Source organism: Diabrotica virgifera, chromosome 5 (genome assembly GCF_917563875.1).
Source record: "Diabrotica virgifera virgifera chromosome 5, PGI_DIABVI_V3a".
Classification (NCBI taxonomy): Eukaryota; Metazoa; Arthropoda; class Insecta; order Coleoptera; family Chrysomelidae; genus Diabrotica; species Diabrotica virgifera.
Genome location: NC_065447.1, coordinates 83557129 through 83629217, shown reverse-complemented (window position 1 = coordinate 83629217; position 72089 = coordinate 83557129). Strand labels below are relative to the sequence as shown.

The 72089-nt window shown below is 34.0% G+C and overlaps 1 protein-coding gene across 1 annotated transcript; it reads right to left on the bottom strand.

Moving 5' to 3' along the window:
* Positions 1–35512: 35512 nt before the first annotated feature.
* LOC126885392 (zinc finger protein 177-like) lies at positions 35513–67907 on the bottom strand (the record flags this gene model as incomplete). Its single annotated transcript, XM_050651956.1, has 2 exons — positions 67746–67907; positions 35513–36079 (listed from the first exon to the last, which is right to left on the bottom strand). Coding segments are annotated over exons 1-2 (729 nt in total), but the record flags the coding sequence as incomplete, so codon positions are not given.
* Positions 67908–72089: the final 4182 nt, after the last annotated feature.

Genomic DNA, 72089 nt, shown 5'->3' with positions numbered 1-72089 from the left:
ACAGGAGAACAGTGAATACACCAAATCAATAGCGTTGAGTTAGGCTTTCAAATGGTGTCTAAGCTGTCAGGATCAAACATATACACGGCTCAGTATATCCGAAAAACTAAAAAACTAAACTTTGAAAATTTTGGTTTTTCGACAATTACTCAAAATTTCAAACTACTAATTACGCCAATAACTGAGCGTTTGTATAATAGAAGGACTCTAGACGAATCTAACGGTAATACCTTATATCCGGGAAAATTCGAATTTTTAAGTTATAAGCTTCATAAGTATGATCAAATCTATTTCCTATGGGAAAAACTGTTTTCAAGCTCAATAATTCCTGTAATAGCTTTAGTTATCATACTTGACCTTAGATGCATAAGATACTACTTGTCAATAAGTTTCAAACTCATGTTTAATGAACAAAATCGGTTAAGCCGTTTAGAAGATATTAAGCTACTAAAGTATAATCCAATTAACGATTATTCCCTAAATGGTTTATGTAGTTGTAGTGGTTACTACGCTAATTTGATCTGGCAGCGGACAATCCGAGTTCATTTACCGGCCATCCCAATATATTTTTATTCTATTTCGAATAGAAAAAAAATCTAGTGTACATTCGATGGACACTAGATCATTTTGAAGGTAATGCGAAAAAGGCAACCATTTATAAAGCTTAACGTGTAATCGAGAAACATTGCATTCAACTTCATACATTTAATTTATAAATAACTTTGAAAAACTCCTGATACAAGAATAAAAAACCGCTAAACGCCGTAAAAATGAGTGGCGCATACAATATTTCAGCTACAAATGATCTGATATGAATATTACGTGACGCGAAAATGTATTTTCATTTTGATTCAAAACAAAATTCTAGTTTTATTTTAAAATATGTTTTCATAATATTTGCTAAATTTGAAGTAAACGCGCCACAAAAGAGTTTCAAAATTCAAACTGTATCAAAGTTACTCTTTTGTGGCGCGTTTTACTTCAAATTGGGCAAATATTATGAAAAAATCTTTTAAAATAAAACTAGAATTTTTTTTGCATCAAAATGAAAATACATTTTCGCGCCACGTAATATTCATATCAGATCTTTTGGAGCTGAAATATTGTATGCGCCACTCATTTTTACGGCGTTTAGCGGTTTTTTATTCTTGTTTTTATTTATACAGGCAGTTGAACTTGTTACGATTTTCATATAAAATTGGTTATAACTTTGTAAATACCCTGTATAACATAACAAACCTTTATATTTTTGTGACGGAGAAGTTAAGAGGAGTTCGAATTTAAAATAAAATATAGGGTGTTCCATTTAAAAAAACATAAGTTTGGTCTGCCACTGTGTTATCGAACACCCTGTAACATTCTAACTAATTTTGTAATGTCAAGCTCAAAGGTGGCTTAAATTTTTGTTATTAACTTTTATTGCTATCTATTACTATAGCGGAGCTATTGAGCTTTACCCTACTAATCAATCACCCTGTAGATACATCAATATAAATTGATAATTTTAGAAATATAATTTTACATATAGTATACAGTGCTAGTCAAAAGTCCGTACCCCCCCTCTTATCTTTTGAACGGTTATACCTATAATAGTGAAATTTGGAGGGAGGAAATAAACGGACATAAGCTTCTTAACTAATTATGACAGGTGACGCAATAGTGACAGATGACGTTACAGAGCCACTGACCGATAATTTTAAATGGGACCTTATGGCAAGTGATACCTCGTTTGAAAGGTATTCAAAATACCTATTCAGTCATATTAATTTTTTTGAGTTTCAGTTGATTTTAATTTTGGTGAATAAATTAAATAAATATAATATTGTAGTTTTGCATTTAATTGATAAAAATTCAAATGTCCGCCTATGGTTTTTTTGTCAAAAAAGTTGACGTCTTTCAATTCTCTAATAGTTTTTACGTCAACGTCAAACTTTTTGACAAGTAATCATACGCGGAATTTTGAATTTTTATTAATTAAATGCGAAACTACAATTTTATATTTATTTCATTTATTCGTCAAAATTAGCTTAAACCCAAACAAAATTAGTATGACTGAATAGGTATTTTCAATACCTTTCAAACGAGGTATCACTTGCCATAAGGTCCCATTTAAAATTATCGGTCACAGTGGCTCTGTAACGTCATCTGTCACTATTACGTCACCTGTCATGACTAGTTAAGAAGCTTACATCCGTTTATTTCCTCCCTCCAAATTTCACTATCATTGTTATAACCGTTCAAAAGATAAAAGGGGGGGTACAGACTTTTGACTAGCACTGTAGAAATTACATCGACAAAAATATGAAAAAAGTTTTCAATATTCATTAAATTAAAATATACAGGGTGTTAGTAAATAAGTATGACAAACTTTAAGGAGTAATTCTACATGAAAAAATAATGACAGTTTGCTCTATAAATGTATGTCCGCCAATGCTTCATTTCCGAGATACGGGGTGTTGAAATTTTTATTTCAAACTGCCATTTTTTTATTGCTCTACGACCGTTTGAGCTATAGAAATTAAATTTGGTGGGTTTTAAGTGGTAGTTATTGCGCATTTTTTTGACATACAAATAACAATTTTGTATTCATCATTGGCGCACTTACGGGTAATGGACTGAATTTTTTTAAAGAAAAAAATTGTATGCCACTGGGATATTTCAAATTAAAAATTATTTTTTATTCCACGTTTAATTTTCGATAAAGAACCTTTCTTGTGTTTTTTTCATATGGTGCATCGTTTTTATGCAAAAAATAAAACGTCTTGTCGCGTATTTTTCATTTATTAATACATTATGAAGAACTCTCTAATATAATAATACCAAACTAGAACAATAACAGAAAATATTACTAAAAAAATTTTAACTAGGTGCAAGGCTACCACAAATGTTCAAAATTACTTCCTTTAAAAGTGACAGAGAAATTTTATATTCTCCATAGGCGCGCGTACGGGTAATGGTCTTAATTTTTTTAAAGAAGAAAATAGTACGCCACTGAGATATGTCAAATCATAAATCAAAATGTTCAAAACGCAATCATCAAAATCAAATGTTCAAAATTACTTCCTTTAAAAGTGACAGAGAAATTTTATATTCTCCATAGGCGCGCGTACGGGTAATGGTCTTAATTTTTTTTAAGAAGAAAATAGTACGCCACTGAGATATGTCAAATCATAAATCATTTTTGAATTCCTCGTTCAATTTAGGACAAAAAATCTTTCTTGCCATTTTTTCATATGAGGCGCCGTTTTTATACAACAAAAAGAATGTGTGTGTGTACTTTGTACGCACGTAAGAAGTTATACTTGTCTTATATGATTTCAACGAAATAAATATATTTTAAACGGTTTATTTTTATTTTATTTATATATTAAACTAAGTTTAATGCTTACCGCTTTCCAAAAATAAAAAAAAAAAGAATAGAAATGGTCCGGATTTGAACCCAAGACCATTCGATCTGTAGCCGAATGCTATTTGGACCGTGCAAGTTCTGAAGAGCGACACCTAGTTTCATAGCTGAGCAACATTTTTAGCACTTTTAATTATATTGGCCAATTATATTGGTCCTGGTTACTGGATAATTGTCAAGGCCATAGCCCAAACACAGAATAAGCAGAAAAGGTAAGATTGTGGTTGTATTATTAAAAGGTAAACATTGCAGGTATGTAGTAAATAAAATTAATTATTAAAATGCAATACTACAAGCAAAATACAATTAATTAAATTCACTTTAATAATTATTGCATATCACATCAATATTGTGGAGCAACATATAATTTTTACAATTTATAACACGGCATTTGCGAAATCCCATTTTCTTCAATGACAGAAATATACGTCAATTTGACAATATAAATTATTCAAGAAATAATTAAAAAAATTGCAAGTTATCTCCTAAACTCGCACACTATCGTTTCTCGTATCCCCTCCAAGTACTTGCACACAGCGAATACCAAAATAACGCTACGAACCTCTGTTTATATTACAGTCTCGGACATAATAACAATTCACGGTGACAAACAGACGAAGTGAAATATAATAAATTATAAATGTTTTAATATAACTTATCTTACACCCGAGGAAGACAAATCCAAAGACACAAAAATTATAATAAATATATTTACTAAAAACACTAATATATTCTTTTCACACATTTTTTTGCACTGATATATTTATACATAACTTGAAAGATTTAACAACTAACGCCATACTGTCTGTGTGTGCATGCGCGCAGAATAATAAAAGTTCACTCTAAATCGCGACTAAAGAAGTATAACTTCAAAATTAAAACATCTTAACGCTTACAAAGTATTTGAAATACGTTCCTATGCATATGGAATCTACCTCGAATAATTTGTAAGCGTTAAGATGTTTTATTTTTTTTTTTTGTACAAATGCGCGTCAGAGAAAACTCCAAAAAATAGGTAATTTTTGATGTCTCGTATCTCCTAAACCTGTTGATCGATTTAAAAGTTTTTAATAAACATTAAATAATAAAAAATCGTCATACAGTAAGTAGCAAACATCTTAAAAATGGGACTTTTGGATGTCTCGTATTTCCTAAACTTGTTGTCCGATTTAAGTGTTTTTTTTATATGTTATAGCGTTATTCTTTAATAATATCGCTGTAATAATATTGTTGCTAGATAGGTGAATCCTCATTATATACCGAGTGTACAAATCAAAATGGTATTTTTTTCTCAAAGTTCGTAACACCCTGTGGAGAATTCTAACATTTATAAAATACTAGAATTAAAACCCAACTATAGCATCACGTTTTCTTAATATTTTGTTTTTAATTCATTCGCTTTTATTGAAAAATAAAAAAGTTAGGTATTTTAACAACTAGCCACCCTAATAGCACACGACGTCCTATGGATGTCCAAAATAGGTCCATTTTTGGTCCTAACGTCCATGGACTAAAAACGGACGTCCTTCGGACGTCCGACGTTGGACGTCCTTCGGTGGACTAAATATGGACGTCCGTACTGGACGAAATACGGAAGTTTTCTGATCGTCCATATTGGACATAATATATGAATTACGGGATCAAATAGCAAAATAATTCAATAAAATATTAACTTAATTATGTTAATAAAATGGTTTAAATCAAAACGATAATCATATTTAATTCAAAATTGTATATACAGTTTAATATCCAAAACATGTTTTTGTTTTTTTGTAAAGTGTGAAAATCTTATTTGTAAATTATTTGTTACAATGTTTTATTATTCTAGTTACCAAGATGACATAAGTTTGCTAATTATGTAATTCTAATAAGCAAAAATATAATTTTTATCAATGTATCCGTACTACAGATGAATCTTGAGAGCATATTTTTGAAGTTGAAGATACGTGCCCAAAATAGGTCCAGTTTTAGTCCTAATGTCTATGGACTATAAATGGATGTCCTTCGGACGTCCGACGTTGGACGTCCTTCGGTGGACTAAATATGTACGTCCTTCGGACGTCCGATGTTGGACGTCCTTCGGGTGGAATAAATATGAACGTCCTTTGGACGTCCGTACTGGACGAAATACGGACGTTTTCTGGACGTCTGAAAATCGCCCCCACTAACTGGTTTCTTTGTTGTTCACAAAACTAAAACGATAGGCGATAGATTTTCGATTCACCGATATCAGTTCGAAGTTCGAGAGCTGATCTCTCAGTCGTTGTCGTCGTTAGGGCTCCCGCCTAGTGTTTTCTTCATCAACCACTTATTTTCATAATTTAAGAAATTATATTATATTTATACGAATTGTATAATATTATAAATATACTACATATTATTATGTAAAGAAATGAAGACGCTGTTTCACAGCATAACACAGCGTCCGGCCGCCTCATCGGGCCAATTAGAGCATCAATGCATAGGTCCATCCAATGGATTATAATGTGCCCCGTACCCCTATGACATAGGCGCATAACATTCTAATCAACTACGCTGAGGATTCCTGTTCCTGGAGTTTTTCTGAAGTGCCGAAGCAGTCCATGTTCCTGATTCCTCGACCGGATGAGGAGTTTTGGAAGTAATCAACCCCATACACCTCATGGAGTTTCCCGGGGTAGCCAGTCACTTTCTGGTAACTGAACGCCGAAGAAGAAGCATTCAGACTCTGCTACCACCGTCTGGACATAGCCTATGGTAAACATTTTAAACAGTGAGATTTTTAATTTTTGTGTTGTGTTGTCGAAACCTTATTTCAATAAACAAAAAATTTCTTTACAATTTTATCATATAGGTAAATATTTGCATTTTAGCACATTTTTTGATTATTGGATACTTTTTTATACCTCATGTATATCTTTTATCCAATTTTATATTTTTTTATAATTTACGATCTTCTACGCAGTTTCGTTGAATTTTTAATGTACATAGTTCGATATTTACATCTCACAATGTCACAATATTTATGTTTTTCCTATTTTCTGACTAAAATCTTTTTACCTGAAAGCGATATTATTGTCTTCAAGTGCAAACATTTCTACGTATTTCTGATGGAACGACCTATCGTTCATACAATACAATACCCATCGGTATTAACTGTTATTTATGTAGGTAGGTATAGAAATTTGCGAGAGGGTCGTCTTATTTCTGTACTTAACTCGGAGGTATAATAAATTAGGTACCATTGTTTAAACAATACAATTTTAAACAATGTAGGTACTTTATGTCGACATGGTGTTGTTTTGAATACGTTTAATCCAATTATTTTCTTAGTTGGATTATTCAAATTTTTTATATATTTATTATCATTGAAATATGGATACATTGTCTTTCAAACAATTGAAATATATCAGATTTTTATAGCATTCAAACTACTCTATTGCACAGTTACTCGAAATATTCGAATTTTTACATAGTGTTCAGTAAATCACTGTTTATTTGGTCATTAGATACAAATACAGGGCGGTTACTTCAGATTATTTATTACAGTAGCAATATCAATAGCTTTAGGTACTATTTGAAGCATTAAATGCAAAACGTTACATTTTTTAAATAAATGTGTACTTTATTGCATCATTTTATTTTTATTTATAATTTTATATAGATAGTAATAGGTAATAATTGTATATTATGTATTTCTTTAATGCTGCATTCATGTATAATTTTGAAAGTTTGTTTGTCCCGTTTGTTATTAATAAATAAATATCAATAAATGAATATATTATAATGTATTTTAATGTAATTTGTAATAAAATCTCCTTTAACATTTTTATTTTTTATTTCCCAAAATTAAAAATACATTCTTCATTGAAGTCCACCGAAAGTATTTTTTGGATGTCCAATGAACGTCCAAATAACGTCCTCTCAGGACGTTAGATGGACGTTCGGCAGCTCGACATTGGACCAAACTGGGACGTCCTATGAAGGTCCAATTGACGTCCACCGAACGTCCCCTCGGACGTTAGATGGACCTCCATTGGACGTTAGGTGGACGTCCATTGGACGTAAGGTGGACGTCCATTGGACGTTTGGCAACGTGGCATTTGGACTAAACTAGGACGTCCTATTAAGGTCCAATTTACGTCCGATTAAGGTCCAATTTACGTCCCCTCGGACCTTAGATGGACGTCCAACGGACGTTCGGTAGCGCGACATTTGGACCAAAATAGGACGTATAAAGGACGTTCCTCGGACGAAAACGGACGTCCTTAAAGTCCGTGAAGGACGTCCTATGGACGTCCATTGGACGTCTTGTGCTATTAGGGCATGTTTTTCGTCAATAAATTCTTATTTTTTGCTTAATTTAATGAACAAGCCTAAAGTAGACTATGATAAATTAACAATTTAATAAATGTCAAATTGTTAACAGTCAAAAAGTGCCTGGTTTGTTGTAAAAATTAGTAGATGTAGGTATGTCCGTAATTTTTTTTGTTGTTTGGTGGAAATGGAACGCGCTACAAGTAATTTGACCCGCAATGAGTGCGTTCAAGCAGTCACCTTACATAGCGAAGAACTTAGCTACCATGCTATCGGCCCCTTTATTAGTAACAATTTTTTGCTAATGCACGATACTGCAAGACCTGACTTTACACGAACAGTAAGCGAAAATTTACAACAGGTAAATCTTCGGATTTTCGTTCGAACATTTGAGGGACATAAATGACAGAAGACTATCACACCGTTTGCCACCTCCTAGAACCTTACAAGAGGTAGAAACAGTAGCTCTCGAGATTTGGAATGATATTGTTATTAAAGACCAAGTAGCAAACCTCATTTGTAATATAAAAGGACATATCTCTTTTATTATAGAACATAAGCGAATGAATCAAAAAACAAAAATAACAAAAACGAGAAACTGGAACAGAACATAATGACAGAGGAAAAGTAGTCCCTGCTATTCTCATAATCCAAGGAAAACTCTCGGGGAAAAAGAAATGTGAGACGTAGGAGGATTTCCTGGTTACGAAATGTAAGGGAGTGGTAAGTACGGGTGCAGTTCAATAGAATTGTTCAGAACTGCAGCCAACAAAGTTAAGATTGCTGTGATGGTAGCCAACCTCGATAGGAGACGGTACTGCAAGAAGAAGAAGAAGAAGTATATTCCGCAGGGTGTTCCGAACTTTTAGAAAACAATCACAGTATGATTGGTACACCCGGTATACAATGACAACTTACCTGTCTAGCAACAATAGGTATTATTACAAGGATATTGTTAAATAATAAAGCTATAACATATTTATGACAGCCTTAATTTCTGTTTAAAACATCACTAAATTTATCTTTAATTTTTTTTTCAATTGTCCCTACAAGATTTATTATTCTTTCTTTGATATTATCATTTGCAAATGCTATCTTGAGGTTCTCCTTCTATCTTTGTATCTTTGACTCTCTAGTTTCGTAATAGAATTTACAATTATGTCAAAATTCGATTTTGTATAGGACAGTTCATTCTGAACGGAATTCTCACTAAAATTTGTTGACATTTTGCCGTAAAAGAGGATTTAAAAACGAATTTACTATACCTAGCTGTTTACCTGTTGGCCCTATTCTACTGATAAACAGTTCCAGATGGGTTTTCTCAAACAATAAAACTTGTAATAAAGCCATTTAGTAGATACATTTGAAATAAAGTTATTTATAGTAGATACCCGAAGAATATACCTGCTATGAATATTTTCAAGAAAGTAGGTATTATCTAACTATTATATTATAGGAAACTATTTTATTTATGCAATATTTTCTAATACATACATCAAAACATGCCGCAATATTCCCTTTATCAAGTAAATATGAATATGCATTTATAAAGAAACCCACAAATATGCTGCATGTTTAAGCACATGCATTTTGCATATAATCCAGGCTCTATTTATAAGTAACTACACAAAAATAAAAATTTATTAGGCAGTTATCTTTCCTAGTTTTTACTTGGGTAGTTCAAATTGTCCCCATCAAATTAGAAAACAAAAAAAAGCGTGTTTGAGCGGGCCCCGGTCCAGGTTCCGCGGAACCATGCTCAGTACGCCACTGATACCGGGTGTACGAATCAAACTGTGTTTTTTCTCAAAGTTGGCAACACCCTGTGGAATATTCTAGCATTTATAAAATACTGAAATTAAGACGCAACTATAGCCTTAGGTTTTCTTAACATTCTGTTTTTTGATTCATTCGCTCATGTTGGATAATACAACAGTTAGGTATACTTTAACAACTAGCCATGTTCTTAATCAGTACAGGTGTTTCTAAATAAGTACGACAAACTTTAAGGGGTAATTCTGCATGGAAAAATAATGACCGTTTGCTTTATAAACATTTGTCCGCAAATGCTTCGTTTCCGAGATACGGGATGTTGAATTTTGTCTTACAAACTGGCGATTTATTTATTTCTCTAAAACCGGTTGAGATATGCAAATGAAATTATTTGCACCCTGTATGTACCGTTTTTATTGTTACAAAATATTTTATTACATTTGTAATTTATGTTCTATTCTAAGTTAAAAGTAGCAATAAAAATGTTATTCCAAGTAGTGATACATTAAAAAAATACAATTAAAAATGTTGCGTTTACGCAAGTTGGGAACTAATGGGTTCAAACAAATCTCTGACTTGCAAGGTTTTCCCCAGTGTGCACTCTCAGATGGATTTTCAATTTACCTGCTTCACTAAACTGCTTAAAACAAATTTCACACTTGTAAACTTCTTGTGTGAACATTCATGTGATCCTTTAAATAATATTTTCGAGCTAACTGCTAAAAACAAATCTCACACTTATACATACAATTTTTCTCCAGTGTGAATTTGTGTATGCGTATTTAAAGAAATTTTATGACTAAATTGCTTAAAACAAATTTCACACTTGTAAGATTTTTCTCCAGTGTGTTCTTAAGTGTACTTTCAAATTTCCTGCGTTAAAACTACTGGTTAAAACAAATTTCACACTTGTAAGGTTTTTCCCCAGTGTGCACTTTTAAATGACTTTTCAGTTGACCTGCTTCACTAAACGGCTTAAAACAAATTTCACACTTATACAGTTCTTCTCCAGTGTGAATTTGTGTATGCGTATGTTTTTTTTTTATTATTATCTCCCTTTATTGACAATCAGATATAAAACAAACATCTATAAGTCAATTTGTTGGTCTTACATTAAATTAAATTATTGTAAATGTGGTGACGTGGAGAGGTAAACATCCAGCGATGTTTCCTCAGTTACCTCTTAGGTCGGAGGGCCAGCTTCTTCTGAGTCTTCTATTGTGGACAGGTTGCAGTAGTGGATTAGGCCGATGCCACATTATGCGCTTTGACCGGATGCGGTGAAAACGCATCCGTTTCCAACGCAAGCGGACCGACCTGTCACATGCGTTTAGTCTGGTGCAGTTTGTAAGCGCGTACCGATGACTCAAAACGCATCCGTTTCAACGCAACCGGACCGATCTGTCACACTATGCGTTTCCACCGGATGCGGCGGAAACGCATCCGGTCAAAACGCATAATATGGCATCGGCCTTATGCGTTTTCACCGGATGCGTTTCCGCCGCATCCGGCCAAAACGCATAGTGTGACAGATCGGTCCGATTGCGTTGGAAACGGATGCGTTTTAAGTCATCGGTACGCTCTTACAAACAGCACCAGACTAAACGCATAGTGTGACAGGTCAGTCCGATTGCGTTGGAAAGGGATGCGTTCTCACCGCATCCGGTCAAAACGCATAATGTGGCATCGGCCTTAGGATGGTCTTCTAGTTTGTTGTGGTGTTTTCTGTTGTTTTCTCGGATGACTTCGGTTACATATGGAATTTTTAGATCTGTGTGTAGAGTTTGGTTTGATACATACCATGGTGCATTAACTATTGCTCGAAGTATCTTGGATTGCGCTCTCTGGATTTGTATTGGATTTGCTAGCACAGCCCCACAGTTCAATGCCATAAGTCCAGATTGGCTTTATCACTGCTTTATATATTAGCAATTTGTTTTCTATTGAAAGGTGGGATTTTCTTCCAATGAGCCAGTAAAGTTCTTTGGTTTTTAGGTCTAGTTGCATTCTTTTCTTTGTTATATGGTGTTTCCAGTTGAGTTTATTGTCAAAGTGTAGCCCTAGATATTTGACTTGATTACTTTGTGGTATTTTTATTTGATTGATGGTTACTGGTGGGCATCAGGTTCCAGCTCGGAGAGTGAATGTTATATGGGATGATTTTGTTTCGTTTACCTTAAACTTCCACTTCTTCAGCCATATTTCAAGTGAGTTTAGATGCTCTTGGAGATTTTGTGTTGCTGCAATAGGATCGTCATGCTTGGCAAAAATAGCAGTGTCGTCTGCAAATGTCCCGATGGTTGTTTTATCATTTGTAGGCAAGTCATATGTATATAGTATGTACAATAATGGCCCTAGTATGCTCCCTTGTGGTACGCCAGAGTGAATAGGCTTGTATTCCGAGACTTCTTCATTAACTTTTACTTTAAACTGCCGTTCGTGTAGGTAGGCTTTCAGTAGGTTGTAGTAACTTGCTGGGAGAATTCTTTTTATTTTGCATAACAAGCCTGGATGCCAGACTTTGTCGCCTGACTGATGTCTATAAAGGCTGCTGTGCAGTACTGCTGATTTTCAAGTGACTGGTTGATGGCGTTGACTATGCGATGGCATTGTTGTATCGTTGAATGGCTTTGTCGAAATCCGAACTGATGATCTGGGATCCAATTTTGTGGATTTATTTCTGCATTTATTCTGTTTAGGATAAGTCTTTCAAGCAACTTGGAGATTGTTGGTAATAAGCTGATAGGCTTAGATAACTATCTATATTTTTATGATGAGACATCTAGAGGGTTTTTGCCAGGCTTTGGTATCATAATTATTTGTCCAATTTTGAGTGCTTTGGGCCAGTAGTCACATCTAAGTATTGCATTGAATATGTGCAGTAGTTTAACTATGCCCTTTTTGGGTATTTCTTTTAACATTTTTGTGGTTATCAGATCTTAGCCTGGTGCCTTCTTTGGGTTTAGGGTGGCAATTACGTCTCTAATTTCTTTTGGAGTAAATAGTTTTATTCGGTCCGGTATCTGTAGTGGTTCTTCTAATATTTGGTTCGCTTCTGGTACTTGGTCGTCATTTAGTGGAGTAAAAACTTCTGCTAAATACTCGGCAAATAGGTCAGCCTTTTCTTTATCACCTTTTGCCCATGGTCCTGGTGGTGTTGAATTTTTACGTATTGGAGGTAATGCTGTTATTGGCTTTCTCTTACTTTTTATGGGCTTCCATATAGAGTTGTCTTGTCTTGATAGATTGGTGATGTAATTCGTAAATGACTCATTTTAGACTTCTTGCAGCTTTGATTTTAATTTGTTGCTGATGCGATTGTATCTTGTTCTGCTGTCTGGAGTGTGTATTCGTTGCCATGCAGATCTGGCCTTTCTTTTTTCAGCTACCAGTTTTTTTATTTCTAAAGGTACCTATACAACAACGGTACTGACACTAAAAATAGTTTGGAACAGAAACAGAACAGAGATTAAACCTCTTTTAATGTGCATGCTTCCTAGGGCGTCATTATCTGAATCTCGTCTTTATGAAAATACATCCTGTGATATATTTGTGTTTTCTGTTTATCGTGCAAGTGCAATCGTGCATTAATGAAGTTCCTAGTTCCTATAATAAAGTATATATTATAATGAAGTTATATAGTAAAGAGAAATAAAAAAGGTCTTTTGTGTAATATTTTTAAGTATAAGTTTAGTATTATAAGGAACTATTTCCTATAAAGGCTTTTTGCTATGTATTCACAAAATTATGGATACTAGATTGCTTTCTGAAAAGTGCCCTACAAATGTCCATAAGACGTACATTGAATGTACATAAGGTGTACACTGAAAGCTCCAATACAACGTACAATGTACGTTTGTAGCGGAGGTTCTATGGACGTCCAATTTTGTGAACTCTGGACATTCGTTGGACGTCCATTGTACCTTAGTGGGACGTCCATTGGACGTTCCAATGTACACAGATGTACGTCCATTGGATGTCCATAAAACGTACTTGTGCTATCTGGGTATATTACTTATGTTTCTGTTGGGACTACTTTGTGGGGTAGCTGATTTAGCTGCATACTGTAGTATGTTCATAAATTTGTTATAGTCCTCTTCTATTTCTTCCGGTTTTTTCAGCCTCGTTGTTATTTCGATAGTATCGTGAATTATTTGTCGGTAAGTGTCCCAGTTTGTTTTATTGTTGTGCAGGTGGAGTTTTGATTTTTTTAGTGATAACTGTTGTACTTACCGTTGCTATTATTGGGCTATGGTCAGTAGTTAGGTCATAGCTTGGTGTTAAATCTGTATAAGTTATACCAATACCGTTTGTTATGAAAAAGTCCAATAAATCTGGTTTTTGTTGGGATCGGTCGGCCAGTATGTTGGTGTTCCCGTTGAGATAAATGAGTAATTCTTATTTTGTATAACATGTGCCAGTTCTCTGCCTTTTGTTGTTATAAGTCGTGACCCCCACAAGGTATGCTTGCTGTTGTAATCTCCCCCAGCAATGAATTTTGGTCCTAAAGTTTGGAAAAATTCTTCATAGTGTTCTCGTTTCAGATTATGGCGAGGAGGGCAGTACACAGCTGTTACGTTGACATTATATGGAAGTGCTTCAACGCTTACTTGTTGTTGCTTGGATGTGTTCTTCTTTGTACTTCAGTAGTTCATGATGTTTAATATTTTCTTTGATGAGTATTGCTGTACCTCCGTGGGCTGTGCCGTCAGGATGCTCAGTATGATATAGTTTATATTTAGGTATGGTAAAATAAGTTCTGTTCGTAAAGTGCGTTTCACTAATTAAAAATATGTCAATTTTATTTATGTCTAGAAATATTTTCACTTCTTCTGTATGGCTTGGAAGGCCGTTGGCATTCCATTGGGCTATTCGAAGAAACTTAGCCATTTATTTCATTTTGTTCATAAGCATGGTAAGCATGTTGAGGACCATGCTATTTTGTTGGATTAGTTGGTTGAATAGATTCTTGAATTCTTCCAAAAACTTGTTTAACACAGTGGTTGTATCTTCTGTTTGGTTGTGTTTAGTTACTTCAGCGTAGCTCAAGCCCTGGGGCAGTGGATTGGATAGTTGTGTGTTTCTTGTGTATATATCATTTGTGTAGATTGCTGATGGGTTTTGATGCTCTCCGTTGTTTTTGTTGCTTCCTTTGTTAAGTTTCTTATAGTGATCACATCCCTTATAATTGGCTGGGTGGCCTCCATTGCATAACGCACATATGGCTGGCGTCTCCTTTGACTTTTTGCACGTGGTGGTATTGTGTGAGCCTCCGCATTTTACACAGACGAATGGTTTATTACAATATGATTTGGAATGTCCATATTGTTGGCATCTCATGCACTGTATTATACTGTTTTTTTGAGTTCGTGGAGGTTCTATGAGTACTACTCTGTTCTGTAGGCCTGTTATATTATAGACATCTTTATTGTTTTGCGCGGGTTCTAAATCTACAAAGAAGAGATTAAGTGGTTCTTTGGTTTTTTGTTGTTTTACATTAACTATGTTTCTCACTTTGTGCCCTAACTGAGATAGCTCACTTTTTATGTCATCAGTATTGGTTGAGTGATGTAAGTATCTGATCACGATTCTGTAGGCTCGTTCTTCTTTTAGTTGGTACGTGTGATGCTATATATTTTTTTCCTTGAACTCCTTAACCAATTTTCGGTATATTTCTGGTGTTTCACAATTTATTTTGACAACGTTGTTTATTAAACTTTTTGTCTGGTATTCTTCTTTTTTCGCTATTTCCTCTAATTGCTTTGTCATCTCGTTGAAATCCTGTACCTCGTGTACAAATATTGGTGGAGGTTTTGGTATTTTGTTGGTTTCTGCGTTTCCAGTATTTTCTTCTGTTTATTTCGACAGCGGTTGGAATCGGTTACCTGTTTCAATTTCGCCTTGGATTTGGTTTGTTGTTATGTATTTTCTTCCTTTTATTGCTTCCCATGACTTGCCAAGCGTTTTTACTGTTTGTCTGATTTTCTTCTTCATCTTCGCTGGTTGATGTCATATAGTGAGTTTCTCTGTCTTCGATATTTGCACTATTTTTACTTGATGTCGGCATTTGCTGCTGAACTGGTTGAGAGTAATAGTTTGTATTTGCTGTCTGTATAGGAGTTGTATGATACTGTTGTTGCATAGTTGTCATATTCATGTTCATTGCATTTTCTGGTTGGTTCATCATTGTTGGCTGCCACTGTAGTTGGTTATTGGTTGCTTGTGTTATTTTTAGATTTATTGGATCACTCTGTATGTTTTGTTGTTGATAAACTGGTTGTCCATTTCTGAACCCAATAAGATTCCCCGAAGGGAACATATTGTTTTGTTTTTCTCACTTATTGCTAATGGGTTTTTTTATTGTTGTTGATAAGATAATTAGAATTCTTAATCACCGGTTTTTCGGAGCGCTTTAACGATGTTTACACCTAGATGGGCCAGCGACGACTGTATGCGTATGTAAAGAAATTTTATGAATAAATTGCTTAAAACAAATTTCACACTCGTAAGGCTTTTCTCCAGTGTGTGTTCTTAAGTATACTTTCAAATTTCCTGCAGCACTAAACTGCTTAAAACAAATTTCACACCTGTAAGGCTTCTCTCCAGTGTGTACCCTTAACTGCTTTTTCAAACTTCCCTCTTCACTAAACTGCTTAGAACAAATTTCACACTTGTAAGGCTTTTCTCCAGTGTGCACTCTCAAATGTCTTTTCAAATCACTAGACTTAGGAAATTGCTTAAAACAAATTTCACACTTGTAAGGTTTTACACCAGTGTGTACTCCCAAATGAGTTTTCAAATTACTTGTACTGTAACGTGCCCCAAAAAGAGTGTATTATTTGCATAACATGAAAAGGGAATTGAAATTTGACAAGATGTTGATATGTCACATAAGGGGATGTTACACAACAAAATCCAAGGCCACGGTCGCTTCAGTCTCAGAGATTTAAGGGATCGGTTCTTAAGGGATGGTAATAATGTACTCTTATTAGCTTAGAAAAATTAAAAAGATAGAAAAATCGAAATAAGGATGTAAAATAAAAAATAAAAAAAATACAAAAATAAAATATTGGGCGCCACTGGTTACCTTTTAAGAGAACCAAAGTTTCACAAAATAGAAATATAAAAAGAAAAATAGATAGTTCGCTAAATCAAAAAAAAATAAAATAAATAGTCACTCAGCAAATATACGTAAAATACAAAATACTATAACGTAACTTACCTTATTTACTCTATACTCAATATTCTATACTCAGACAATTCTTTATTGTTCTTACGATGTAAGAGAAACGGAAAGGAAATGATAAGATTTGTATTTTGCAAATCAAACATTATTTATTAAAAAATAGCAAAGAAAATGAATTTCTGATCTCTCGGTGTTACAGATTGAGATCCAGATTACCAAATCAAAAAAAAATGAAACAAAAAGTTCTACAAACATAAAAATGATACCTTTACAATCATTGTCCTGGTTTCTTTTGGTTATTGGTTGGTTTGTAAGTCCCAGACGCTATTTCACTACGCGAAAGTCACTTCACAATATTTGCAGGTACATAAGGGTATCCATAGTTTATAAAAAAAAGTTATCATAGAAAAATTCAGCTTTCTACTCGAACAAAAATATTTTAAAGTTCATTAAACGGGATCAAAATGAAATATATAAGCATACTTCATGATTTAACTGTAATGTTAAACTTAGTAATGCAAAATGAAACTTCTAACTCCTACTTCCGGATCTGAGTGCATAAAAAAATTATTTAATACCAAAAGTGGTATGAAATCATATCGGCGATTCGCTTGAAAACAGCGAGAAAATTGCAGGAGTTCAAGCTACACACCATCATATACACCGGGCTGGGTCAACTTAGCCGGCCGGGAAACTGGTAACTACATTTTTAAACACTGACTGGAACTCAAAACTAAACTTCCTTGATGACAGAACTGAACTGCTTGATGGCCTCCACGGAACTTCCACCTTTCAGGTGCCGCTGCAAGCAATGGACCCAACAAAACTTCACTAGGTGCTAACTATTTGCCGGTAACCACATCTCGCGGTCCGAGGCAACCGCTCGACAACTTCTACCACTGCACTCTGCACTCTCAGATGGAACTGCCTCTAGCACTGCTTCTATGGAACTGCTTACTCAATCTCCCCAAACTAACATCTCTCAAAATCATCACAGGATCTATCCCATAAACAATTAATCAAATCTTAGCCAATAGAAAACTAAAATCATACTAGGTCAGGCCTCTAATTTGACGCCATGCAAATTTGTCCACCAATAAGGGATACACACGGAAAGTGCCAACTTAACCATATTCCTAACTCAGGACTGTTCCCATGATAATCCCAAGGTTCTGACAAGTCAGGACCACTCAGAACACTTGTGAGCTAATATAAACAAAATCCAGTCTCAAAGTCGGCAGAACTACGCTAGATTTCAGAGAATCGGCCAGATAAATAAAACACGCGATTTTTAACATTGTGGGAACGTGGAATCGACAAAAACACACATCAGAGAGATGTGTTAGGAACTTACGATTCTTCGATACAATATACAGGGCGTAACGAAAGTGTTACAAATATAAACTAGATCTGAATTTCAAATAACTTTGGTATACAAGGTGAGCAAAAATACAACGAATTTCGGACCGTTATAGTACTAGAAAACTGCTTAAAACAAATTTGACATTTTAATGTTTTTTCTTCAACAGGTAGACTCAAAAGGTTGCTCTTCATTATTTGAATGTAGGTCCATGGATTTCATAATTTCCAAAGTGTCACTGTCTTTGGGAAAGCCTAAAACAAAAACCACACTATATAAAAAGGTTTAAGTAATGCATAAATTACTGAATTTTCAAAACTGTGTAAATAGGAGATTTAAATAGGAGAAAAATATAAAAAAATCCTACTTGGTTTGCTTCTTATATTTTTTTGTGTGTCATATATGTCACTATGCATTAATAAAATAAGGTAAAATTAATGAAAAATGACACTTTTACTTTTTATACAGTGCGGTGGAATAAGTGTTGCCCCCCCTGTTAACTTGTTTATTTTAAGAATATAAGCAAAGCGCTCGGACAGGTCGATTTTTAAACTAACCATAGTATATTACAGCATCAACGTTTCGAACTTTACGCGATCCCTCTTCAGGTGACAGCCATAACTTTGATTTTTTTTAAATGGGAAAGTACATCATGTGACATCTCATTTAAAAGCTCTTAAAATACTGAGTTCAAAAATGTATAATACTTTAATCTTGTTTGAGAGCGTAGGCGCAAAATTTCGGTCGAATTATTTCATTTTTTTCGAATCCTGAAAAAACTAATAAATATTTTTGAAAATTTTAAACGCAGGATGAAATATTACAGTATTCTCGATGGGCCAAAGTCCCTGAGAACTCCTATAATGTTTATTTTAATAAGTCACAGTGGTGGAAAAAGAGAAAATTTAGTGTGATTTTTAATTTCAAATATATCATTCAAAAGAAACTTTTTGTTTATTCTAAGGGACTGTCAGCCCTCGGTAATAATCTAATCTTTCATTCTCCGTTTAAATTTTTCAAAAATACTTATTAGTTTTCTCAGAATTCGAAAAAAATAAATGCGTTTAAAAAGAGTTCGACCGAAATTTTGGGCCTGCGATCTCAAAAAGGATTAAAGTATTATACATTTTTGAAATCAGTATTTTAAAAGCTGTTAAATGAGGTGTCACATGATGTACTTTACTATTTAAAAAAATCAAAGTTATGCCTGTCACCTGAAGAGGGATCGCGTAAAGTTCGAAACGTTGATGCTATGATATACTATGATTAGTTTAAAAATCGACCTGTCCGAGCGTTTTGCTTATATTCTTAAAATAAACAAGTTAACAGGGGGGGCAACACTTATTCCACCGCACTGTATATAATAATTAATCAGTGTGATTGATTTGGGGTCAAATGTTGGTAAGGGGTCTCGAAGACGCTGAAGGTTGCCATAGCCCTCAGTGTAACAAAACTCTGAGAAAGGTCCACTGATTACTGACATGAGTCGGTATATGGGAAAACGGAGCAGCTCTGCCAACGAGTCCTACTCCTACGTCCACGAAGACATTTATGTCGCGTGATCCTGGTAATACTTGACGTACAATGGATGTGCGATGTGCGTTAAGTAGTTGACAGGAGAGGGCAAAAGGCGGGTCTCCGGCGTCTCAAAACTGGAGCAACATGGCTAAGGGAGTCAACCCTAAAAGAAAACATGGGGAAGGCAAAGGGAAAACTACCCTATTATTTTTCCCAGGATAACTACATGGCAGATAACTCAAACATAATGGCCCCCAGTCCCCGGCAGGTTTTAAATAACCAGAGGGTGCTAAGAATCCCCGGGAGGAATCATTACCTTAAAAACCTCAAGATTGCGATCTGGAATGTACGAACTCTTTTTGAAGCAGGAAAATTGGATAACCCGACTCTAGAAATGTAACGCCTAGAGATACAGATCCTTGGCATCAGTGAAAATAGATGGCCACACTCGGGAAAATGTGCAACCGCGAATGGAACCTTATTCTACTCCGGAAACAATGACAAAGACCACAGAAACGGAGTAGGAATAGTATTGACTAAGAAACTCGCTGTAAAAGTAATAAATTTTGTACCCCATTCTGACCGCATAATACTGATACAACTACAGGGAAAACACATGAATATAAAAACATAATCCAGACTTACGCACCAACTAACTGCTGATAAATCAGATTCTGAAATCGAGCGCTGGTACACAGAATTGGAAACCATCATGAAACTAGTTCGAAAAACTGAAATAACCATTATAATGGGAGACTTTAAGGCTAAAGTTGGGGATGAACCAGTGCCATAAGTGGCCGGCAAATGGGGACTAGGTAAGAGAAATTACAGAGGCGACAGATTGATAGAATTCTGTCAGCAACATGAATATGTAATTACTAACACCTGGTTTAAACTAAAATCAAGAAGGTTATATAAGTACCTGGAAGTCCCCAAAGGATAGTGAACATAACACTGTCCGCAACCAAATTGACTTTATTCTTGTCATTAAAAGGTACCGAAACTCTTTTAAAAGCGTAAAAAAACTTTCCCTGGTGCTGACATTGGTTCCGATCACAATCCAGTGGTGGCGCAGATAGAAGTGAGATTAAAAATGTGTAAACAACCACAAAAGGAAACTATTAGATGCATATCCGAACAACTCAAAGATAACAAAACCAAAAAGAAAACAGAAGAGCAGCTGAACAAGAAATTACCAACAAAGAAGACAGAGCAAAAGATAGAACAGAACTGGGAGGAAATCAGAACCGCTCTGGCAACGGAAACTGAAATGATCACAGAACAACGACCACGGAAGCAAAGATGGATAACAGAGGAAATATTGGATTTAAGGGATGAAAGAAGAAAATGCAAACAGCACAGAGCAATGTATAAAGCAATAAATAGAACCATTAAACAAAAAATAAAAATTTCAAAAGAAAAATGGATAACAGAACAATGTGAAGAGATCGAAAGCTTATATAAAAAACATGATGACTTCCATCTTCATAAGAAACTCAATGAATTCACAGGCACGACATACTCACAAAGACCAAATAATCTAATCAACGCAGAAGGCAAACTGATTTCAAGCCCTGAAGAACAAATAAGCATCTGGGAAGACTATATAATGGAACTTTTCTATGACATCAGAGAACCTCCTACATTAAATAAAGAAAACGACGAAGGTCCTCCAATACTTAAGTCCGAACTGGAATATGCTCTACGTCAACTAAAAAAAGAATGTGTGTGTGTACTATGTACGCACGTAAGAAGATATTCTTCTATTATATAATAGGTAATTTAAACGAAGTAAATATACTTAAAAGGTTATTTGTATTTTATTTAAAAATCAAACTAACCTTCTTATCTACCACTTTCAAAAAATTTTTATTAAAACAACCAAAAATAAAAAAAAATATGAATCGCGCGGGAATTGAACCCGCAACCTTCCAATCTCAGTGCTAACGCATTTCTAACTACTCCATCGAGACACTAGAAATATAAATGTAAGTTTTGGATATAATTACACAACACGGCAACATATAGTGTAAAAATGTTATGCTTACATAATAGTCCTGTCGCCAGGGGGGGTACAACGGCCTCGTTAATTCAGATGGACTTACCCAAGTTTTTTTTATGTATTTTGACCCGTAGAAAACGAATTTTTTGGGTAACAGTTGATCCGGATGTCGATAAGATTGTTATAGACCAAGAACTTGAGGAATCAAATAACAGCGATTTTTGGCAAAACAAAACAATATTTTGTATTTTTTGGGTCATTTTAAGCAAAAAATATTTCTACAAGTTTTTTAGTAGGATGCAGAGTTTTCGAGATAAACGCGGTTGAACTTTCAAAAAATCGAAAAACTGCAATTTTTAAACCCGAATAACTTTTGATTAAAAAATAAAATAGCAATTCTGCTAAGCGCCTTTGAAAGTTCAAGTCAAATTATGTCGGTTTTGATTATTTGCATTGCTAAAAATTTATTGTGTTATTGTTAAACAAAGCTACAAACAACTAGTGCGTGAGTGATGTTTCTATGATTTCTCATTTAAAATCGAACGAGTAGGTAGAATAGGTACTAGTGCAATCAAGACTATTTCTACGTTACATGCGTTAAAACGCATGTAAAAGCACGGGAAACCCTACGTGTTTATAGCTTTGTTAAACAATAAAAAAATAAATTTTTACCAATGCAAATAATCAAAACCGATATAATTTGACTTAAACTTTCAAATGCGGTAAGCAGACTTGCTATTTTATTTTTTAATCAAAAGTTATTCGGGTTCAAAAATTGCAGTTTTTCGATTTTTTTAAAGTTCAACCGCGTTTATCTCGAAAACTGTGCATCCTACGAAAAAACTTGTAGAAATATTTTTTACTTAAAATGGCCCAAAAAATACAAAATATTGTTTTGTTTTGCCAAAAATCGCTGTTATTAGATTCCTCAAGTTCTTGGTCTATAACAATCTTATCGACATCCGGATCAACTGTTACCCAAAAAATTCGTGTTCTACGGGTCAAAATACATAAGAAAACCTTGAGTAAGTCCATCTGAATTAACGAGGCCGTTGTACCCCCCCTGGCGACAGGACTAATAATATTTTATTAATCCAAAAACACAAGAATTATAATAAATACAGTCGAACCCGCTTATTAGAGTACCGGTTATAAGAATATCCCGGTTTATGGAATATAAATTCGAGGTCCCGAAACGTTTCCATTTACTCCTTAAGAAATTTATCCGTTTATTGGAATACGTATTAATAAGGGAATACCGCTTATAAGAATATTATTTTTCAGGTCAACGAATAAATTTTTACCTACAATTTCGAATTTCCTAAAAATTTAAATTATGTCTTGTACTATGGTTTCTAGCCAAGGACTTCTTCGAAGGCCTGTAAGTAGTGCTGTTTTATTTATATTATTTGGGTTTGTCAGATAGGTAATAAATATTTTATTGCGTTATTATGAGTACCAATTCAATCGTTTTCGACAAAATCAGTCGTAAAATAATTTCCTTTGTCTACACACTATACATATTTGCCATCCAGCTGCCTGTTAAAAATTCTTAAGAAACAGTTCGCCCATCCTAATCGCTTGTAAAGTTATAAAACGTTTCCGGGATGGCCAAACCATTGTAAATTTTTCTAATTTTTATAATTCAGAGCAACAAAAGTGACTAGTATTTTATGTAACAAAAAAACAAGCTACAATTACCGATTATTTTTCAAGACTAAATAAATAATTTTCTTATTAAGTATATTATGTATTTTAATACGAAAATTTTTACATAATCTATAGATTGCATACATTTCATGTTAATTACTGTATGCATCCACATAATATAATGTAATTTGATTTTTTAATAAATACGTTACGCTATTGTATTATTGACATAAAAAGACCTAAAACAATATAAATATACATATTAACATAGTATGTACTATTATTACGTACATTCGGTACACTTATTACGGCTGGCCACCAATGATCGGTTATTAGAATATCCCGGTTATAAGAATATTTTTGCTTGGCACGAAGGCTATTCCAATAAGCGGGTTCGACTGTAATACATTTCCTAAAACCACTAATATATTCTTTTAATGACTTATTTGCACGGTTACAGATACATACATACCTATCTTAAAAGATTAGCAATGAACTACATACTGTCAGTGTGCGCAGGCGCGCGGTAAATGTACAATTTTACCCTCAATCGATTCGCCGCTAAAGAAGAATATCTTCAAAAACAACAAATCTGTAGGAAAAGATGAAATACCAGCTGAGCTATTGAAGTTAATCAACGAGGAAAACTTAGACCTTCTTCTTGGACTATTTAATAGGTAGTGTTTACAATACAGGGGCGATCCCTAAAATATGGCTAGAGTCCGTCTTTATACCACTGTCTAAAAAGAAGAACGCCAAATTATGTCAGGACTTCCGCCTTATAAGTCTATTAAATAACATTCTGATGCTTTTCTTGCGAATTATACAGAACAGAATATATAAAGGATGTGACGAGGTCACCGGTCAAGAACAATTTGGCTTCAGGAAAGGTATGGGGACACAAGAAGCAATATTCTGTCTTCAAACTCCGGCACAAAGGTGAGAAGATCAGCAAGCAGACCTTTTTGTCTGTTTTATAGATTTTGAAAAAGCGTTCGATAGGGTGCAGCACAAGACCTTGATAGAGATATTGAACGATATCGGAATCGACAAAAGAGATTCTAAAATTATAGAGGCTATTTATTGGAATCAGACAGCAATCTTAATAAAGACCAATGGTAACACGTCAAGGCCAATTGAAATACAACGAGGTGTTAGACAGGGTTGTGTGCTATCACCCACACTGTTTAACGTCTACTCTGAGGTAATATTTGCGAACGCTTTATCGCACTCTTCAGAAGGAATCAGAATAAACGGTCAGAGAGTAAATAACATCCGCTAGGCAGATGACACGGCATTAATGACTGATTCGGACCATAGTCTGCAGATACTGTTGGATAGGGTTACTAAGAGTTGTGAAAAAATGGGGATGAAGATCAATACTGCGAATACAGGGGTTATGAAAATATCAAGGAATAAAAATTTACCCCTTCCACTATATGTGAAACACCAACAGCTTGAATACGTAAACCAATATAAATATCTTGGTTGCTGGTTCAACAATTAACTTGATTATAAACAAGAAGTAATAGTGAGAATAGAGGTAGCCCGACAAGGGTTTATCAAAATGAAAAGCTTATTTTGTAACAGTAGCATTAATATCAGCCTTAGATGTCGTTTTCTGCATTGTTATGTGTGGTCAATACTTTTGTATGGAACGGAGTCATGAACACTCAACACAACACTGATGAACAAGTTAGAAGCCTTTGAACTCTGGCTTTATAGAAGAATCTTGAAAATACCTTGGACAACCCACACCACCAACGAAGATGTTCACCAACGAGGAGAATAGGTACAGATAGGGAACTGCTAAAAATCATTAAAGTTAGAAAAGTTAGCTACCTGGGACACATAATGAGAAACGAAAAGTACCGCCTCACACAACTGATCATCCAGAGTAAGGTTGAAAGTAGATAGACAACCTGCGTTCTGGCACATCCCCTAAATCGCAACCCTTAAATATTAATAAATGCCAAACGGCTTAACGTAGGATGACGTGTGACGTATCGTTGGAAAGGGGATGAAAAAGGGGGTTGAACGTAGTATGTGGCGTGCGCATCGGAATATGCCAAAAGGGCATTACGTCATATCTTCTTTTCTATTGGTCCGATTTTGACGTAAGAGGGCTCGTCGGAACGGGGAGGGGGGTAACGAATAAGTTGAGACAAAAAACAAAGATGGCGCCAGTGCCAAAAGGGCATTACGTCATATCTTCTTTTCTATTGGTCCGATTTTGACGTAAGAGGGCTCGTCGGAACGTGGAGGGGGTAACGAATAAGTTGAGACAAAAAACAAAGATGGCGGCAGTGCCAAAACGGCATTACAGCATATCTTTGTTGCTATTGGTCCGATTGTGACGTATGGAGTGTCAAATGAAAGCGGCGGTGACACAGAAGCCAACTGTCAATTCTTCTTCTTCTTTTCGTTTGTCAATTCTTCTTCTTTTCCGTATAGTGCCTAACAGAACGTGACATTCGACATCTTTGTTGTCATTGGTCCGATTTTGACGTATGGGGTGTCAAATGAAAGCGGTAACGACACAGAAGCCAACTGTCAATTCTTCTTCTGTCAACGTTCAATATTAACTGTCAATTCTTCTTCTTTTCCGTATAGTGCCTAACAGAACGTGACATTTGACGTAGATATGTGACATTGTTCAGTTTTCCGTCCGACATTTGACGCAGAACGTGACATTTGACGTAGGACGTGAATGACGTGAAATTCGACGCAGAACGTGACATTTGACGTAGATATGTGACATTCGACGTAGGACGTGAATGACGTGAAATTCGACGCAGAACGTGAAGGACGTGACGTGAATGACGTGACATGTGACGTAGGACGTAAATGACGTGACGTGAATGACGTTAAGTTCGAAGCAGAACGTGACATTTGAACGTGAATGACGTGACATTCGACTTGCTATCCTCTGCTGCGCTCTGCTACCGTCTGCTAATCTCTATTACCTTCTGCTCCGCTCTGCTACACTCTGCTGACCCCTTATACCGCTCTGTGATCGTCTGTGCCTTCTGTTAGCTTGTCTCTGATGACGTCTGTACGTCTCTGGTACCCTCTGCTAGCCTCTGTTATCCTCTGTGACCCTCTGCTAGCCTCTGTTATCCTATGTGACCCTCTGCTACCCTCTGTTACCCTCTGCTACCCTCTGCTGCGCTCTGCTACCCTCTGCTGACCTCTGATAACCTCTGTTACACTCTCTAAAGTCAAAAAATAAAAGACAACATTGATGGCGCCAGTGCCAAAAGGGCATTACGTCATATCTTCTTTTCTATTGGTCCGATTTTGACGTAAGAGGGCTCGTCGGAACGGGGAGGGGGTAACGAATAAGTTGAGACAAAAAACAAAGATGGCGGCAGTGCCAAAAGGGCATTACGTCATATCTTTGTTGCTATCGACGCAGAACGTGAATGACGTGACGTGAATGACGTGACATGTGACGTAGGACGTGACATTTGAACGTGAATGACGTGACGTGAATGACGTGAAATTCGACGCAGAACGTGACATTTGAACGTGAATGACGTGACGTGAATGACGTGACATTTGACGTAGGACGTGACATTTGAACGTGAATGACGTGACATTCGACTTGCTATCTTCTGCTACCGTCTGCTAATAAAGAAGAAGAATTGACAGCATCATGACAAACTAAAAGAAGAGGAAGGATTGACATCAACATGACAAACTGAAAAGAAGAAGTTGAGATGACAAACGAGAAGAAGAAGAAGAATTGACAGCAACATGACAACTAACAGAAGAAGTGACAATGGCTTAACAAAATGAAGAAGAATTGACAAACCGGAAAGAAGAAGAAGAAGAATTGACGGCTGCGGAAAAGAAGAAGTTGACATGACAAACGAAAAGAAGAAGAAGAATTGACAGCAACATGACAACTAACAGAAGAAGTGACAATGGCTTAACAAAATGAAGAAGAATTGACAAACCGGAAAGAAGAAGAAGAATTGACAGCTGCGGAAAAGAAGAAGAGTTGACATGTTGCTGTCAATTCTTCTTCTTCTTTTCGTTTGTCATGTCAACTTCTTCTTTTCCGCAGCCGTCAATTCTTCTTCTTCTTTCCGGTTTGTCAATTCTTCTTCATTTTGTTAAGCCATTGTCACTTCTTCTGTTAGTTGTCATGTTGCTGTCAATTCTTCTTCTTCTTCTCGTTTGTCATCTCAACTTCTTCTTTTCAGTTTGTCATGTTGATGTCAATCCTTCCTCTTCTTTTAGTTTGTCATGATGCTGTCAATTCTTCTTCTTTATTAGCAGACGGTAGCAGAAGATAGCAAGTCGAATGTCACGTCATTCACGTTCAAATGTCACGTCCTACGTCAAATGTCACGTCATTCACGTCACGTCATTCACGTTCAAATGTCACGTTCTGCGTCGAATTTCACGTCATTCACGTCACGTCATTCACGTTCAAATGTCACGTCCTACGTCACATGTCACGTCATTCACGTCACGTCATTCACGTTCTGCGTCGATAGCAACAAAGATATGACGTAATGCCCTTTTGGCACTGCCGCCATCTTTGTTTTTTGTCTCAACTTATTCGTTACCCCCTCCCCGTTCCGACGAGCCCTCTTACGTCAAAATCGGACCAATAGAAAAGAAGATATGACGTAATGCCCTTTTGGCACTGGCGCCATCAATGTTGTCTTTTATTTTTTGACTTTAGAGAGTGTAACAGAGGTTATCAGAGGTCAGCAGAGGGTAGCAGAGCGCAGCAGAGGGTAGCAGAGGGTAACAGAGGGTAGCAGAGGGTCACATAGGATAACAGAGGCTAGCAGAGGGTCACAGAGGATAACAGAGGCTAGCAGAGGGTACCAGAGACGTACAGACGTCATCAGAGACAAGCTAACAGAAGGCACAGACGATCACAGAGCGGTATAAGGGGTCAGCAGAGTGTAGCAGAGCGGAGCAGAAGGTAATAGAGATTAGCAGACGGTAGCAGAGCGCAGCAGAGGATAGCAAGTCGAATGTCACGTCATTCACGTTCATATAGGTAAAAAATGGGGGTTACTATACTTTCGACTACCGTGTTTCAACTACCATTCCAAGGTCACAAGCTAATGCTTAGCGCATGCGTAGCTGTGTGTAGTAGAGCGTAGCAGAGCGCTGCAGCGGTTAGCAGAGGCTAGCACGAATGTGACATTCGACGTAGGACGATACATTTACTTGACGTCCGACGTGCTATCCTCTGCTAACCGCTGCAGCGCTCTGCTACGCACTACTACACACAGCTACGCATGCGCTAAGCATTAGCTTGTGACCTTGGAATGGTAGTTGAAACACGGTAGTCGAAAGTATAGTAACCCCCATTTTTTACCTATATGAGACAAAAAACAAAGATGGCGGCAGTGCCAAAAGGGCATTACGTCATATCTTCTTTTCTATTGGTCCAATTTTGACGTAAGAGGGCTCGTCGGAATGGGGAGGGGGTAACGAATAAGTTGAGACAAAAAAACAAAGATGGCGCCAGTGCCAAAAGGGCATTACGTCATATCTTCGTTTCTATTGGTCCGATTTTGACGTAAGAGGGCTCGTCGGAACGTGGAGGGGGTAACGAATAAGTTGAGACAAAAAACAAAGATGGCGGCAGTGCCAAAACGGCATTACAGCATATCTTTGTTGCTATTGGTCCGATTTTGACGTATGGGGTGTCAAATAAAAGCGGTGGTGACACAGAAGCCAACTGTCAATTCTTCTTCTTCTTTTCGTTTGTCAATTCTTCTTCTTTTCCGTGTAGTGCCTAACAGAACGTGACATTCGACATCTTTGTTGTCATTGGTCCGATTTTGACGTATGGGGTGTCAAATGAAAGCGGTGGCAACACAGATGTCGAATGTCACGTTCTGTTAGGCACTACACGGAAAAGAAGAAGAATTGACAAACGAAAAGAAGAAGAAGAATTGACAGTTGGCTTCTGTGTCACCACCGCTTTTATTTGACACCCCATACGTCAAAATCGGACCAATAGCAACAAAGATATGCTGTAATGCCGTTTTGGCACTGCCGCCATCTTTGTTTTTTGTCTCAACTTATTCGTTACCCCCTCCACGTTCCGACGAGCCCTCTTACGTCAAAATCGGACCAATAGAAACGAAGATATGACGTAATGCCCTTTTGGCACTGGCGCCATCTTTGTTTTTTTGTCTCAACTTATTCGTTACCCCCTCCCCATTCCGACGAGCCCTCTTACGTCAAAATTGGACCAATAGAAAAGAAGATATGACGTAATGCCCTTTTGGCACTGCCGCCATCTTTGTTTTTTGTCTCAACCTATTCGTTACCCCCTCCCCGTTCCGACGAGCCCTCTTACGTCAAAATCGGACCAATAGAAAAGAAGATATGACGTAATGCCCTTTTGGCACTGGCGCCATCTTTGTTTTTTTTGTCTCAACTTATTCGTTACCCCCCTCCCCGTTCCGACGAGCCCTCTTACGTCAAAATCGGACCAATAGAAAAGAAGATATGACGTAATGCCCTTTTGGCATATTCCGATGCGCACGCCACATACTGCGTTCAACCCCCCTTTTCATCCCCTTTCCAACGATACGTCACACGTCATCCTACGTTAAGCCGTTTGGCATTTATTAATATTTAAGGGTTGCGATTTAGGGGATGTGCCAGAACGCAGGTTGTCTATCTACTGTTGAAGGAAAACAGGGTCCCGGTAGGCGCCAGATTTCATGGCTTAGAAATATCAGAGACTGGACTGGTCTTGATTCAACATCTTTGTTTAGAGCCGCCTTGGACAGAGACAGATTTGCCAGTGTAGTCGCTAACCTCCACTAAAAGAGAAATCACCACAAGAAGAATCAGTGTGAAAGTTGTAAAAACAAATTCTACCTTTGTTTAAGCAAAGAAAAACATTACTCTTCTCGCATATTATTAAGCTTTTTGAACCACCAAAAATAATACCTTGTTCAGAACGCATATTGTGCCATATATATGACCAGGAGAGTTTTGCATGACGTTGCATATTGTGGCGTATATGGCACAAACATATTTTTTCATCAAAAAATGCCAAAATATAAAGAAATACGTAAAAATATTTAGACCAATTCTTTCTTGGAGGTCTATTCTTGATGTGGATTTTTTTTTGTACAAAAATATTCAGTAGAAACTTCAATGATTGAAGATCAAATTTCACACTTCTTATGAACAGCTGTCACACTGCAGCCATTTGCAAATTTTCAAAAAGATCCCTTTGCTGCATTGAGATGACGCTTTATTACAGCTTATACGAAATATGTGCCGTATATGGAAATGTCATGCATAAATACTACAGGGTACAAGGTTTCTCCCCATGTGATAATCTGACACGCTCGAGTAACTGCAAATCCCCGCTTGGGCTCCCCTACCATGATTCAGTACAATAAAACACATACAATTTAATATGAGGTTTATTTACAAAAATGAAAATACAAAGAAGTTGCTCTATCCTATATCGATTAACAATGCGGACCTGTTCAGTTAATAGCATGGACTTGAAGAGGCTCACATGGAAAATGATTCGTCTTGAAACAACAATCAATTCTTTCTGAATACGAATTATATTAATGGGAAAACTGCTTAAAACAAATAATGTCATACAGGTTTTTCTCCAGTGTACAAACTCATACATAACTTATCATTGAATAGATTTTTTATTTTGATTTGACAAAAAGTGTAAACAGTCCGTTTCACCAATTTTGGTGTGATGGACATTCCAAATCAGTTAAACGATTAATTCTCCCGCACAATTCCAGCTCTTGTTCAAAGGTCAAAATAGACTGACGACCTGTTATTTTCTTAAAACTACCTTAAGTTAGATGGTTCCGAAGGGTTCTTCTTGGAATACCAAACGTCTCAGTAGCTTTTCTGACAGCCATGCCGTCATTGAGAACAGCATTCATCGCATTTCTTAGATTGTTAGTATTCTTCCGTCCATGACCGCCCAAGTTGTCGAGCCATCTTTATCTGAAACCATCAAACAAAAAAACTTATAGAAAGTACTATAATACATTTTAAAAGTAAAACAAACAATAATGAATAACACTTCCCGTCTACCTGAACAATTTGATATTTTCTGAAGATATTAATATATTAAAAACAATTTACGAACATATCAAAAACTGTAAATATAGATTGTAGCAATAAAATATTACCCTGTATTTAAGAAATTTTGTTAAAACAAAGCAGGCATGTTTGTTAAAACAAAACAAACATGTTTGTTTTGTTGTTATTTTTTTTAAACCCTGTAGATTTAAGTAATTATTGTATATTATAATTGAAAAAAGAAAAGAACAAAAAAAAAGAGAAAAAGAAAAGAAAAAAAAACAAAAAAGCAAAAAAGCAAAAAAAAAAAGAAAAAAAAACTAAGAAGATGTAAACCTCCGCGGGGTTGAATCGGGTTTACGTCTTAGCGTACTAGAAAATTTTTTTTTAAATAACAATAAAAAAAAATAATAAAAAAAATTAACAATACAAAAAAAATACAACAAAAAATACAAAAAAAATAAAAATTTACAAAAAAAAATGAACCAGAACAGAATTATTTAGATAATAATTGTAGATAATAATGTTAGTTTGTTATGTATTTAGAGTTAGAAATACAGAAAAAATTCCTCTGATTGAAAAATCAAATTTGTTTGTTTTTAAAATAACAAAATGTCTGGCTAATTGGCTCGGCCAAGGCCATCAAATTCACAAAAAAAAACAATAATGGGAGGTATAACATCATTATAAGCAAATTAAAGAGTTTAAACAAATAGTGTTCCTAAGTTGGCCCACCATGTCCATGATAAAAACCACTACCAAAACCGTGTTTTGATTTGTTTTCTTCATAACTACTCTTGAACCATCCTCCTCAAGTGCCTTCTTTATTGAGGTTGGCGATCAATATGGCAAATTTCTCTCTGTTCTGGGCTTGATGGATTAAGTCATTCCCTGTTGTGTGGGTCCAATCTCTGATGTTTCGGAGCCAGGATTTCTTCTTTCTTCCTATACCCCTTTTACCTTCGATTTTGCCTTCTAATATTACCTGAAGCTGCTCAAATTCCCTATGGCGCATTATGTGTCCTAGATATGACGTCTTTCTAATTTTGATTGTATTGACCAGATGAGGACGAGTGTTCATTATTTCCAGTACTTCTTCATTTCTAGTTTTGCTGGTCCAGCTTATTCTTAGCATTCGGCGGTACATCCACATTTATTTCGAATGAATTCAGTTTGTTGACGTCATGCTGTTTTAATGTCCAGGTCTCACAGCCATATAGTAATAGAAACCACACATAACACTTTAGGGTTCTCAATCTTATTGTGACTGATAGTTTGGGGTTACAGAGCATTTTACGCATGTTCATGAAGCCAGATTTTGCTATTTCAATGCATCTTCTAATTTCTTTTGAGTGGTCTAGCTGACTGTTTAGCTCTCTGCCCAGGTATATGAAGCTCTTGCAACTCTGAAGGGTGATACCATTGATTTGTATGTTGGGTGTAATTTGTTCGTAGCGGGGTTCTTGTGGAATACCATGATTTTGGTTTTGGAAAGATTAATATCCAAGCCCAGTCTGTGACTTTCTTCTGATAGTATGTTCATCAATATTTTTAGTTGGTCTTCTGTTTCCGCTAATACTACGGTGTCATCGGCATATCTTACATTGTTAATGATAATTCCATTGACTCTGGCACCTTCAGGGCGATCTTCAAGAGAAGCTCTAATAATATGTTCGGCATACACGTTAAATAGTAGAGGGGACAGAATGCACCCTTGACGAACTCCTCGTTCTATGTTCACATAATTGGTATTTCCGTTGTCTGTTCGAACACATCCTGTGTGGTACCTTGAACCATAACTTCAGATGAAAAACTACATGCATATTATGAAAGGTGATGATATGTATGTAACATCCATATATATTATTGTGTTTCAATTTATCAAATCAAAGATAGAATAAAATTTTTAATTTTTTTAATATAACGCGGGCACATAAATTTGATACACACTGTATATTGATTTGTAAATATTTATTAGAAGTTAGCTTTCAACGCAAAGTGGTTTCTCCTTAATGAATTTTTCCATGGAGAATATTAAAAACATTTTTGTAAATAAAAGTGAAGTGAAAGTTATTTAGGATTAGTATTTTAAACCGATTGTTTATTACGGGAAAGATAGACGCCATAGGTAATTAATTCTTAGAAAATTAAGGTAAAGAAAGTTAGGAATTTTAATCTTTTTGTTTAACCCCGAGTAAATTTTGTAGAATTTCCCGAAAGTAATTAGTATGATGGTAGGAATAATTTTGAAAGTATGAGTGGGTTTTCGAATGAAAAAAAGAATGGGGAGAGAGAAATGTTTCTGATTGGCTTGGAACTTTGGAATGGGGAAAGTTTTGTTTGAATGTTGAGACAGTTTGGAAAAGAAAAGATCATTGTGTTACCGGCATCCGAAAGAAGCAGTCAAAAGTTTTCGTGAGTAGTTCAGAAGCAAGTACTAGTGACTGTGTTGATAAGGAGAGTAGCTGAAAGGTAGAACGAGAGACAAATCAAATCGAGAAGAAATACCTCTTTGATTCTGTAAAGTCCAAGAGAGTAAAAAAAATGGCTTGCAAATTGTAGAAGCCTCGGAGGTGTAACCAGAGAAGGTTCCCATTGTTTTCATTCTGGTGGGATATGTTATGTGCCATTAGAGTGAAAACTTAGTCTTTTCCAAGAGAGTAATTTACAAGAATTATCGTTAATAAAATTATTTGTGACACCAAGTAAAAAAGATACTTGGGTCTCAGGAGATTATTGTTGAGAGAAAGAGAGGAGAGAGTTTTGGAGTTTATTGAACGAGTACTGGCAAAAGGAGGCCTGGCTTGTGTTTTGGAGAAATAGTTGCTGGTATCCTGCTGGATTGTTTGCTAAGAACGGAGAGGGCTTTGATTGGTAACCTAACATAATCAACAAGGAGGAGCTGTTTGGGTCAAGAGGAGACATCATTGTGTGTGAATCAAAAAGGTCAGTCAATAACCTATGTGATAGATTTTTTTATAATCAGAAGTTAATTTTTTTTACGTAAAAGCATATGAATTTAAGATTCCAACATTTCAAAAATTTAATAGGAAGTATAAGTAATTTTTCGAATACCAAATTTGTTTGTTTAGCTGGTTTTATTAATGGTATCAAGAACAGAGCGATAAATATTTTTTTGAATTAGATTAATTTATATGATAAAGGTTTCATTTGGACAATTATGCCCACAGAATTTAATTGATAAATTTACAGAGCATTGTTTTTGATAATAAAGGTATTTGTATGTGTTTATTTATGGTACATATTTCTATTTATTTCCTTTTCCTATTTTTATCCCGATAAGGATCAACTAAGAGATACTGAAACCACGAGAGAAGAAAGTATAACATACATTTTTTTTATATTATAAAAAGGCACCCTGAGATTTTTTCTTAATTTTTTTGTATGATTTGCGACAATTGGATAATTGATTAAATAATTAAATAATTAATCAAATAAATAATAATTAATATCAAAGTAATAGAAAGCAGATCATAACAATATGTTACTTTTAGATTACGCCTAATTGTGTAATGAAATGAAAGAAGAATGAAAGAAAGTTTACTTACCGGAATATAATAGCGTCCCTCCACCTTCAAACGTAACGACAGACTGTAAGGCACGAAATGACCGCTGTTCGTCTCTGCGTCATCAGTTACTGACAACAGCGCTAGATGGCATCTATCTTCAAGTATGTGCTCGTACCTGGCGGTTATTAGGTCAACTACTACGACAAAATTAAAAGTGGCTACCTTAGGAGCATGGGCCACCTTTGGCTCACCCACCTTACGTAGCTTTAAATAATTTGACTGAGAAAACGCCCTATAACAAATTTCACTTCTAAGATTTTTTTCCAGTGTGCACTCTCAAATGTTGTTTCAAATTATCCATTCGAGTAAACTGCTTTAAACAAATTTCACACTTGTAAGGCTTTTCTCCAGTGTGTGTCCTTAAGTGTACTTTCAAATTTCCTGCTTCACTAAAATGCTTAAAACAAATTTCACACTTGTATGGCTTTTCCGTAGTGTGAGTTCTCAAATGTTTTTTCAAATCACTTTTTGAAATAAAATGCTTAAAACATATTTCACACTTGTAAGGCTTTTCTCCAGTGTGTGTTCTTAAGTGTATTTTCAAATTTCCTGCTTCACTAAACTGCTTAAAACAAACTTCACACTTGTAAGGCTTTTTCGTAGTGTGAATTCTCAAATGTTTTTTCAAATTACTTGTAAGAAAATGCTTAAAACATATTTCACACTTGTAAGGCTTTTCTCCAGTGTGTGTTCTTAAGTGTACTTTCAAATTTCCTGCATTACTAAATTGCTTAAAACAAATTTCACAGTTGTAAGGCTTTTCTCCAGTGTGTGTTCTTAAGTGTACTTTCAAATTTCCTGCATTACTAAATTGCTTAAAACAAATTTCACACTTGTAAAGCTTTTCACCAGTGGGAGTTCTCAAATGTGTTTTTAAAGTTACTGCTTCGCTAAAGTGCTTAAAACAAATTTCACACTTGTAAGACTTTTCCGTAGTGTGAGTTCTCAAATGTTTTTTCAAATCACTTTTTGAAATAAAATGCTTAAAACATATTTCACACTTGTAAGGTTTTTCTCCAGTGTGTGTTCTTAAGTGAATTTTCAAATTTCCTGCTTCACTAAACTGCTTAAAACAAATTTCACACCTGTAAGGCTTTTCCGTAGTGTGAATTCTCAAATGTTTTTTCAAATCACTTGTTGTAATAAAATGCTTAAAACATATTTCATACTTGTAAGGCTTTTCTCCAGTGTGTGTTCTTAAGTGTACTTTCAAATTTCCTGCATTACTGAATTGCTTAAAACAAATTTCACACGTGTAAGGCTTTTCTCCAGTGTGTGTTCTTAAGTGTACTTTCAAATGTCCTGCATTACTAAATTTCTTAAAACAAATTTCACACTTGTAAGGCTTTTCCCCAGTGTGAGTTCTCAAATGTGTTTTTAAAGTTACTGCTTCGCTAAAGTGCTTAAAACAAATTTCACACTTGTATGCTGTTACACCAGTGGGCAATCTCATATGTTTGGGCGTATATATCTTAGGTTCAAGGAGAGACAGGAAAATCGCAAATACACCACATCAATAGGGTTGAGTTAAGCGTTCAAATGGTGCCTAAGCGATCAAGCTCAGAAATACACACGGCTCAGTATAGCCAAAAAATTGAAAAACTAAACTTTGAAAATTTTGGTTTTTCGACAATTACTCAAAATTTCAACCTACGAATTGCGCCAATAACTAAGCGTTTGTAGAAGGACTCTAGACGAATCTAACGTTGTTTACCTCATATCCGGGAAAATTAGAAATTTTAAGTTATACGCTTCATAAGTATGATCAAATCTATTTCCTATGGGGAAAAACGGTTTTTCAAGCTCAATAATTTCTGTAACAGTTTTAGTTTTCATACTTGACCTCAGATGCATCAGATACTACTTGTCAATACGTTTCAAACTCATGTTTAGTGATCAAAATCGGTTAAGCCGTTTAGAAGTTATTAAGCTACAAAAGTATAATCCAATTAACGATTATTCCCGAAATGGTTTATGTAGTTGTAGTGGTTACGACGCTAAATTTGATCTGCAACGGGCAATCCGAGTTCATTTACCGGCCATCCCAATATTTTTATTCAATCTATTTCGACTAGAAAAAAAACCTAGTGTACATTCGATGGACACTAGATCATTTGGGAGATAATGCGACAAAGGTGATCATTTATAAAGCTTAACGTGTAATCGAGAAAAATTGCATTCAACTTCATACATTTAATTTGTATATAACTTGAAAAACTCCTGATACAAGAATAAAAAACCGCTAAACGCCGTAAAAATGAGTGGCGCATACAATATTCCAGCTACAAAAGATCTGATATGAAAATTACGTGGCCCGAAAATGTATTTTCATTTTGATGCAAAACAAAATTCTAGTTTTATTTTAAAATATTTTTCCATAATATTTGCTAAATTTGAAGTAAACGCGCCACAAAAGAGTAAATTTGATACAGTTTGAATTTTGAAACTCTTTTGTGGTTTACTTCAAATTTAGCAAATATTGTGGAAAAATATTTTAAACTAAAACTAGAATTTTGTTTTGCATCAAAATGAAAATACATTTTCGCGCCACGTAATTTTCATATCAGATCTTTTGTAGCTGGAATATTGTATGCGCCACTCATTTTTACGGCGTTTAGCGTTTTTGAAGTTATACTTCTTTACCGGCGATAGAGGGTGAATTTTTATATGTTAAAACCTATCAGCCCGGCGCATGCGCATTATAACTTTGTTCTGATTGGATGTTCAAATGACATGTCAAAAATTATCCGATATGGCAGCTGTAGGACAGCTGTGGTTTGGAGGTAAAGGTAAAGGTAAACAAATGTATAATATATTAGTTTTGTTGTTGTGAAGACAGAAACAAAAAAGTTTATAATATTGTAGTGACTTTTAAATAGTTTTTAAAAGCAACAGGTACGTAATAATTGTTAATGTATCATGGGTATAAACCTACCTATTTGATCTGCCAAAATACATAGTATGTAATACTTTTATTTATATAATTTGATTACCATCAAAATTTCTATCAATATTCACCTAATATATTGTTTTCTTACTCTATGTTTTGTTGTATTTTTTCAATTCTAAATCATTTCTATTCAAAATTAAAATAATTTGATCAATTTTCAAAATATCAAAATATCAAGTTTAATCCGTTTAGTTAGTCGATCTTCGTAAATAATGACACATAGTGTCCGTGGCTAAGCGTTGAAGGCGAATGAATTCCAATACCAACCGCGCTTATTGGTTCGAGTCCCAATAGAAACTTTCTTTTTTGTTTTTTTTTAATACATTTTATGATTGTAAGTATATTTATTATATAATTGTATTTTCAGAAAATACGTATTTAGTTAAAAAAATTTTTGACAATTAATGTTCAGACATCATTTGTGGCTTGTTTAATGTGTTTGTGTGTTTTATTCTTTTATTATTTTAATTTTTGGCACTGTTCTAATAAAAATGTTTGAGAAGTAGTAAGTATAAATTAGTTTAATATTTAAACAAAATATAAATAAAAAGTATATTAATTTCGTTTAAATCATATAATAGAAGGATAACTTCTTACGTGCGTACAAAGTACACACACATTCTTTTTTTATTCTTGTTTCACTTTTACGCAAACTTAAACAAAACCATTAACGGTGAATGAGGTTAACTTTGTATGTAAATTAATTGCAAAATAAAATACATTTACCATAAAATTTCAAACTCCAGTATAAAACTGGTTGTAAAAACAACTGTTTTTTAATATAAATAACTTCTAAATGCAAAAACAGGACAATAAAACAGCAAAAAATCCAACAAACTGACAGTGACAAGTAAACAAACCACAAACGTCACAAATTGTACTTACAATCTGAAAAGCGTCATTTTTGTACCTATCTCTTTTCGATGTAGTGAGTCTACAGCGTTTATAAAAATAACATATTTATGTATTTACTTTAATAACAGGCGGTATCTGGTTTGTCTTCAGTTTCATGCGTGGAAGACAATGATGCTAGATAAAAAGTACGTGTTTTATCTCGCCAGGTGTTAATGACGCACGAGTAAAGAACCCTGGACTCAAGTGTAGATTCTTATATAATTAAATCCGCATGTCAGACATTAGATTCAGTGTACGGAGGATAGGGCCAATACAAACTAAATGAGAATTTTCTTGACAATGTTGCCGCTCTCAACGGCAACGGCTGTGAAAGGTAGTATTAGGCAGGTAATTAGGGCATTGCATGACAAACAAAACGTACGACAAAACGTACGTTTCGTCCAGTGTATAATGTGGCGTGTAAACAGCAAAACGTACGTCTTGTCGACACACAAAACGTACAATAAGACGTAGCGTGAAAACAGCAAAACGTACGTCTTGTCGAATCGAAAAAATTAAATCCGCTTATTGACAAAACGTACGTTTTGTCGTACGTGTTGCATGACACACAAAACGTAGAATAAGACGTAGCGTGAAAACGATCCTTTAATAGCTACATGCTACATCATGTAACAAGGGGAATACCCGAATTGCAAATCCTCAGATTAGTGACATCTGGATGGGAATAATTAATTATACTAGATGTTAATAATATAAATTTTTGTATAAAATACAAACCGCACAACTTCAAAATCGCATTAAAAAAATCCGCATAAAGAGACCTGTATTGCAGTATTGCCAGTGCATTTCTCGCGGATTTTTGTTGTGTTTGTGTGAATTGGAGGTTAGGTTGTATGGGTTATTTACTTTGTCATTTCAATTTTTGCTGTATATTAGACTAAAAAAATTCTTTTGAAAACTAATAAACCTTTATAAATTTTCAAAGATGATGCCTACAGCTTTAGGAAGTTGTGCCCAAAAAATTGTTTTTTAAAGAAGAAAACGAAAAGTTTTCTTCTTTAAGTGTGTTTAAGAAGAATATCGGAAAAAAATAGTTTGACAACGACGCACCTGACCACTTTGTGACGTCATTTCACTCTTATCGTAAAAAACTGTACGAGTAAACTACAGAATTTTCAAGGCCCTGTAAATAAGAAATTTACTTAATTTGATAATTTACATAATCTATGAATTTTAAATAAATTCAATAGATTAAAAAATAACTCCTGTCATCAAATTGTAATCTAACGTATGTCCTAAAAGTTTTGGTACAAAATATTTATCGATTTTTTTTTTGTTCATGAAGATGTACTTAAATACTAACTAGTTATCATAAATTACAACTCAATGCTTAACACTAAACTAGACATATCCGTATCCAGAAACTCTCCCGACAAACGAAGACCGGAGATTCCTCAGATAATTTTAAGACAATTTAACCCAATTCACCTAGTCTGAAAATGCTTCCTAAGGGAGCTATAGTCTGACTTTTTTAAACCAAGAGGAGTAATTCAAATTTCCAGCGCCGTAAAGCTTTTTTGTAATTTGCAAACTAATTATCAAATTTTGACACTAATGACATTTATACAATTTTGACACTTTTGGCATTTTATAGGTTAATTAAGTTATATAAGAGATTTTTGTATTTTCTGTGTTATTCCTTTAATTTTTAGATTTTTAGTCATAGCATTCCCTATACCTAAGTGCTTTAATTTGTAAGTTATTCGTGATTCTTTAACCCCTTCGTGTCGGACCGTCATTCGGCAAGTCAGCTCCTATAATGTATACGGATTCTAGCGCTTACCGAGCGGCTTCGCGCGGTCGGTTAAAATATGTACAGTATCACACTACAACTAATCAAAGTTAATGTAATAATAACAGTAATTTTAGAAATAAAACTATTTTTATTAAATTTATTATTCTACATAGTATGTGAGTTAAATTAAATTTTATCCATAAAATACCATTTTAAACAAAAATTATTAAAAAAGATAAATAAGATAATTCGGATGGAATTCCCCAGATTATTTTGTGCTTGATATCGTCCCAGTCTCCTAATCTGGGAAATTCCATCCAAATTATCTTGCAGGGGATAGTAAGGTAAGTTGTAAACAGCAGCACAGTAATTTCACCTCCCACACAATCCATCAGTCAAACATCCAAACAACCTTATCACCAATCAAATTAACTAAATCTAATCTCCTTCTGGACATCACCCACTTTTGGGCGTGGTTTTCCCACTTTTAGATTTGAATAAGGTAATTCGGACGGAACAAAAATACCTGAAGTATTTTTAATGGGAAATAAGCCACAATTTTACCAAAAAAATGAATTTATTAACGTTTCGACGCCCAAGTCCGGTATCGTTGTCAAAATACAAAATAATACTAAATAAACAAAAATGTAGTTGCTTAGTAAATATTCTTCTAATAATTTATTTAATTTGTTTATTTAGTATTATTTTGTATTTTGACAACGACACCCAACTTGGGCGTCGAAACGTTAATAAATTCATTTTTTTGGTAAAATTGTGTCTTAATGTTGTTCTGAAGCTATTTTATTGTGGCATTTTTATATTATTTTTTATTTTATATTATATTATATTTCAATAGTATTTTGTATTTTGACAACGGCACCCGATTTGGGCGTCGAAACGTTAATAAAAATCATTTTTTAATAATATTGTGGCTTATTTCCCATTCTAAATAGTTAAAATTGTGTCTTATTTCCCATTAAAAATACTTCATTATACAAATGCCACAAGGAAATAGCTTCAGAATAACATTAAAAATACCTGAAATATGATGCAGATGGTGACACCGCCGTATATGGCGAACGAAAACTCATGAGCGGACAGTCAAGCATGATGCACACGGGTACATCACCGTAGCGAAGGGGTTAAGCCAAACATTAATTGCAACAAAAATTACGTGAAATTTTATTAGGTGGCTGTGACAATATCGAGTCAAAAATAATTTTTCGAAAAAAATACATAATAATCTAGCCTGATCCTTAATTTATTAATATTGGATGAGATATCCAAATACATTCGTAGTTAAGGTTGTTGGTGCTTAAAATATTAATCAAACATACAAAATTCTTCCTAGTTGGCTATGAAACAAAATTTGCTTAAACATTTGACATTATACTATTTATATAGTTTTAGCTGATTTGTTACCATTACTTATATTAATTTTTCTAATGAGGAACTGATTAAAATGGCTTTGTGTTAGGAGAGTATAACAAAAATTAGCTACTTGCAATAAAAATTTATCATCAGCAATTTCCTGATAGACGACAACCAAGAAGAGAAACTTTGAAAGTATACTGAAACGGTCTCAACAGTCTAGATACTTAGATTGTAAGAGCGGTTGTACCAATATGCAGATCCTCAGTGACACTAAGGATTACATTTAATTCCTGTTTTCTTCGTTTACAATAGTTCTTGTGTTATCATAATCTAAGTGTCCAGTCCGTTGAAACCGTTCTAGTATATTTTCAATCGTTTCTCTTCTTGGTTGTCGTGTATCAGGGAATTTTGTTGAAAAATTCTTATTGCTAGTAGCACATTTTTGTTATACTCCACTAGCACAAAAATCTTATTATTTAGTTCCACATTAGAAATATTCGTATTAGTAATGGCAACAAAGCAACTGGAAGTATAAAAATAGTATAATGTCAAATTTTTAAGCAAATTTAGTGTCATAGCCGACTAGGTAGAATATTGTATGTTTTTATTAATATTTTGGCGGACCAACAATCTTAACTACGAATTTATTTGGATATCTCATCCAATATTATTAAAACAAGGATCAGGCTAGATTATGATTAATTTTTTTTCGAAAAATTATTTTTGATTGAATATTTTCACGGCCACCTAATAAAATTTCACGTAATATTTGTTGTAATTAATGTTTGGCTTAAAGAATCACGAATAACTTACAAACTAAAGCACTTAGGTATAGGGAATGCGTAAGAAATAAAAAAGTACCATAAACTATCATTTTATTACAATACTAAAATACTCATTCCAAGTTTCGACCAACCCTGTATACTAAAATTAAACATTCCGCTCTATACTGTTAATGTTTAACAATAGTAGACTATATTAAAAATCGTTTAAACATAAAATAAAAATTTGATGTCAAATCACTACAATTCTACAGGGTGTAAATGTTGCTACGAAATTAACAAAAAAACGTAATTATCTTATAAACCACCTCGTATAATATTACAAAACACTATATTTTAAGAAAGGAAACATTGAGGAGAATCCAAAAATGTAAAAATATACAGGGTGTTCCGTTTAAAAAAAACATAAGTTTGTGTCACCCTGTCAATACGCACGCCCCTGTATATTTGAAAATATTTTTAAATTATGGTACTATCTGTGCCTCAACTTTTACCTAAATACATAACTTTTTTCGTATCTCTTACGACAAACGATGCCCCACCCTGTATAACGAAATATAATATATTATTTTCATTAAAACAAAATAAAACCAATACTTGTATTAACTAAAAAACAAAATAAAATACTGTTTCTAAATCAATACTGAACATCTGAATTTTGCTGAAATTGTAGGTACTTTCAGATTTGTCATCGCCATCGTCAGAAGTCTCATTCTCTTCATAATCATTAATTGCATATCGATGGCTTAGTGTGAAAACCTCGTATCTCATTTTTTTTTCGAAAATTACATTTTGGTGGTTTTATTTTGAAAACCTTGTATCTCACGATTTACAACTGTTAGAAAAAATCCAAATACACTAGACTATTTTCTACAGCCGAAAAAAGAAACCACGCTCTCTTGATTTAGTGTGAATACCACGTATATTTATAACCAAGAATTTAGTACTTAATTTGGAGTGTTTCAAATTGAAAAAATGTTTTTTGTAAACAACAAAAGGTAGTCCGGCATATAGGAATATTTTATGAACCTTAAATCAAAAGATTTGTATTGTATCGACCTAGTATTTGGAGGTGTGCAATAAGCTATGAAAATGAAAACCTCGTAAATAATAATAAACACAACCTCATTTGAGATGAAAAACATGTACACACACCCAAACTTATATGGAATCACCTGATATTTCTTATTATTTCGGGCGATTTTAAAAAAACGAATACACGAAGTCAAACAATATTTATTTTAAAGCAACTTAATAACAAATACATAACAATTAAATAAAACAATAACGTATTTAACAAACAAATTGAAAGTAGTTGTTTTAAAGTCAATAGCATACAAAATTTCAATGTAAAACGAATAATGTTTAACTTGTTTTTATTTATTTTTTTGTATTTTGTGGTAGTCAGTGTTATCACCTCTAGTCCTTATGCAAGCTTCAGTTTGCGTGGGCACGTTCCTAATCAAATTATCAACATTTTATTGTGGTAGGTTGCTCCATCCTTTATAAGTAGCTTGTACTAGCCGTGCTTTGTTTTGTGGATTATCCCGGCGAGCTCTAATTTTTCTTTTAAGCATATCCCACAAATACTCTATAGTATTAAGCTCGGTTGAGCAAGCAGGCCACTCCAAACAAGAGATACCTTTTGCTTCAATGATGTCTCTAGTCACTCTAATGGTATGTAGAGGTCCATTATCATGAAATAAAATTAAATTTTCTCCTGTTGCGCCTCTCCAGAGCCTGACTACAGGTTACCAACATACCTGTGAGCAGTTAAAGTTGATTGGATGAAAATTAAAGGAGTTTTTTTACGGATCACAATTCCTCTCCAGAACATTACACTTCCCCTTGTACATTTGTGAACAGATCTGACAGTTTTCGCTCTTGCTTGTCTTCCTCGACCTCTAAGTACACGATTTCGTGGGTCATCTGATTTTCCATCTGATTACATTAAATTCTGACTGTTTTTGAAAATAGCACATTTTGTCAATTCCCAATGTTCCAGTTTTGGTGGTGAAGACACCAATTTTGGCGATCAATCTTGTGCTGCCTGGATAACTCGGGAACCCATAACTGTCACCTGCTGTATACTTCTTGGTACGAACTCTTCTTCTTATCCTTTCAACTGAAACAGTTACACATGCAGCTTCCAAAAGCTGCCTTTGGAGCTATGTGAGAAATGGTTGGGTGTCTTCCAGCTGATTGGACAATTAAACGATCGTGGAGAGCCGTTATTACTTTTGGCGACTTCCCCTTGCTTTATTTTTAAGCTTTCCTAGTTCCTGTTACCTAGCATATGTTTTGGACAGAACGCCCTGTATTACGCCTAGCTCTGCAGCTATGTCCATCTGAGAACATTCATTTCTCCACAAGACCAATAATCTTTCCTCGTTGTAAGTTCTATAACCCCACATGAGGCATATTTTCGTTTTTGGACGCAAAAGTTAGTTTATTTATTTTCGTTCAACTTGCAACTCAAGCAAATAATCTATACCGTACCGGGCTGTACTATCCGATTGTCTTGTATATTTGTTTATTTTCAATAAAAACCTTTAATCTTCGCAACAATAACAAGTTTTTTCAAAAGAAATAAATATTACTTTGAAATACATGGTGATTCCATCTAAGTTTTGCTGTGTGTAAATCAAGATATATGAGGTTATCATAGTTATTTGGGCAAAGGCTCTATATAATGCAAGGATATTTACGTGTTTTTCATAGTTAATATTTGTATTTACAATTTAATAGCAACATTTAACACTTTTAGCTCTGTGCCAATATCAGATATTTGTCTCAATGTGCTCTAATTAAAAATACGTAAAGTAATTTTTGTTTTTAGGTTATATTATGCAGAAAATCAGTTTTTTGCCTCTCCTGTAAAATTGTAATTTAATGAGATACGAGGTTCTCACACTAAGCCATCGATATAGTAAATCTTCACCTTGAACAAATTCCACTTCGAGTGATGTGGCTTTTATATTTATGTAGTATGTATTCGCAATCTCCAGTGTCATGTTTTTCTTTTTTCCTACAACATTTTCATCTGGAATATACATATTACTGCGAATTCCAACAAGTTTTTCAACTCGGAGATTTGTAAGTCTGTTCCTCTTTTTTGAATATATGTGTTCAAATGATGACCGATTTCTTTCACATCCAGAGGAAGTTGATACCAACTGAAGCAAACGTACTGCAACAGGTTGCAATGGCTGATTATTGCAAAGACCTTGCCACCACACTAATGGTTGGCAGTCTATTTGTTCTGCAACTTTCCAAAAGAGATCTTTAGAAAAATCCTGTTTTAAATTTAGGTATACATTGCTGCATTAGTAACAATTATTACACTTGACTGTAGGTTGAGATGAATTGCAATTTGCTGAAAAACTTCCATACAATTTAAACTCTCCTCGTCGGAAAGGTCTTCTCATCTAAATCGTGGATCCACAAAATATGCAGCTTTATGGATGTCTTTGCAGCAAAAACGTATTCTCTTTTTAAGATGCCCAAGTATTTTATTACAGATAGGACTGGGGAATGTAGTTTTAGAGAGTGTTTTAATTAGTTGTTTTATATCCATTAAAACTCTTATAACCATTGAAAGATTAGGCGAATCTCCTTCTACGATTTTGATACCTCTGGCAGTAGGTTATATATCTTTCCAGAAACTATCATCAAGAATATCAGCTCTCATAGATTCTTCTATTTTTACTGTTTCTGGACCTATACATACTATACAACCTGTAATACATTTAATAAATATGCAGAGAACATGAATTTTTCCAATTCAAACCGGATTTTTGGAAAAAAAACCCGAGTTCTTTCTGGTTTTTTTCCATCGATTAAAAAACCGTTTTTTTTTTAAATACTAATTTCTAGTGACTTCTTGGGTGTGAATCTGTCTTTCTAGTTTACTCCTCTTGGTTTAAAAACAAAGCTTAGAGCTCTTTAAAGATGGCGTCTTGTAATTAGTTTTTTTTAATACCTCCAAAACGCTTCTACAGTAGGCGATTATCCGAGTCTAGGTTAACCGAGGCAAAAGTCATAACTGGTGAGTTACAACTTTCAACCTTGGCGCAACATCGTCGCCTCAAAAATAGGAATGAAGCTGACGCAAAAATCAATCAAATACTTTTTAAACTGTAATATTGATAAGCTAAATGTTTTTATCTTTTATAGACAATACTGGATTAGTTTTGTCATTAAAATATCCACAGTTATGGTTGTTCACGTGTTTTTCTATCAGTACAACCAATCTCAGTGTTAACCGAGTTTTTCCGTATCGAGGTAGTCACCGCCCCAATATATATATATATATATATATATATATATATATATATATATATATATATATATATATATATATATATATATATATATATATATATATATATATATATATATATATATATATATATATAAATATAAATAAGCAAAATCATTGGCTAATACTCGTAAAGTGAATGTGAATTTAGTTGGAAATACATAAAATGATGAAGGGTCATCATTCCATACATTTCTGTGCAACTATATACACCGGTGTTTCGGCCTATTTGGGCTTCGTCAGTATAGTGTAGCAAGTTAAAAAAGATGTTTGTTAACTTGTAAAAGGATTACTACAGGAGCAAGGTTACCATTTTTGGTCAGATTGTTAGAACACCTGCAGTCGCAAGGCTACAACTAACATTGCCAAGGAGGTAAGGCTACCTGAGGAAATGAAAAGCCATAACATTATTAAATAAAATGATGCTGGATAATCGAGTACAGATATAAAAATAAATAAGCAAAATCATTGGCTAATACTCGTAAAGTGAATGTGAATTTAGTTGGAAATACATAAAATGATGAAGGGTCATCATTCCATACATTTCTGTGCAACTATATACACCGGTGTTTCGGCCTATTTGGGCTTCGTCAGTATAGTGTAGCAAGTTAAAAAAGATGTTTGTTAACTTGTAAAAGGATTACTACAGGAGCAAGGTTACCATTTTTGGTCAGATTGTTAGAAGACCTGCAGTCGCCAGGCTACAACTAACATTGCCAAGGAGGTAAGGCTACCTGAGGAAATGAAAAGCCATAACATTATTAAATAAAATGATGCTGGATAATCGAGTACAGATATAAAAATAAATAAGCAAAATAATTGGCTAATACTCGTAAAGTGAATGTGAATTTAGTTGGAAATACATAAAATGATGAAGGGTCATCATTCCATACATTTCTGTGCAACTATATACACCGGTGTTTCGGCCTATTTGGGCTTCGTCAGTATAGTGTAGCAAGTTAAAAAAGATGTTTGTTAACTTGTAAAAGGATTACTACAGGAGCAAGGTTACCATTTTTGGTCAGATTGTTAGAAGACCTGCAGTCGCAAGGCTACAACTAACATTGCCAAGGAGGTAAGGCTACCTGAGGAAATGAAAAGCCATAACATTATTAAATAAAATGATGCTGGATAATCGAGTACAGATATAAAAATAAATAAGCAAAATCATTGGCTAATACTCGTAAAGTGAATGTGAATTTAGTTGGAAATACATAAAATGATGAAGGGTCATCATTCCATACATTTCTGTGCAACTATATACACCGGTGTTTCGGCCTATTTGGGCTTCGTCAGTATAGTGTAGCAAGTTAAAAAAGCTTTTTTAACTTGCTACACTATACTGACGAAGCCCAAATAGGCCGAAACACCGGTGTATATAGTTGCACAGAAATGTATGGAATGATGACCCTTCATCATTTTATGTATTTCCAACTAAATTCACATTCACTTTACGAGTATTAGCCAATTATTTTGCTTATTTATTTTTATATCTGTACTCGATTATCCAGCATCATTTTATTTAATAATGTTATGGCTTTTCATTTCCTCAGGTAGCCTTACCTCCTTGGCAATGTTAGTTGTAGCCTGGCGACTGCAGGTCTTCTAACAATCTGACCAAAAATGGTAACCTTGCTCCTGTAGTAATCCTTTTACAAGTTAACAAACATCTTTTTTAACTTGCTACACTATACTGACGAAGCCCAAATAGGCCGAAACACCGGTGTATATAGTTGCACAGAAATGTATGGAATGATGACCCTTCATCATTTTATGTATTTCCAACTAAATTCACATTCACTTTACGAGTATTAGCCAATGATTTTGCTTATTTATTTTTATATCTGTACTCGATTATCCAGCATCATTTTATTTAATAATGTTATGGCTTTTGATTTCCTCAGGTAGCCTTACCTCCTTGGCAATGTTAGTTGTAGCCTTGCGACTGCAGGTCTTCTAACAATCTGACCAAAAATGGTAACCTTGCTCCTGTAGTAATCCTTTTACAAGTTAACAAACATCTTTTTTAACTTGCTACACTATACTGACGAAGCCCAAATAGGCCGAAACACCGGTGTATATAGTTGCACAGAAATGTATGGAATGATGACCCTTCATCATTTTATGTATTTCCAACTAAATTCACATTCACTTTACGAGTATTAGCCAATGATTTTGCTTATTTATTTTTATATCTGTACTCGATTATCCAGCATCATTTTATTTAATAATGTTATGGCTTTTCATTTCCTCAGGTAGCCTTACCTCCTTGGCAATGTTAGTTGTAGCCTTGCGACTGCAGGTCTTCTAACAATCTGACCAAAAATGGTAACCTTGCTCCTGTAGTAATCCTTTTACAAGTTAACAAACATCTTTTTAACTTGCTACACTATACTGACGAAGCCCAAATAGGCCGAAACACCGGTGTATATAGTTGCACAGAAATGTATGGAATGATGACCCTTCATCATTTTATGTATTTCCAACTAAATTCACATTCACTTTACGAGTATTAGCCAATGATTTTGCTTATTTATTTTTATATCTGTACTCGATTATCCAGCATCATTTTATTTAATAATGTTATGGCTTTTCATTTCCTCAGGTAGCCTTACCTCCTTGGCAATGTTAGTTGTAGCCTTGCGACTGCAGGTCTTCTAACAATCTGACCAAAAATGGTAACCTTGCTCCTGTAGTAATCCTTTTACAAGTTAACAAACATCTTTTTTAACTTGCTACACTATACTGACGAAGCCCAAATAGGCCGAAACACCGGTGTATATAGTTGCACAGAAATGTATGGAATGATGACCCTTCATCATTTTATGTATTTCCAACTAAATTCACATTCACTTTACGAGTATTAGCCAATGATTTTGCTTATTTATTTTTATATCTGTACTCGATTATCCAGCATCATTTTATTTAATAATGTTATGGCTTTTCATTTCCTCAGGTAGCCTTACCTCCTTGGCAATGTTAGTTGTAGCCTTGCGACTGCAGGTCTTCTAACAATCTGACCAAAAATGGTAACCTTGCTCCTGTAGTAATCCTTTTACAAGTTAACAAACATCTTTTTTAACTTGCTACACTATACTGACGAAGCCCAAATAGGCCGAAACACCGGTGTATATAGTTGCACAGAAATGTATGGAATGATGACCCTTCATCATTTTATGTATTTCCAACTAAATTCACATTCACTTTACGAGTATTAGCCAATGATTTTGCTTATTTATTTTTATATCTGTACTCGATTATCCAGCATCATTTTATATATATATATATATATATATATATATATATATATATATATATATATATATTGATGTGATCTTGATTATTGATATGAGATAATATTCTTATATGTCATTTAATTTAATCAATGCATTTATAATAATCTAATTAATTTACCAGATCACATATCAATATGTTTTCAATCTCAGGGCTTTTTATAAAATTAATTACTTACTTACGTGGCTTCTAAGTATTTCTCAATGGTTCCTAATCGGGACAGGAAAGAAAAGAGTAAAATAATACACACATATGGGTTACAATTATAATCAAAATATGGTTTATTTTATTTAAATGGCAATCACTGCTTAATATTTGCTATATCTTATTATTCTTAAACATAACATTTACACATGGGAATCTTATTTCATTTTGGTTTCCAATTGAAAGTTTTTATTAACATTTAACTATTAGGATTTATTAGCAACAATTCTATTTAAGTTTGATGAAGCTTTTCTGATATTATTGATTATGTTCTTCAATTTTAAATGTGGTATTTAATACGAAAAACCCATACATTCATGTCCAAACAAATGAGACTGACCTTTTTCTGGTGAACTGAGAATGTCTTCACACAAGACCCGTTTCCTGCTATCCTTGGCTGCGATCAAAACCTCGTCCTGGCTTCCAGTAATGTTCTCCTTTGACAACTAGCTCGTATAGCTCCCGTTCCTGCTTCTGTCGTGATGCCGTGTTTCTACCTTTTTCGAAACTTCAATCAGCTACCGGGACACTCTTGGCTCAAGGAGGCTCTTTACTCTCGACCTGGCCTACCTCTCGTTCCACGATAGATACTCCACACTCACGGAACTATACAGGCTTTCTCACTCTCCGTACACTACCGTCTACTACTGGACTTCACTTCTCGACAGCTCAAAACATTCTGATCTATCTTTTTCATCCATTCCCCTACTTTCTAAATATCCCTTCCAAATTCACAAATCAACCTTCCACCACCAACTCTCATTCGCAGTCTTCCTCAAAAACCAATTTTTAATCTTTCTAAATATGCTTAATGGATTTCAAAAAAGAAATAGTTAATTCCCATTCTAAAATTACTTTCTACTATTGACAAATTTTAATGACCTATTCTCTATTTCAACTGAGTCTTATTTAGCATAGGCTAATGATCGAACCTTCCGCGAAAAACGATAATGACCTATTATCTTGTTCAACTGAGTCTTATTTAGCATAGGCTAATGATCGAACCTTCCGCGAACAACGATAATGGTACGCGCCATTCACTTTGTTTATTCTAAGCGCATTGTCCCGAGTTTCGTAAGCTTCGTCTAATCACTTCTTAAAATTAAACATAACAATTTGTTGTATACAGATTGTTCTAAATTTATATGCCCGTGGTTGAGAAAATTGAAAATATTTTATATTAAATTGAATTCTGTTTATAATTATCAAAATTTAATTTTCATATCAAATAGAAATATAACAAATCCCCGCCTTGTATTCGATAAAATTTATCTGCATTTTTAAATAAATTTTCTCGAGGCAAAACCAACTCCCTGTATATTTCCTTACTTTAATCTACGTCTTATATCCTAACTTACTATCTACTTCATGTATCTGTCTTTTATTCGTGATATTTGTATACATCGTGAATATTATAAATTCCTCGGATCTTTTCCGAGTTCCTGTGCCTCAACTCATAACTATTTATCCCATTTTCATTATTCACGATGTACGGGCCTTCGAAAACAGGCATCAACTTTGCGCAAATGCCCCCAGGAAGATTTGATACTCGTAATGCCCTCACGAGTACTTTTTCACCCTTTTGGAAAGTCACTGGTCTTCTTTTTCTATTTTGTTCCTGTCTTTGGATATATTTTTCGTTGCTTCGCCGTAATCTTCTCTGTACGGTTTCAATCACCTGTTGATATTCTTTTGGCTCTTGGTCTTCCCATGGCCTTATCGGCAGTAAACCCTTCATGATGTATTCTGGGGTCTCTTTTGTTACTGTGCTCGGAATTGTATTTAGATACCTTTCTATTTCCGCCATTTTCCTGTCCCAGTGGCGATGTTGACCATCTGTTGCAATGCGAAGAAATTTCGTCACTTCCTGTATGAATCGTTCCGAAGGATTACTCTGTGGATGCCTGATGCTGACAAAATTTGTCTCTATTCCTCGTTCTCGAAGTTGTCCCTTGAAACGATCATTTCGGAAATACGTTGCATTGTCCAGTAGAATCTTTTTTGGTGTTCCTACTATGGCTATAAAATTGTCGATTTTTCTTAATATTTCTTCCCCTTTTGTGGTGCGGCAACTATATAATTTTACGTATTTTGAAAACACATCCACCATTACCAGAATATGTTTGTTCCTTTTAGTGGTCATAATTAGATCGCTTAACATATCTATTGCTACAATGTCTAGTTTGTTTCGGGCTTCAATATTTTTGGCAAAATTTTCGTTTTTGAAATTCCGACTCTTATATTTTTGACATACATCGCACTTCTGGGTAATTTCCTTTGCAATGCGGTAATCCTGTCGGCTGATGTAATTTTCCCTAAAAACGAGCCAAACTTTTCTGCTACCGATATGCCCATTGTCCTCATGTAATTTCTTTATTATCTTTTCGGCCAATGTCTGTGTCACTAAATATAGTTCCTTTCCGTCTATTCTCTTAAAATATATGTTATTTTCTATTTCCGCTCTTCTTTTCTCTCTTTCCTCTAGGTCTTCCTGGTTTGTCCTTATCTCATTTAACGAATATATCCCTTCTTCTTGTATTAATCTATTTAGTCCCACCTGTAGAGTAATTGTTTCCTTTTTTCCGGTGTCCTCATCCCGTGTTAGAGCGTCGGCTATTATGTTGTCTTTTCCTTTTGTATATCGGAACTCAAAATCATACTCCTGTAATAATAGAATGCCTCTATGTATTCTATTATTTACTAATCTGTTCTTCATGATATGTACTAAAGCTGCATGGTCTGTTTCGATTGTGAATTTTGCTCCCAATAAGTAAAACCTCAATTTGTTTACGCAATATAGTACACTGGCAAACTCCAATTCTGTAACACTATATTTTCTCTCATGTGTTTTAGTCACTCGAGATATAAAACATATCGGCACTTCTTGGTCGTTTTGTATTTGAGACAGAACTCCTGCAAATTTTTGTATGGACGCATCAGTTCGGAGTATAAAAGGTAAATTGTAAATGGGGTGGTATATTTTCGTTCCTTTTGCGAATTCTCGTTTTAATGTTTCGAAAGCTTCCTCCTGTTCTTCTTTCCAATTCCATTTTATTCCTTTTTTAAGCAATTTTATCAGAGGGATTTCCTTTTGGCTCAAATCGGGAATCAGCTTTATAAAATAATTAATCGTGCCAAGAAAACCTCTCAATGTTTTCAAATTCGTTGGTCTTGGGTATTCATCTATGAGCTTGACTCTGTCTTCGGCTAATCTTACTGTTTTGGTGTCCAATTGAAAACCCAAATAAATGACTTCTTTTTGAAAAAATTGACATTTTTCAATGTTTAATTTCAATCCCGCTGTGTCCAATTCTTCCAGAATTATTTCTATGTGTTCCAGATGACTCTGAGTATCTTGTGAAAAAATTAATAAATCATCGATATAATGAACTATGAAATCTTCATGGCGATTCAAAATGGTATGTAGAGCTCGGACGAGTGCAGCACAAGCACTCTGCAATCCAAATGGCACTACCTTAAACCGGTAGACAATGCCATCAATAGAAAAAGCGGTGTAGTTTCTACACTTTTCAGCTAACGGTATCAACCAAAAACTGTGTTTTAAGTCAATTTTCGAAAATATGTGTGACCCGGTGATTCTTCCAAAAATGGCCTCGATGTTTAGAGGTGATTCATATTGTGATACAGTGTGCTGGTTGATATTCCTGGCATCTAAACATAATCTCAATTCTCCATTGCTTTTCTTTACTATCACAATCGGGTTAACATACGGTGAATCACATCTTTCGATGATTTGATCTTCCAACATTTTATTTATTTCTTCTTTCACCTCTTGTCGATACTTGTATGGAATCGGGTAAGTCTTTGATCGAAAATTTCCCAAGTTTTTCACCTCAAATGAATGTTCGTACTTTTTAGCCACTCTGTTTTCCTCATTGATCAAATTTTCGTAGTTTCTTAACATCAACCGCAATTCTTTTTCTTTCCCTTCTCCACATATTAATTTTCTGTCTTCTTTCTCAGATTCTTCACACATGTTTACCGTGCATTCTGCATCCTCGTTTGCATATACCTCCTCTTCAAATACCACTGTTTCAATCATATTCTTTTCACTTTCATTTTTTAGCTTTATTTCTTCTTCTCCTGAGCTCGTCTCTTCTTTTGAGGAATCCCAGGTTTCCTTTGTTTCTGATACTCTCAAATTTTCTTCTTCTGGGCTCAACTCTTCTTTTGAGGAGCCACAGGTTTCATTTTCTTTTATCTTTTTCTGACCTTTTCTACTTTTTTTTCTTTGTCCTTGCTTCGCTGCCAAATTCATTTCCACTGTTTGTTCTTTACCTGATTCGTCCGTATTTTGTTTCTCATGTTCCTTGTCCTGTTCTTTTTCTTTTTCTTCTGTTAGTTTCATCGTATTATTTTTAAAATCTATCACTACATGTTTTTCTGCCAATTCGTCAACTCCTACTATCATGTCATGTGACATGTTTGGCATTATTACACATTGTAGTGCATACATATTCTTACCCAGTCGTACCATTACTCGTATGCCTTCATTTATAGTTGCCAATGTCCGTTTGTTTGCGCCCACTAAATTTACCCTAGGTATTTTGTAAATTAAATTTGTTAAGTTAACTTCTTCTATTAGTTTTCTGTTGACCAATGTTATTTCAGATCCAGTGTCTATCATAATTTTAATTGGTTTCTCATTGATAAATCCATCCACAAATTTTAAATTAACTCCATTTTTCTTTTCGTTGTTTCCTGCCAATTTAATAAACTCCTTGGGGTGACAAAAGATTCCTGTTTGATTTTTGGTTTTTAGTGAGCGCCGCCGTCGTGAAAAGACGCCGGTTGCTCATCGTTGTTTATATTTTCGTCATAATGTCTCTCTCCGTCATATTCATCTGTCTGGGTATTATTTACTTCTCTTCTATCTTCTCTTGGTCTGTCGGATCTGTTTCGGTTTTCTCGATATCCCTGTTCATTTTGTCTACCATTATTTCTGTTTTCTTGATTTGAGCGTGTGGTGTTTCTATTCTGGTATTCTCGATTTCTGTCCTCATTCCATTTCCTATTTCTTTGTTCATAATTTCCTCTTCCGTTGTCTCTATTTTCGTTTTCCCTTCTGGGATTAAAATCTCGTCTTGTATAGTCCCTCCTATTTTGATTTCTATCTCTGTAATCTTGTGTTTCTCGGGGCCTGTAATCTTCTCGCAACCTTCTTGATTTTCTTTCTCTTAGACGTGATTCTCTTATTTGTAGGAATTGGCATAAACTATCTATGTCTTTGTAATTTTGCAATGTGATATGGTCTTCCAGCGTTTCCTCGAAATGTCTTGCAATCAGTTCGACTAATTGTTCCGATGAGTAATTATATTGTAAATGTTTTGCATTATTGTAAATTTGCAAAGCATATGTCCTTTCTGATACACCCATCCTATCATTGTATTTCCCATTTTGCAATTCCTTGTTAATTTCCAATTGTTGGACCTTTCCCCAGAAATAATTCAAAAATTTTTGTTCAAATTCTTCTTCTTTACTATCGAACCATAGGCTTGCTTCATATTTGAGATGGTTTCTGATAGTTTCTTTTGCTGTTTCGAAATTTCCGATGTGCTGTATTTTCTTTTTTAGGCTATTTATGAACGGCACTGGGTGTAATCTTCTTACATCCCCGCCAAACCTTATCTTCACGTCATCTGTGCTATGTATAACCATTTCTCTTCTTTCTCCGACATTCTGTTGAGTATTGATTTCCGCAATCTTTCTTTCCACTTCTTCTATGTCTGCTTGAATAGCGTTTTGCAACTTGTTTTCCAAACTTTCCATTTCTTTTTTCTGGCAATTCGTTAACTCCTTCATTTTATTTTGAATTTTCATTTCTTGTTCTTTCATGTGGTCCTTCATTCTCATTTCTTGTTTTTGCAGGTGATCTTTAATTTTCATTTCATACTTTTCTATGCGTTCCTCTATTTTCTTATTGTTCTCTTCTATCGCTTGTTTTGTTTCCTGTTGATTGTCATCCATTTTTTTCTCCACTTTATCCATTTTCTGTTCCATTTTTTGTTGTGATTCATCCATTTTTTTTTGATGTTTCTTCCTGATTTTCTTGCATTTTATCCATTGCCTGTTTTGTTCCCTTTGATTGTCTTGGATCTTATCCATTTTCTTTTGTGTTTCATCCATTTTTTGATTTGATTCATCCATTTTCTTTGATGTTTCTTCCTGATTTTTATCCATTGTTCGTTTTGCTTCATCCATTTTTTGTGACTGGATTTGCATAAGTTGTAATATCTTTTCTATTCCTGATAATTCTTGCTGTTCTGATGCCATGATTGTCGTGTCTAAAATATCTTCTTGGTCTGAATGTTCTTTTTGTTTCTTGTTGTCTTTGCTTTGGCTTCTTGTCACAGACATTTGTTTTCAAGAAGTACTATCCCCGCCAAATATGAAATTTTACTAGTGTGTTACCAATACGACTTTTTCTCACCCAAATATTATAAATTGTCAATAAATATATCAAATGTAAATATCGTAAAAATAAAATATTAAATCAGTTATGTAAAATTTTTACCTAAAGAGATCTAAAAATTTTTGTTATCAAATGTAAGTATCTCACTTTTTACCACAGGCATATAAATTTTCAAATACCGGCTTTACTCTTTCTATCCTTCAAATTTGCCACTAGAAATACTTTTCAATGCTTTCCACGTTGGACGACAGTTGATGTGATCTTGATTATTGATATGAGATAATATTCTTATATGTCATTTAATTTAATCAATGCATTTATAATAATCTAATTAATTTACCAGATCACATATCAATATGTTTTCAATCTCAGGGCTTTTTATAAAATTAATTACTTACTTACGTGGCTTCTAAGTATTTCTCAATGGTTCCTAATCGGGACAGGAAAGAAAAGAGTAAAATAATACACACATATGGGTTCTGGGGGTATTTTAAAAAAACTAATTACAAGACGCCATCTTCAAAGAGCTCTAGCTCCCTTAGGTTGCATTTTCGGACTAGGTGAATTGAGTTAAATTGTCTTAAAATTTTCTGAGAAATCTCGGGTCTTCGTTTGTCGGGAGAGTTTCTGGCAGGGGCGTAACAGAGGCCCCCGCTGCATGAAGCTTGCGGGGGGGTCCAAATATGTCAGGGGCCCCATCTTGTCGTCTAATATATATGTAAAAATGTGTTATTATATTATTTTACGCATAGATGAAAAATGTAAGTTGCCATAAACAGTGCATGAATACACTATTAGTAGCCAAGTAAAAGACCGTTTTGGAGTGTAATTATCAGCGCCACGAGCCACGACGGATTTGCTTGACAATTTGAGTTAGGTTCTACTTAAACTTCAACTTCAAAGTCGGACTTGTGTCGTTCGTTGCTTTTACTTGGGGGGGACGAAAGGGATGTTTATCGGGGGTGAAAAACATACGTTTAAAATAAGTCCGGAAATGGATAAATTTACCAATTCTAAATCAATTTTTGTTCTATAGAGTTTATATAAGTCAATACTTTTCAAGTTATTTGTGAGGGAAAATATTTATTTTTCAACAAAGAAAACATGTTTTCAAGCGGTTTTTAGCAAAAATGTAACTTATAAAACGTTAAAAAATGTAACTTATAAAAAAAACAAAAAAAAATGGTGTATTCATGAAGTATATCGACACAGTAAAAGCAAAGTTGTAGCTCATGAAAAATTGTTCTGATCCGTCCAATTCCAAATCGAATATTTCAACGTGAATAACCAAAAAGTGAAGCACTTTTTGGGGAAAACTCATTAAAAGTTTTTTTTTAATGTTTAAAAAAGAGCTTTATTTTTATTTTTTTATAAAAGTTTCTAGCATCAAAACTAGGCGAGTTACGCTCAAAATAAAGTTGGCTCCCTTTTTTGGTAAAAAAAATAATCGTGAAAATTTCTCCCTATTTAGCACGTAGCATGTATTGTTTATATGATCTGTAACTTTGACCGGTTCGAAGTTCTTATTTTTGAAGAAATTTGGTTTTATAGTAAAAAAAATCTTTATTTTGGAAAAACGGCCTTTTTTCAAAATAACTTATAAAGTATTAGTGATACGAAAAACGTCAAACAGTAAAGAAATGTAGGTGGTTTTGCTTTTGTAAATATTTTGTGTTTTATTTTGTTTTTCTGTAAGACAAAAATTGGTTAAGATGTGGCTGTTCAAAATTTGCATACACTCGTGATTACTGACTGGTTCAAGCCCTTTCAACAATAAGCACTTTGAACTGGTGAAACTTACTAGTCATATAAAAAAAGTTAAGTAATTTGTAAAGCGGTAATGATTAGCTTCATTTGGGGTGCTAAATAGAGAGAGATTTTCACAATTTTTTTCAACCAAACAAGGTTTTAACCGTAATTTGGGCACAGCTCACTTAGTTTTGATGCTAGAAACTTTTATAAAAAATAAAGTTTTTTTAAACACTTTAAGAAAGTTTTAATGACCTTACCCCGAAAAACGCTTAATTTTTGGTTATTTCATGTTAAATATTCGGTTTAGAATTTGACGAATTAGACCAATTTTTCATGAGCTACAACTTTGCTTTTACTGGGTGGATAGACTTAATTTTTTCATAACCTACATTTTTGCTGAAAATATTTTTTTCAATCAAATACATACTTACTTTTTGAGTTATTTGCGAACAACCGCCAGTAATTTTGTGTCTTTCTCTTGTTCTACATTCAACTGGAATTTGTTTATTTATTCTGAGAATATATTATTGAATCCCTGTATTATGTTAGATACATTCATTTTATTTCTCATTATGTATTTTTATATTTTATTTTAAAATAAATGAGTATGAGTTTCCCTCCTTTTAAATAAGTGTTTATTTGACAAACCTTTCCTTAAAAATTATAAAGTTAATTATGCATGTAAACAGCAATATACTATTTTTTATGCAGATGGCATTGTTGTCTTTAAGAAAAAACTGAAGTTGGTTAGGAACTTGAAAAATTATATTGAAATGTGTGGAGAGATAAAATAGAATAAATTTGTCACACTAAAAACAGGAACAAAGGCATGCACAATTCTGGACCTCTGAGGTAAACTACACTATGTCATTTCGAGCAACTGTGTTTGCACCAAAGTTTAGAGCGCTTGGGATGTTAATAAAGATCTGATATATCCCATAATCGGTTGTCAATAGTCAATAATATAATCATAAGTCAATATGACCATAGTTTAATGATAATATATTACCAATTTGTATAATCCAACTAATAAAATCAGTGGACTAAAGGAACTTGTTTAAAATAACACCATGTGGACATAGTGTAGTTTACCTCCGAGGTCCAGAATTGAAAATGCCAGTATTTGGCATTTCACTTCAAGTATTTGGGAGTGACAATAATTAATAAATATAGAAGAAGTAAGAAGAAATAGAAAAGATACTTCTAAAAGGAAGCATGGCTGAGGAATATCAGAGATTGAACTAACCTCAGCGTTGAACAGATATGTATATCATATTGCAAAAGATAGAGAACCGTTTAAAGAAGTGATTGCCAACCTTCGTTAGAAGACAGCACAATAAGCAGAGAAGGAAGCAGAACAATGGTATAAGATTGAAGTCAAAAATGTATGTAGGGCAGCTATAATTCAAATATGTAGGTACATGAAACAGGCATTTGACCAGTGGCTTCGTATGATTGTGACAATTGGACAATAAATAAGAAAGATGAAATGAAAGTAGATATCTAGAAAAGAAAAGTACTGTAAGAAATTTTTAGTGGATTTAGGCACCAGAGTTTTATTTGCTCAGTAAGAAATAAAGGAGATCTCCCAGCAGTGCCGGATTAACCATTAGGCGGACTAGGCGGCCGTCTAGGGCCCGGGCAGTTGATGGGGCCCTTATCCCACACAAATGCATTAATTAATATTCAATTATTTAAGCAGTTATTTAAAAAAATATTAAAATGTTAAAAAAAATCAAACAGGGCTAACTGAGACAAAAAAAAAGAAAATGGTTAATTTATGATTTCCAATCAAACTCAGTTTTTTGCTTTGTCTTTTGTCAAATATCAGAAAGATACAACCGACTTCAAGACAAATTACTTAAGCAGTTATCTTCAAAGGCATCTTTATATTCCATGTTCTACTCATTCCCTCAATTTGGTAATTAATTTTGCAAGCAAATTTTGATAAAAGCTGGTAATTATTTTGGTATGGTACGTTTTTTTTTTCAATTTCTGCCTACCGATGGGCCTTATAGTCCATTCACTCACGGTAAAATATTGCAAAACCTCTGGATTTTAAAGAACCTTTGGATTTGAAACAAGAGCTTGTATTGACATGAAATTTGGTATATAAGCATAGCCAACATGTCAAACAAAAAAGTGATATTGTGCCAATGTATGTTTTTGCTCTACGGTTGAGTCCACTCCTTCTCGTGGATGAAAAAATATACCGTGAAAATACGTCCGAAAGTGAATAAACTGACCTTTGTTCAGAGTTTGTTCATCAAGTCAATACATTTCGAGTTATTTGCAAGTGAATTCATTTTTAACAAAAAATAACACGAACACGTTTTTAGACGGTTTTTCGCAAATAACTCAAAAAGTAAGTATTTTATCGAAAAAATATTCTTAGCAAAAATATAGCTTTTAAAAAATTGAAAAATGGTGTATATGTGCAGTCTGTAGACCCAGTAGAAGCAGAGTTGTAGCTAATGAAAAGTAGGTTCTTATTCGTCAAATTCCATATCGAATATTTCAACGTGAAATAATCAAAAAATGAAGCACTTTTCATGGAAAATTCATCATAACTTGTTTAAATGTTTTAAAAAAGCATTATTTTTGTTTTTTAAAAAATCTATCATAAGAAGTAAGCAAGATACGCTCAAAATAAAGTTGATCCCATTTTTTGAGTATAAAAAAAACTGATGAAAATAACCCCCTAATTAGCATCCCAAATGAAATTAATCCTTACCGCTTCACAAGCTACTTTACTTATGTATTGTTTATATGCTCTGTAAGTTTTATCGGTATAAAGTACTTATTTATAAAATGGCTGTAGTAGAAAGGGCTTGAACAAGTCACTAATCACGAGTGTATGCAATTTTTTTGTTTAGCTTAATGCTTCGACAACTAATGGCCATTGGCATTGTACAGTGGATTTTTCCAATCAGGTACCTAGTGTAGTGGGTAGTGTGTGTGTTGAGTAAATGTCTTGTTACTTAGTAAAGTCGTCAGTGTTTTTGCAAAGAGACGCTAATTGTATCTGAACGTCTGCGGTCCCTCCGGTGAGTACCGATTCCACAAGGATAGAAACTATTTTCATTTATTAATTTTTAATAAATGAAAAATTCTCTACCCAGGGTATGCAAATTTTGAACAGTCATATTTTAACCAATTTTTATTTTCCAAAAAAGCAAAAATCTAAAATATTCAGAAGATCAAAACCTATATTTTTTACTCTTTAGGATTTTTGGTACCACTAATAATTTTTAAGTTATTTTAAAAAAAAAACATTTTTTTTTTTCAAAATTTCAAAAAATTTGTTTTACTTTAAATCCCAATTTTTTGAAATATAAGCACTGTGAACCGGTAAAACTTACAGATCATATAAATAATATACTTATAAGTTTTTTCAAGATTTTCATAAATTTTCAAGATTTTTGTGCCAAAAAAGAAATCAACATTATTTTAAGCTTTACTTGCTTAATTTTGATACTTGAAACTTGTTTAAAAAAAAACAAAAATAAAACTTTTTTAACACTAAAAAAGTTGTGATGATTGTTCACCGAAAAGTGCTTCATTTTTTAGTAACTTACGTTGAAATATTTGATTTGGAATTTATCGAATAAGAATCTACTTTTCATTAGCTCCAGCTCTGCTTATACTGGGTGTACATACTTCATATATACATACACCATTTTTTTTTAATTTTGTACACGCTATATTTTTTCTAAGAATATTTTTCGATAAAATACTTAATTTTGGAGTTATTTGCGAAAAACCGTCTAAAAAGGAGTTATTTTTTTGTTGAAAAATGAACATATTCACTCGCAAATAACTCAAAAAAGTATTGATTTAGTGAAAAAACTCGATAGAACAAAAGTTACTTAGAATTAATCAGTTATCCATTATTTTGAATGTATGTTTTTTCACCCCCGAAGGGGTGGCACTCATACCCAGGGCGAAATCACACATCGACACAATATCCCTTTTTTCTTTGCCATATTAGCTATGGAAAATTAATGAAAAGTTGTTGCGAAATAAAAACAAAAAAAAAATGATCTTTTTTACATTGTCGTAATTTATTTTTGGAGTAACTACTTCCCGAAACAACATAAATATCTGTAAATTTGTTTTAAGTAAATGGTCGATATAAAGGGGCCTACTCCTTATGGCCGCCTAGGGCCCCATGATGTCTTAAACCGTCACTGTCTCCCAGTGTTTTCTCTATGTACGTACTTTGAATAATATTTCATTAGTACCCATTACTCCCCACCAAGAATAAAGTAATTCAAATTTAGTAATAATTTCAAATAAAGTAATATCACAGTATTTTGTTATACTGGGGCAATATTCAAAAATATATACTTTTGTGCTGTTATTTGGGTAAGATTGTTAATATTTTATATCAATATTGTTTTTGTTGCTTGGTACAAAATCCTTCTAATAATTTAAGTTTATCTGACTCATTCATATTGACAAGGGACGATTTTATTTAAAGATAGTTCATTCGATTACATAAAATCAAATTTAACTTAAGAATATCCGTCAGAAAAATCATAGCATGTGATTTGTCTTTAAAAATTTAAACATCAAATAAATTTAATTTCAAACTTAAATTGTGACTTATTCCCACGGAAATTGTAAATTGCATTTTATATCAAGTTCCAATGTCATGGTTTGATCGTTAGTTCTTTGTTTTGTAGTTTTAAGTCTGATGAAGTATATAAACAGAAGAAAGCTGACACCATTAATAAAACGGTAGGTACATACTATGAAGCACCCAAGTTTTATTTCCTTCCTTTCAGTGAGAAATAAAGGGTATCTCCTAGTGTTTTCTCTATGTCCTTTAAATATTTGATTAGTACCCATTACTCCCCAACAAAAATAAAGTAATATCACATTATTTTGTTATATACAGGGTGGTTCATCTTATTCGCCTCGGTGTCTGTACGGAAAACCACTTGATATTTAAAAAAAATGTCTTCACAGAAATATACAGGGCCATCAATACTACAATCTAAAAATAATATGAATTATACAGGGTGCTAAAAAAAAGAGAGGTATATCAAAGTTATATATTTTCGCCTTATATCTGATGACATTATTGAATTGACATTAAAAAATAAGCTATACTTTCATAAGGGTTCCCTATACCTAAATACAGGGTGTTTTGATTTATTTCGATTTTTATAAAAATGTAAGGTTTTAGAAAAAAATAAATATCTACGAATCTAAGAATCAGTAACAAATTCGTTCTTGGATCTTAATAGTAGACTATTTAGCATACTTAAACAGATGCTTATTGCAACAAACTTTCTTACAGGGTGGTCAAAATATGAGATTGTTCTATTAACAAATTCAAGCTGTAATAAGTTACTTATTTTAAATGGAACACCCTGTATCTTACTAGTCTATCGCGTAGAAAATTTACTTAGCTTTCAATTCTTATTAGGGTTTCCTATACCTATCTCCCTTCATTTTTTAAATATTTAAAGATTTCCTAATTTGTAAGCTTTAAAAATTAGAATTAAGTAGGTACCTATGTCGTGGTTATGTACAACACATCACCAGCACCGGCAATATACTTAGACAAGATACTGTCATTAATAAAATTTTCATTGTTATCATGTAATCACACAGAGTGTTGTATTATTTTAATTGATTTTGGCCTACATGTGACATTGAATAATATGTTTATATTAAACTGCATACCCTATATTAGATGCCGTATTCTGGAAGATATTTAAATTATATTTCATTCCGTATAAGCATTTTCTATATCTTAACCCAACGGTTATTAAGTAAATTTAAGAACACCGCTTTTTGTTTGAATTTTTGAATCGCAATTACAAACAATTAAATGCAATGGCTACTTTGACGAAAACGAGCCTATTGTAAAAAAAATATGTAAAAATGGGTATTTACAGAATAACATGGGAATTCACACTCTGTGTGATTAAATGATAAAAATGTGAACTTTATTAATGAAAGTATCTTGACTAAGATTTCCAAGTTATTGCCGGTGTTGGTGATGTGTTGTACATAACCACGACATAGGTACTTAATTCTAATTTTTAAAGCTTACAAATTAGGAAATCTTTAAATATTTAAAAAATGTAGGGAGATAGGTATAAGAAACCCTAATAAGAATTGAAAGTTAAGTAAATTTTCTACGCGATAGGCTAGTAAGATACAGGGTGTTCCATTTAAAATAAGTAAGTTATTACAGCTTGAATTTGTTAATAGAACAATCTCATATTTTGACCACCCTGTAAAAAAGTTTGTTGCAATAAGCATCTGTTTAAGTATGCTAAATAGTCTATCATTAAGATCCAAGAACGAATTTGTTACTGATTCTTGATTCGTATAAAATCGAAATATATCAAAACACCCTGTATTTAGGTATAGGGAACCCTTATGAAAGTAGAGCTTATTTTTTAATGTCAATTCAATAATGTCATCTGATATAAGGCATTCCATAAGAAAAAATATAACTTTGATATACCTCTCTTTTTTGGAGCACCCTGTATAATTCACATTATTTTTAGATTGTAGTATTGATGATCCTGTATATTTCTGTGAAGAAATTTTTTTTAAATATTAAGTGGTTTTCCGTACAGAGACCGAGGCGAATAAGATGAACCACCTTGTGTAGTGGGGTAATATCAATATCCACAAATAGCATTGACATTTAAAATTTAAAACAGTTTCATGTTTTCAATATCATACATTTATCTTGAATACCTACATTAAGTCCAAAATAAAAATAGATACATAGGTATATTTATATTAACATAAGTATAAACAGAACATTATTTACATGTAGGTAGGTACCTACATAAAACCATTGTTTTAAAGATCCAAATTTACAATGCAATCATTTATCACAAACACAAATAATAATGAAAACTATAAGAGATTACGGATATACCGATTACCAATAACCTCTAAAATAATAGCACATTATTGAATTGGAAAAAATAAAAATGTAATCTTCCCACCCATATAATAAATTTTATTTAACTTAAGCATTTAAATAATTTATTTTCAAAAAACAAATTATGTAAATAAAAAGATTGCAAAAATAATTGACAGAAGCTGCATTTTATTTGGTGTTTTATGTCAAACGTACTAAAATTCCCTAAATTTCAATGCTTGAGAACAATCATAGCCTTCTTCTTTAAGTACCGTGCCCAAATTTTTAGGCGTGGGTAGCTTCCATAACAATTTGCCGATATCGTTCTCGATCTTGTGCGGCATGTAACAATTGATCTGCTGATAAGCCAGTCCATTGACGAAGGTTTCGGAGCCATGAATATTTCTTTCGACCAATTCCTCTTTTTCCGTCGATCTTTCCATTGAGTATTAACTGCAGCATCCTGTATCTGCTATCATAGCCACCTTTACTTAACAAGCCATGAAGTTGAAACTTGGCAACATCTAATGGTAGACCGGTTAAGTCTGTCAATTCTCATTTGTTTGTATACAATATTCACCATATTTACAGAGAAACTGAAAATTTTTACAATATTTCGTGCTACAAATTATAAAGAGCTTTAAAAGTTATGTTATTAAGATGATTCTAGTTCAAACAGCTTGTTTTTTGCAGTAAAGTAGACAACTGGAGCAGATTACTATGATTATTTGCAAAGGGATGGTTTGTGCTTAGCAACGGATAACGGATTCAGTAAAATTTATTTATTATCACCTTTGTTCAACATTTGAATTTATTATTAACAATTCCAATCTTAAAAAATTATTTTTGCAAAACAATTATTGTCACCTGATGTTATTTGTTCTTTCGGCCGCGCATGTATTTTAGGAATAAGAACGTAAACTTAACACTTGAAGAAAATATGAGAAATAAGAGAAAAATAAAGAAAATTGTAACTTAAAATCTTGTGTTTTATTTGTTTTGTGATTTTGTTTCAGACCATTAATAATCAATTATTTTCATCTGTTTACGTGCAACTAAATGAAGGCTCGATTCATAGGAGCCCATGCGTATGGGGGGGCCGTGGCCCCCATGGCTTTGCGGGCGCTTTAAACTATATATTGTCATCCAAAGTATACAAAATGTAATGTGCAACATCTTCTATCTCGTCTAGCCCCCTACAAATTTTTATATGTACGGCCATGGCTCGATCCCTCCTTAACACTGGTCCCAAATAAGACAAGCCAATCAAAAACAAGCTCGTAAAATTTATTTAAAAAGCGACGAATACAAAAAAATTTTAAATATCATAAATTTATTTTAGAAATTTATTTTTGTTCATTGTATTGTTAATTAATTTTTTAAATCAAAATAATAGGCCTGGATCCCGCGTACGAAAAAAAAGTTGATTAATAGCAAGCTGAAAATTTGTTAATAGCTTAAGGGTGTCTAGTCGGATAAACTTTGATATATGGGAACACTGTAACAGGGGCAGTTTTAATTGAAGACCTTGGGACCAGAAGGGGGCATGCCACCAAATAATATTTTGGAGAAAACATCATTTTAAACTTATTTTCAAATCCTGAAATCCAATTTTTAAATTTTTCTTGGTAGTAAGGCCCATAATCGTTTGGAAATATGATATTAAATACACAGTAAAAGTAACACAAATGTATATTTAACGGTTTTTGAGTTTTTGAACATTTTTTGAAAAAATATGTGGCTTATCCCCTTTTGTATAAAAAATTATATTCTAAAATATGAACATAAAATGCAACAATAAAATAATTCAGTTGTCAAAATTTTCAATATTTGAAAAGTCGTCCAAATGTTCAATGTCTTCCAGTGGTTCATTATTCTTAATATCTGGTAGAATCTGTTGGCAAGCACCAATTTCTGCCTACACTGTTTTTTGCAACCGCAAGGTGCACCTAATTTTTTTGGTTCTATTTTCTTTCCTTTTGTATTTATATACATATTCGTAAACTAGATTTTTTTAGTCTTGCGGTCAATTTTTTATGTAGATAGATAGTTGGGTATCCTTGTGTCTCCATCGAGAACTCGAGAAGTCTGTGGGATATAAACCTATTCATTTTCCTACAATAAAGTACGTATTTTACTAAAAAGGGATAAGCCACAAAAAACCTTTAGAACAATCCTAATATTTTTAGGATCGAAAAATATAACATAAGGGGACAAGCCACACATTTAATAAACTTACTGTTCCTGAGTTTATATTTTCCCAATCGCTGCTACTTCCGGATACTGTATAGTCTTTGTCATCTTCGCTTTTATTTAAAAACGGATCTTGGTCACTGTGTTCAGAATCAAGCTCAGAAAAGTCTATTTTCCGTTTACATGCACGGGATTGTTCCGCCGCCATGTTGATTACTACTGTGGCTTGTCTCCTTCTGTTGCAATATAAAGTAATGGTGACACAACGGGACTTAACTACAACGGCCCCATCTATAAGAAAACTGCTGAAATTTTCTGTTTGGGACATTAATATGATCTTAAAGTGTGCGATTTCTACTTTAACTCATTTTTAACGAAATTGTGGCTTGTCCCCTTCTGGTCCCAAGGTCTTCAATTGTGGAACAGGTTAAAAATTTGGAACGGTCAGACCACGAAAACGGCACATTTATTTTGCCCGACAGAACAGACTTAAACTCTCCGAACAGAGATTAAACTCTCATGCAAAAATCAGACTGCTATTTATCACCTGTCATAATCCCTGTCATTTGACATATTCTACATGTTCCACTCATTAAAACGCTCATTTGGTGACAAATAGCAGTCTGATTTTTGCATGAGAGTTTGATCTCTGTTCGGAGAGTTTAAGTCTGTTCTGTCGGACAAAATACATGTGCCGTTTTCGTGGTCTGACCGTTCCAAATTTTTAACCTGTTCCACAATTAAAACTGCCCCTGTTACAGTGTTCCCATATATCAAAGTTTATCCGACTAGACACCCTTAAGCTATTAACAAATTTTCAGCTTGCTATTAATCAACTTTTTTTTCATACGCGGGATCCAGACCTATAATATAACACCTACATTTCAATAAATCCGAAATAGTTAAACAGAAATTATATTTATCTATGGCAAGGTCTTGTGCTCTTCAGAATCGCCTGTCATTGTACACATTTCTTCTAAATGACTTACTCAAACACATACTTAAATTTAAACTTTACAAGAGAAAGTTTATTTTCCCCTAAACTATACACTTTTCGATTCACCTGGTAGATACATACCAGGTCATGGTTTTTAGCCTTGGTGTGCTATGAATTATCACTATACAAATTTCTAGCCTTACAGGACGACCGTTCGTCGGGGGTTCACTAGCTCTTAGACTATAAATTGTGACTTATTCCCACGGAAATTGTAAATTGCATTTTATATCAAGTTCCAATGTCATGGTTTGTTCGTTAGTTCTTTGTTTTGTAGTTTTAAGTCTGATGAAGTATATAAAGAGAAGAAAGCTGACACCATTAATAAAACGGTAGGTACATACTATGAAGCACCCAAGTTTTATTTCCTACCTTTCCGTGAGAAACAAAGGGTATCTCCTAGTGTTTTCTCTATTTTCTTTGAATATTTGATTAGTACCCATTACTCCCCAACAAAAATAAAGTAATATCACACTATTTTGTCATATATAGTGGGGTAATATCAATATCCACAAATGGCATTGACATTTAGACTTAAAACAGTTTCATGTTTTCAATATCATACATTTATCTTGAATACCTACATTAAGTCCAAAATAAAAATAGATACATAGGTATATTTATATTAACATAAGTATAAACAGAACATTATTTACATGTAGTACCTACATAAAACCATTTTACACGTATTTTTAAAAATAGTAAATTTTTACGAGAATTTTGCTCTCCAGTGTTGCCATTTTGCCGACATGGCTTGAGTTGCACACCAGGTTTGACGATAAATTTTATCGTTTGTAACCCGTTTAAGCCCCGTATTCATAGTCGGTACTCAAGCCGATCTTGAGGTCGTTCTCAGCCAAGTCGATCTTAACGGCAGCGTCCCGCGTCATGCTCAAATTTTCGTTCTGTTTCAAAAACGATACTTCGGCTTTTCTCGGTTAAGATTGTTCCATGGTACAAAGACGCCAGGTACGACAGCCGGAATATCCGAAATTCGGATGAGTTCGCGCATGACGTCACAATGAGAGTGATTTTAAATATTCCCCGTTTAAAACATTAGCGCCCCGAACACAATTAGTTTTAAATTGGTCATAAAGAGTCACTTTAATAGATAAATATAATTTATGTTTAACTATTTCGGATTTATTGAAATGTAGGTGTTATATTATAGGTCTGGATCCCGCGTATGAAAAAAAAGTTGATTAATAGCAAGCTGAAAATTTGTTAATAGCTTAAGGGTGTCTCGTCGGACAAACTTTGATATATGGGAACACTGGAACAGGGGAAGTTTTAATTGTGGAACAGGTTAAAAATTTGGAACGGTCAGACCACGAAAACGGCACATGTATTTTGTCCGACAGAACAGACTTAAACTCTCCGAACAGAGATTAAACTCCCATGCAAAAATCAGACTGCTATTTGTCACCAAATGAGCGTTTTAATGAGTGGAACATGTAGAATATGTCAAATGACAGGGATTATGACAGGTGATAAATAGTAGTCTGATTTTTGCATGAGAGTTTAATTTCTGTTCGGAGAGTTTAAGTCTGTTCTGTCGGACAAAATAAATGTGCCGTTTTCGTGGTCTGACCGTTCCAAATTTTTAACCTGTTCCACAATTAAAACTGCCCCTATTACAGTGTTATCATATATCAAAGTTTATCCGACTAGACACCCTTAAGCTATTAACAAATTTTCAGCTTGCTATTAATCAACTTTTTTTTCATACGCGGGATCCAGACCTATAATATAACACCTACATTTCAATAAAACCGAAATAGTTAAACAGAAATTATATTTATCTATTAAAGTGACTCTTTATGACCAATTTAAAACTAATTGTGTTCGGGGCGCTAATGTTTTAAATGGGGAATATTTAAAATCACTCTCATTGTGACGTCATGCGCGAACTCATCCGAATTTCGGCTATTCCGGCTGTCGTACCTTGCGTCTTTGTACCATGGAACCATCTTAACCGAGAAAAGCCATAGTATCGTTTTTGAAACAGAACGAAAACTTGAGCATGACGCGCGACGCTGCCGTTAAGATCAACTTGGCTGAGAACGACCTCAAGATCGGCTTGAGTACCGACACAAACGATAAAATTTATCGTCAAACCTGGTGTGCAACTCAAGCCATGTCGGCAAAATGGCAACACTTGAGAGCAAAATTCTCGTAAAAATTTACTATTTTTAAAAATACGTGTAAAATGGTTTTATGTAGGTACCTACATGTAAATAATGTTCTGTTTATACTTATGTTAATATAAATATACCTATGTATCTATTTTTATTTTGGACAATGTAGGTATTCAAGATAACAACATGAAACTGTTTTAAATTCTAAATGTCAATGCTATTTGTGGATATTGATATTACCCCACTATATATGACAAAATAGTGTGATATTACTTTATTTTTGTTGGGGAGTAATGGGTACTAGTCAAATATTCAAAGAACATAGAGAAAAACACTAGGAGATACCCTTTATTTCTCACTGAAAGGAAGGAAATAAAACTTGGGTGCTTCATAGTATGTACCTACCGTTTTATTAATGGTGTCAGCTTTCTTCTCTTTATATACTTCATCAGACTTAAAACTACAAAACAAAGAACTAACGAACAAACCATGACATTGGAACTTGATATAAAATGCAATTTACAATTTCCGTGGGAATAAGTCACAATTTATAGTCTAAGAGCTAGTGAACCCCCGACTAACGGTCGTCTTGTACGGCTAGAAATTTGTATAGTGATAATTCATAGCACACCAAGGCTAAAAACCATGACCTGGTATGTATCTACCAGGTGAATCGAAAAGTGCATAGTTTAGGGGAAAATAAACTTTCTCCTGTAAAGTTTAAATTTAAGTATGTGTTTGAGTAAGTCATTTAGAAGAAATGTGTACAATGACAGGCGATTCTGAAGAGCACAAGACCTTGCCAGGCGAGTGGAAAAATTAGGGGTTTTTCCTAAAATTATTTTTTTGCATCGAAAAAAGTTTTTTTTCGATTTTTTGAATCATTCCAAACAGAAAAGGTCTCTAGTGATTTTTCTCTTAGGTTAATAGTTTTTGTTATATAACCGATTAAAAATTTTGAAAATTACGAAATCGGTCATTTTTAACCCTAAATCGGACATTTAACTAAAAATGTCAATGTTACCAAGGTAGGTAGATATTATTTAAACATTGATTGATGAAATCCCGAAGAGTTTTTTGCAATACAATATCGAAAACCCCTTTGTTTTTTAATTGCTAATCAAGCGGGCAATCATACTGTAGTATAAGTGAGGACGTTTGAGTTTGTATAAATTCATTATCTCGAGAATGGGCAAATTTGAAGAGAAATCCTCAAACAGGTCAATTTTTATTTTTAAATTAGGCCTTTTTGGCATAT